The sequence below is a fragment of the Anopheles cruzii genome, chromosome 2, assembly GCF_943734635.1.
Source record: "Anopheles cruzii chromosome 2, idAnoCruzAS_RS32_06, whole genome shotgun sequence".
In the NCBI taxonomy this organism is placed as follows: Eukaryota; Metazoa; Arthropoda; class Insecta; order Diptera; family Culicidae; genus Anopheles; species Anopheles cruzii.
The window spans coordinates 10,891,280-10,962,980 of record NC_069144.1 but is presented as its reverse complement, the minus strand read 5'-3'; the positions used below and the strand labels follow the sequence as shown (position 1 = coordinate 10,962,980).

At 48.4% G+C, this 71,701-nt stretch overlaps 3 protein-coding genes across 3 annotated transcripts; 1 reads left to right on the top strand and 2 right to left on the bottom strand.

Moving 5' to 3' along the window:
• Positions 1–18,118: 18,118 nt before the first annotated feature.
• On the top strand, positions 18,119–32,583 carry LOC128278409 (protein sax-3-like; the record flags this gene model as incomplete). The annotated part of the gene is made up of 13 exons (XM_053017138.1): positions 18,119–18,452; positions 19,781–20,116; positions 23,697–23,966; positions 25,137–25,414; positions 25,483–25,702; positions 28,756–28,838; positions 28,936–29,178; positions 29,249–29,419; positions 29,488–30,513; positions 30,576–30,759; positions 30,874–31,075; positions 31,239–31,706; positions 31,962–32,583. Coding segments are annotated over 13 exons (4,437 nt in total), but the record flags the coding sequence as incomplete, so codon positions are not given.
• Positions 32,584–36,910: 4,327 nt separating this feature from the next.
• Positions 36,911–37,537, bottom strand: LOC128278408 (mantle protein-like). Its single transcript, XM_053017137.1, has 2 exons — positions 37,532–37,537; positions 36,911–37,462 (listed from the first exon to the last, which is right to left on the bottom strand). The coding sequence occupies exons 1-2, from the start codon at positions 37,535–37,537 to the stop codon at positions 36,911–36,913; spliced, it is 558 nt and encodes a 185-aa protein (XP_052873097.1).
• Positions 37,538–45,308: 7,771 nt separating this feature from the next.
• Positions 45,309–59,046, bottom strand: LOC128278407 (eye-specific diacylglycerol kinase-like). The gene is made up of 21 exons (XM_053017136.1): positions 59,005–59,046; positions 58,887–58,920; positions 51,609–52,245; positions 51,180–51,266; positions 50,679–50,811; positions 50,397–50,600; positions 49,829–49,958; positions 49,538–49,758; positions 49,363–49,445; positions 49,116–49,290; positions 48,566–48,776; positions 48,306–48,498; positions 47,954–48,247; positions 47,660–47,883; positions 47,331–47,597; positions 47,166–47,268; positions 46,966–47,013; positions 46,646–46,709; positions 46,394–46,551; positions 46,120–46,283; positions 45,309–46,044 (listed from the first exon to the last, which is right to left on the bottom strand). Exons 1-21 carry the CDS (start codon positions 59,044–59,046, stop codon positions 45,998–46,000), a joined length of 3,519 nt encoding a protein of 1,172 aa, XP_052873096.1. The 3' UTR covers positions 45,309–45,997.
• Between the last annotated feature and the right edge of the window lie 12,655 nt (positions 59,047–71,701).

Here is a 71,701-nt window from a genome sequence, read left to right as displayed (position 1 = left end):
CATTATACCCTAATAAAAGCGTGTTTCATCGGGCATAGTTTTGCCCGGCTTTGCGGTCATTATGGCCGATCTGCTTGGTGGTGATTTTCGAGCCATAAAAACTATTTACGTTTTTTTTGTGTGTGCCGCGTTTAACTGTTTATCGCCGTCGTCGGTCTGTCTCCGCAGATTGCGGCGTGGCTTAGCTTTTAATGTTGTGTGCTATGTTTTCACCTCAACTTGCGAAAGTAAATTAGCATGGGATGCAAATGAGACAGGATGGTACCTTACACGCTCGGAACGCGGTGTTAGCTCAAGCCGCACTCCAGCGGTAGAAGTGGCCAACCACTTTCGAGCACAGGGACGCATCGTGTGTTGCAGTGTGTGTCACTGGTTTATCACGATTTTCTTGAGCCCTCCCTGGATGCCGGGTGGGTGATATATCTTGTCGGACAACGGAGTTTTCAATTTACCGCTGTAGAGGGCACTGTCAATAATGGCTTTTCGATGTTTTGCTCTTTAGCCAATCGATGCACTTCATTAACAAGAGGTGTTGCAGTTGTCCGTATATCAGATCTTGACAGTATTTAATTTGTTTACTGTCGGTAACCCAACGGACAAAATACTTCTCCAAGTTTGTGGAACCTACGTAAATTATCCTTTTCTTTCTCCGGTTGGAGAGTCACGCAATTTAGGTTTCCTTTTCAGTTCAAAATCATTAGTGCAATTCTCAAAGGGCAGCAAATACTCGTTCGTGATTACTAAATAAAGACTTCATATAAATTACCTAAATGTTCTACTGATCAATGTTCTCTAATCACCGTGGTGCCCCCGGTTCGCTCACGTTTCGCAATGCAAAGGCTGGCGCCAGGGAATCTCTGTGGACCCCTGAGGGTTTGCACGATGTGCATGATAAATGTTTCAATTTAGTTGAAACTGTCTGCGTTCGATTTGTTCACAGTCACAGTTAGTCTTCTCTTATTGGCTGAACCGTCGACGGCGGCAACTTAATCAACGTTAATAACAGTTCCCCGTGTGTATAAATAATGTTTTGCTTAAAATGGGAACAGCTTCAAATAAGCGGCGTCTGGTAAATATAATCCCGAAAGCGAATCTTAAGTTCAAACATAAGCAATAGCCGTCATAAATGTTATATGAGCATACCAAGCATTGTTCAATGTTAAACTTTTCTTTTTCGAAAAAAGCTTTCACAAATGTTTTATCATAAAACTTTACACCCAAAAGGGAAGCTCCAACGAAACGAAGGCACGAAATGGGATGATTTATACGGGTGCCAGAAGTTTATCGTCCACCGAACAATGAGTTTCCTAGAAGACCGAGAGCCTTTACCGTAACTTTCTTTTCGTTCCTCAAGGATTCGCCCGGAAGCCCTCTTGTTTCAAGGATTCGATGGAAAAGACTGGAAGACTTTTCTTCGTTGTTAGTTTGCGCTTGTTGTGTTGCTTGTGAGTCAATTAAAAATTTGCTTTTCTCTCATATTCCCCGACCGACCGGAGCGAACATTGCGGCCAAACTTGAGTAATTACTGGAAGAGCCTAGTCTAGTAGTAGTAGGATAGTGAGTAAGAAAAGGGGCGATAGTAAGACGCGCCCTCCTGAAGATGACAATTATATGTTCTTCCTGGGGCCGGGTACAGGCGCCACTTTCTCTCGACGGGGCTTTCGAAATTCCTTAGGCCCTTTGGGGAGCCGGAAAGTGAAAGCGCGACACATAGAGCGATGATAAGCACACAGCAGGTCCAGGTGCAACCAGACTCCAGACGCAGGTTCGTCCCACTTTTTGCACGTCCAGTCACGACACTGCCTCATGGGGGGTTTTGTCAAAGTGTTTCCACCCTATTAGCGGACGATGCGCGATGCTTCGTCGGTCATCGTCGTCAACACCCGAGGGCCCGCCAGCAGACTCCGGACAAGGCCGTCATGTACCATGCCTGGAGAGCGCCCTGCATCCTGTTGGGGACTGTCCCGGGCCGGCCTGGCATCCCGGCGAAGGATAAAGTTTCTCTCTCGCCACGCACGGCTGATCCCGTGGTATTTAATTATTAACAATGTAATTATAAATTATGTGTCTAGTTTTGTAATTAGATTATGTACCAGCCAGCCGGCTAGTGGTGTATAAAAGGCGTCTTCTAGGACAGCCCTTCATGGGGCCACAGGCCCGTATGGATAACATTATTCGAATTGTTTCAGTAATATTTACAAATATTGCCCACAGACGGCTTTTCCTATTCAAATCTAATCATCGACTCAGACTGTCTGTTCCATATTGAAGCGAACCAGTCAAGCTGCCGCAGGCTCCGATAATGAACACCCGGCGAACGGAGCAATGGCATGCAATATCAATCAATATCCTGGCCGGGCCGAGCCAAGCCGGGCCCGCAGGATAGCTCGGTAAACTGTCGACAGTAATGGCGAGGGCATAACCCAGATTGTACTCGTCGGGCACTACGAGCAAATTGTAGCTTTTGGGGAGTGGAATGGCGCCCTTGGCATCACCATCATGTAGAGTTAATGTTGGCATGTGTGTTGAAATTGTGGGCCCGGTACCTATTAAACTTGAGCCTGGCGGGCACTTTCGGCGGGAAACAGAGAAGTGTTGATTGAGTACGGCAAATGATAGGCATTCGGGCGGGGAGCGCAATTGAAAAGCCTTTTCCCGCAGTCGTGCACCAAGATTTGCAGTCACAGCATGACGGCTTTTCGAATGATACTTTTTGATAACGTCGCAATTCTTTGGCCACCTGTGACTGAGATACTGACCGTGAACTTATGACGTATTTTTAGTGGATAACTTCAAGTCACTAATGATAGGTGACCTTCATAAATAAATTAATCACTAGAATGGCATGCCGTTTGGAGATTACTTGTCAAAATTGGCACTTTGGTGAGCCCAAAGTTCGGTACGAAAAAAGGCTTCATTACGACCACAAACCCCGTTAGGTGGTGTTCTCATTAAGGCTGGCCAATGGCAAAATTTTGCGCGAAATGCTTTTTGCCACCACCCAGGAGGAGAAACTTGCGTGCCACCAAATATGGCGTGCCAGGGAAATAAGGAAGCAGGGCGTAGAATTTTTCTATAAATTGCGGTTATGGCCGTAATAAATTTTATAACCCGGCAGCAGCGCACCGGAATTTATGGCTCTATTTTGGCGTCCAACAACAATCTGCCAACAATGTCGTTAAGGTTGTTGAGCGATTGTTTCGCAAAGTTTATTTTGGCCCGCTCACCGCGCTCACCTGGGCCGTTGTGTGTTTTTGGGTAATTCGAATTCGATTTTGTTCCTTCGACAGCGCAGGGTTGCGACTCATAATCAGAGAGTTTTAGTACAATTTTATTCTGATTGAATATTCATCCACTTGCGGGGAGGGCTGTTCTTCTATCGACGCAATGTTGGTGGCAATCATAAAATATAAAATATCTTAACAAATTGCTCCGAACTTTTGGTGCCCAAGGTGAGCAGTTTATTCGCATTTTTTTTGGGCCTTAACGCCTTAACACGTCATTGACAGCCAGAGTGGGCAGAAACAAACGGCACCCTCACGTGTTGCTAATAAAATGTGTAAATAAGGATCAGTCCATGTTTGGGTTTTAAATTCCCAAGACGGAGTTTAAAATCCACGATTCCGTGCCATCGTGGGCATATTCGATAAGCGACAGCTCCACTTGCGGTAAATCGATGCCGACCCGAGAGTGACACAGTTTGCATAAAACTGTGTCTAGAATATCCTCTTCCTAGCGCCTATGCAATTCGACACCCGGTGGTTGGTGGAAGGCCAGCCCCAGGGGCCGCGCCCGTCGCCCATAAATGGTCAGTGAGCATTTGGCGATATCTCTTCCTCAGACGCGGGGCGCAAAACTCAAAATCCGAACGCTGTCCACTTTGCTTGCTCCTCGCTGCTAGCCGGCCGGCATGTGTGCCCCCGTGTGATCGTTATACGGTGGTATTTTATTGAGGCGCAACGCTCCGGACGGTTTGTCCGAGTTCGATTTGCATAATGTTTACTGTGGCGCGGTCGTCGCGCCATTAATATGCATGAAACAGAAAAAGAAACCCGAACCCCCCAAATGTGATTCGAAAAGCGCCGACCAACAACACCGACCGACAGATCACATGTTTGTCCGAACGTCTTTGGCGGGCGGGGGGCTGGGGAATGAGGCAAAGGCAAATACAGTATCCAGTATCGCCCCCAGAGTGAGACTGGCGCGGCCGGAATCAATTTGTTTGCAAATCTACGGCGAGCGTTTTAGAATGATGTTCCGTCGAGGATGGGAGTAGCATTGTAGAGACTTTTATGACCAAAATGTCGTGCCTTTTTCGGGGGGGTTTCAAAGCGCCGCCCAACATCATTTGTTCATCAACGAAACATGAACCAATGAACGGTCTTTGTGATAGTCGTTTAGGGTGCCCGACGGAACTAGTCAAAACTAACAGGGATTCGTAGATTTTTTTTAATGCATTTTACATTGATCCCTGATTTGAATTAGAATGGCATATCCATCGATCGATAAATTGCCTCTGATAAGTAAGATACTTTCGTCCGCAAATAATCAGCATCTAGATCGGGTAGATCGGATTTGTTGACCCTCGAGTTTTCGGATGAACGACATCTGTCTTAAGGAGCATTGACTAGTCTATTAATTTTTGTCAAATTTGAGGACATAGTCTTCTTTATAATATCATCTGATTGTTTGCCCCGATTGTTGTGGAAAGCTAATACAAATCGAAGAAATGTGTGACAAAACGCTTGGACCAATCATTAAAAGTTAATTTGTCCTCAACGACTTCATCCGTTGATCGCCCGTTCTGGCCTGTGTAAGTGGTGGTTGCCGATTCTAGCTGTCCAACGTGTTCCCAAAATCCAGTTCCCCCTAACGAAGTCGTCCACATTTCATCGATATCTTTGATTTTTGACAGGTTCATTAGAAGCTCGTATTCTGGTTTCGTTTATGTTCTTCGTTGATTAAAATCCAACATCGGGGTTGGGACAGAAATTCCGATGGACCAACCAGCATTTGACTTCTGGTCGGTGGAACACACGGAATGTCCTCGAAACGATGAAAGGATAAGAGTTGTCAAAAAATGGTATAACAAATGAAGTGTGTCCGAGTCTTTGCTGGAGTTATGTTGCTTGTTAATTGGTTTTGATCTTGAAGTCTAGGCAATAGATCTTCCATTTTGTCCCTCCTCTCGTAGTACACAACCCAATTATTCGTCTTTCTAAGTTCTCATTTCTTATTCACACTCCGTGCTGGTCTGCTATGTCTGGGGTCTCGGGTTCATTTGATCAAACGATAGGCGAACCGAATTGGAATGCACTGCTCGTAGCTTCTGCCAAGTGCATGCTGAATTGCATTATCGAGGTGAAGACAAACGAGCTTGTAGGTTGAAGATTAAGACACTAATTTCTGTTGTACATCACTCGTACAGACAGTAACTAGGGTACTGCTACCTTCCATCTTGTAAGTGTCTCTTAGTTCCATTATAATTAGGTTTAAATATTACAAGAAAATATAAAATTTTCCTGTTCCGAAAACTAAATTTCTGAGATTCGTAGCGTAGGATCGCTCAATTTTCTGCCTTCTTATAATACACTATCATCGAATGATTAACGCTCCGGGGGCCATAAAACTAACGGGAGCCCGATGTGCATTCTGCGAAGGCCGGAACGATAAAACGGGGTTATCTGATTATCATCCACTCACTGGCCCAATACGGGGTCCCCCCCAAAGCCCGGATACGGTATGTTTCTGGTGCGACATAAAACTGAATGAGCTCATCATGTGCGCCTTCCCTCTTTGTGTGCCCGTTGCTAAATCTATGGACCTGCCGGAAGTAAGACATGTTCATATATTTTCGTTTTTGATAAATCTTGCTCCCCATCCCGGTCCCGGTACCCCTGCCTTTGCTCGGATCGGATCTTGCCCGGTTTTTGCGCCGCCAAATGGCAGTAGGAAGCGTCACATTTGATTTCATTATTAAATCTGGACGAAAGATAAACACACGGACATTCCAGAACGCAGATCCATGTAAACATGGCGCAGCTCTCTCCGGTCCGGCCCCAGCGTATCCAAGCGTCAGCGTTTAATCACCGACCAGCCAATGCGGGCCGCAGCTCATCCCAGAGTCCCCGGTCGATCCAGAAATAGGTTGCCGCGTCCGCCCCCCTGACCGCTGACCAAACAGACCCGAGTCGAGCTGAGCCGAGCGGCCTGGAACAACAGAAGGATAGCATACCAAATCCGGCATCCGACTCTCTCGGATCGGCCAGCCAGCCAGAGCCTGCTGCACGGATGTGTGTCTGGTGGTCTTATCGTGCCGCAGCGATCGCTTCCCGCTCCGAGGGTGTTTATTTAAGATTATAACCTTTTTGCCATTTTGTTTTCATCTGTGTCAGACACCGACCGACGATACGCCGTTTCCGAGTCTCCCCGGCTCCTCGCGGGGGGGTTATGGCGCAATATTAATGCTACCGGGAACGGTTACGATTACTTCCCCGGGCTGGAATTTTTCGCAACTTTAATAGGTCGGCAGACAGGGCCTGGGACTACTGTACGACACGAGGACCCCGTCAATTTGGTGCTAGATTCGGCGTCTAGATAACGAGCGCGCCACGCCGGAGTTGCTATGCCATTAAAGCGCCCTGCATAGGGACTTCCCTTTTTCGTGGAAGGTCTGAGTGTGTGTGTGTGGCTTCCGGTTTCCTGGCAGCAACCGAACAAATTGATAGCAATCCACCGGCCCCTGTTATTCGCTAAGCTCGATAAAGGATATTCAGTTCAACCAGAGCGATACGGACGAGAACGACGATAGAACGTCGTTGGCTGATGGGGTTGGCCCGTCCCCGGTTCCACTGTGGGGTTGGCCCTTCTGGGGGTGCTGGGTCCGTGTGTTTTATTTGTCCGTTTAATTTTCATTTTAAACGAATGAATAGCAAATACACTCTTTACTTGGGAATAATTTAGCCCGAAAAGAGGGGCCAGACAATCCCGGGCTGATGGAGGGTTCGTGTGGTGGCGGTGTCTGAGTGGTTAGAGATACGGGGAGCGTGCGTTTGTGGCTTTGGGATCGGAGAAAGGACCTTTGTTCTATTGCCATCCGGCGACGGGACGAGTTGCGAGTTCCAGACATGGTACGGTGAAAATTCAAAAATTCCTCTTTCAAATTATAGAACGTGCCCTCATAATCTAAGGATTACAGCTTAATTAACCTGCTCCTTTCGGTCTAGGCACATCTTGGGGATTAATAACGTATTTTTATCAGCATTTCTCAATCACCAGCATCGAATGCCCAGCCACGATGGATCATAGGTGACGCACTGACGTCTTCGGTGTCTTTCAACAGAACACTTCATTCCGCCAACTGCTCCCCAAACGGTCGCACCACGGTGCTGATTGACGTACTGGACGACACAAAAGTTTCAACACCATTTGAATGATAAATTAATAAACGCCGCTACGCCAAGGCCAATCTCTCGAGTTCCATCGAAAAACCAGATTCGGGTCAGTTTTTTGGCTAAAAAATTATAACACGCGGCGGAGACACGGTGATTGTTTCGAATTTAGTCCCCGGCAGGTTGTTCGATCGGGGAAGATGAGGTGATGGCGCAAAAAAAAAAATGGAGATCCCGTTAAGAAACATGCTGCGTGCCCGACTAACCTGAACAAGAACTGGTTTTGGCCCCGTGGAATTGCTATATTCTTGGATTAACGAAATCACCAGTTTTTGTTTGCTTTCTTGTCGGGGCCTGTGGTTTGATGGACTTGTGATAACCCTCTGGCAGGCTGGCTGGCAGGTCTTGTCAGCGAAACCCTATTCGATTTCTTGAGTGTTACTGTAGTTGCGATGTTTCTTTCTGGACAGTCTGGACGGAGCCGAAGCTTAGCATTTATTTTGAAACAAAATATCGAATTCAAAAACTAAAAAAATAATCTTTTCCTTTTTTCCACTCTCGTTTCAGGTACATCATTTTGTGACTTAGTTGGGTGCCTGGTACCTTGATGTTCGGATCGCCCCAATGAAACAAAAATACAGGACCCATCGATCGATCCCTTCGAATATGAATTAATTGCGAACGCGAACCAAATGAGCTGTAAAAGATGGCCAGTTGCGCCTTGCAGCGCTCGCCGATTCCTTCCGGCAATCACAAAAAATAATCCCGCATCCCGCCTTCGGGGGGATGCGTTGGCCACACGTAGCCGATGCCCTGGCCATCGTCTCGGTCCATGCTAACGACCCGAACTCCATCTCCCAACTCGCGTATGGTGATGAATTGTGTACAGCGGAAAGTAAGACATCGCGCACCCAAGATAGATGGCCCGAGTGCTTAATTTTAGCATTTGTTTTGGGTTCGCCTGGCGGTTCTGCTGGCTAACGGGCTCGCTGGTTGGGTGTTTTGGCAACGTCAACAAGTAGACAGCGGGCTGACAGTACTCGATCGGCGGAACACGAACGACGAAAATGAATATCTCTCGCGCACCACGTCCAGGGAGACGGACGCCAGGTTGGCGTTGTCATGTTGTGCGGCCACCATGTCGTTGGACCGCTTTTAAGGTGTGAGAAACACTGCGGGGATGGTCACGGACAAGGCGGCGGAACCTTTCTGGACCTCATTACGGGCTGTGTTCGATTTTTTCTCTCCCGATGTCTCTAGTCCGACGTGACGCCTCTTGCTTATGCTTCGTTGAGTCTTTGGGATAATTAATGATAATTCGTGCAGCAGTTTAGACCATTTTCATCCCACTTGCGGACAACGTCACGAGATGAATGCGGTGGGTTAGCTATTAGAGTGGTCCACACGAATTGGCTGGTGGTGCGTGTGTTATTAGTAATCTGTCCCGGGGAGGCGACGGAGCTAAATCTTGTAGTAAACCTTAAATTAGTGTAGACAAATCGTAATCGATGGGGCCATTAAAGTCGCGAGTTCTATCAGATAACTCTGCTCAGAATGTGTTTCCGCAAACGATCAACACCTCTTCGAATCAATTGGACGCGCTATTTTTAGAGCTCAAGCAACGCGGATATCCACCAAAGTAGAGCACTTCCCACAGCATAAACTGCATCGCTCCAAATTCCGGTCACTGTGGGCTGGTTCGCGATCGTGTAGGAGCACGCAAAATCTGATCGAGCGGTAGCGCAAAAACAGCTGCAAACTACTCTCCCCTTGGGTGTGTGTGATATTCCTTTCGGTCCTGCGGACTGAATTATTGAAACAGTATGTTCCTCGGGCGCAATCAGAAAATCGCAGAGGCAGAAGCATCGGCCACCAGATCATACGGGGCGTCGGACTACGAGCAAACGTCACGGAACACCTCGTAAAAGAAGTCGCGAACGCCGAGCCGAGTTTGCTGCGCCACAAAGTTACGACCTTACGCCCTATTCGCGTTGCGGCGGGTGCCGAGTGATCCCGCGGCTGGTCCCATAAATCTTACCTCCGCATTCGCCGTTTGCAGAATCTCGCAAACGAACAGTTCAACCAACTGCTCGAATGTGCTCGAATCGCATATATTTTAAATATTGACACCCCGAAACTGGATTACAGTTTTAGTTGTCAATTACACAGTGCCCACTGTTGACACATTTTAATTGTGACAACGATTGTAATGTCCTCTCGGGAGTTTAAAGGAAAATTATGCCACATCTGCCGACAAGCACCACCGAGTTTGTAGAGAGCAACGTAACGTTTAATTGAAAGCTCGCCCGGGGAAAATCGTGGTGCGGTTCGGCTGAGGAGAGGGTCGCCCATATATCTTCCCGACTCCCACTACTATCGCCGACTATCTCCCGCTCTGCGGCGTCGTCGGAGTCGATTCAAGAGCCGCGGCGCTGTTTTCGCGACATCTTTATCTGTGCCGCCGAACAATGTTGCCCGCGCATTACCGGAGCACGGGCCACGGGCCGGGCGGCGGACCAGTGTTTCGGTGTCGTTTGACATTTCAATGGCTTCCCGAGGAACCCGCAGGATCTCGGGTTGAGCCCACCGTAGACCGATTCTGTGATTATTGTCTGCTCTTGCGCTGAGTGGGGTGGAGTTGCAAAAGTGCCGGTGTAGCCGTGGCGCGCGCGGTTTCTTCTCCTTCGCTTCGACATCCTTATACGACTCCTAGCTGGCGCGCTACGATAGAAGTGTAGTACCCGCAGATGTGTGTAGCCAACCCCCGACCCGGTCGCCCCCGGCTGCGGCGGCCGCCTATCGACGTTTTGATCTAAATTACAACTTGCAACCACGCTTTTTGCATCGCTGACAGCGCACAGCGAGCGCGCTCGTGCAATCCCACAGGCCATTCCATGGTGGTGGTGCTGGTCGAGATGTGGTGTAGGACCTCCGCAAACGGCGCACAGCGTGGTGGTGGATTCCAGCCAGAGCGGAAGCATAATGAGGAGGGGTTGTAACCGAACCTCGAACCGGCGCCGGATCTTTGACCGCCAACGAGGACCCGGAATTCGAGGCTCGAAATAGAGTTAAGTTATTGAGCTTTGCACGGGCAGGGCATGCAAACAAGTCGCTCTCCCCGCAATGGCTGCCTGTGGCGCAGCATTGTTTTATTATTTTTGTTTTCATGCGACCCCCAGCGTGCAATCCCACTGTTTTTTTTTTTGCTTTACTGCTTTTATTTTAGGTGTCGGCGCCGTGAAATTAGAAACTTACATGCAAATCATGTGCGGTCAATTGCCGGGTATCAAATGACCACCCCCCGAGCGAGGGTCTGGCTGGCTGGCGGGAGGTCTAGGCAATACGCGGTTTTAACAAACGACACCGCGAAGGTCGTAAAATTGGAACGAAAAAGATCTGCACTGGCATGTTTATCGGAGTGGCTACCAGAAGGAGGCCCGCCCGTGTTTGCCTGCAATCGATGGCTTTGCGATTTGCGAAACCCAAACCATCGGCGAATACGGATATCACTTGCGGATACTCGGTGCGGATAATTTAAGAGCTTTCGGGGAGAGCGTGGTGGGTCGTTCACTTTGAAAGCTTGTTTATTTGGATAAATTGTAAGGATATGATTCAAAAGTGCAGTAAGATAAAGTAAGTGATAACAAATAAACAAAAAGGCAGCGAAAAATATTAGTAAAAGACACGCACAAAGCAAGAATTAGTTGGTTTGGAACGCATCAGTGTCAAATGTAATCCCCAACACAACAAAATTGCTCTGCTTGATTAGTTCACTAGAAAAGACCCTTGTGAAAGAAAATGCGCAATAAGTAGGGCTTACATATTTGACAATGAAAGCGCCCTGCCTTTACCACGAAGGATCAAAAGCTTTTGGCGCGAAATAAAAAGGAGTGATTTGTCCATCCTTTGTCCTTTTGTAAAAATGTGGAGCACCGGCCGTTACGGGTGAATTACTAGCGGCCAACATGAAAGGGAAAGAATGTGCGCCCTTAAACCCAATAATGGGGACTCCTGTTTCGAGCAACAGAAAGAGCATTAGACAATTAGAAAAACAAAATGTGACCCACGACCCACGGGCGGAAAGAATCCCGAGGTCCGTTTGCAGTGTGCTCCATGAATGTTATGGCTACGCAACACCAAAATGGAGCTGACGTGTCTAAAATTAATTAAACACTTCAACAAATGGGACGTTACATTTCGGCGGAGGCCGCCGGCACACCCCCTGGAACTGCTGCGTACCAACGGAATTTAATCCGAGAAATGCTTCGACGGAAGCATTGGACCGAGCGAAAAAATAATACACAAAACGACCCTACAAATGCCATATAATTAGCCATTCCTAAACCAGGGCGCGTGCGTGTGTTTGTGGCTGATGTGCACCCTTTCTCGTATGGCTGTGTGTGAGTGAAGTGGGTCACCGGCCTCGCAGTGTTTATCCGCATCCTTTGAGTTTCGCCATCATCTGCATATACTTCCGGTGACGGGGTGGCGTTGATTTTTGTGCGTCACTCTCAAAAGAGAGACCCCGCGGGAAAGGTAAACACGGTCGCGGATACGTAGTACATCGGCTGCAAAGCCGTGAGTCTCGCTCGCAGAAAGTTTAATGTTTCATGGGGCTTATTTATCATTTTCGAAACACCAACCTAATGGCGTTAATTTATCTTACTTTAGGGAAGGTTATTATCGAAGGATCACACAGCCCTCCACAACCATATGCTAGTTTTGTGGAAGCTCGTTAACTACGAACCCACACAGTCCGGGCGGAATCTGTCCCATTCCCGGGTTACGATGCTAATGCTCAAATTTTTGGCCGAAACGCGGCGGCGGCCTCGCCGTTTTTGGGGTCCACATTATGCCGGGCGCGAAATTAATGAATGCGATCGATTTTCACCTCGTTCGGGGCTCAAATTTCGCCTGCGCACGCAAATTAGTTTCGTTTTTGGCACCACACCACCAGCCCAAACTTGGTGCTGAAATTTGAATTTCAACAACGGCCAGCGGTTTGGCGTTCTTTTTGGTGCGACAGAAGTAATGTTCCCGGTCTTGCTGGTGGTCCTGCTGGTGGAATATCAAACAGAAAGAGCCCGGTTTCGCACGATTTGCATAACAGCGCGCGTCTGGGCAAAATGGTTAAATTAAACTGTACGCTTCGTGTGACGAAGCGTCATAATAATGCTTCGTTAGAGCGCTCTGCCCGCGGGAGAACTCGTTCCAGATGATTTGATTATTTAAAAGGGGTTTACTCTCCGCTCGGTACCCATCCATTATGTGATCTGCTTGGTGTCGAACAGCATTTGCATAAATAATTGATGTATTATTTACAAATTTATTGGTTTGTTTTATGTTTGGGTGTACTTAGAATACTAAAAAAATATCAACACCAATTGTGCATGTTAAATGGGTTCCAAATGGTGCCTCTATTTAAAACAAAAATTATCAAAAAGTTTGCCAGTTCCGTATATTACTTCGGAAACAACATTTTATCGCAATGTAACCAATATCTTTTATTGGTGTGTAGCTCAAAAGCCCCGGTTACGGCGTGTTTCGACAGAGAAAACTGTCACTGCGAGAGATGGTGTCCCGAGGTTGTTTAACCTCGTTGCAACAGTTCGTTGAGCAATCATCCATCATTTTACGCCATTGCGCCCTGACAAGCGAATTATCCTTTTCTGGTGGCTCCATTACTCCGCCTGCTTCCCGGAGGGGGAGTATTCACACAGAACTCCTTTCGTGGCGTGCCTTCTGTTGTTGCATTCTTCTCCCGGGGCCGTGGATCCGAAAGTGCCGATGTTCGGATAGTGCACAAAGTTGGAAGGTTTTGCGCTAAAAAGTATGAAATTTAACTTTAATTTTCTGCATATTTTTAATAAACGATTATCGCGTTATCAAAACATGTGCTTCAAATCGATTCCCCTCTACATTTACTGTCAGTTCAAAACCCAAGTAAGAAAACGAGTGAAAAAGCTGACAATGTGCCGCTATCGGAGGGTCTCACCTCCCCGGGTTGGTGCTTTAAATCCATCATCATCGCCAGCGTCTGTCACACGTCAGCGTAATGGCCATACAAGTTGCCCTGTGACCGGCCGGTGAACTATGACAGTGACTGAGTTTCACCGTCGGTTGTGCCCGGCTTCAATCCGCCCGGCGTTACCTGTGCGAGAACAACGGGGCCGTAGGGTAATTTTTCAAAGCACCAACTTATGCTGAGTGAAACATGCAGCGGGGAACACATAACCCCCTCATCGTCAGGGACAGGCAGGGACCGTATGTTGAAAGTAGGAAATAGAAAAGTCACGAGAAGTCAAAAGGAGTCGCGTCAACGGGTGTGAGATGGGCCATGATGGGTGATGATGAGCACACGGGGTCAGCTGGGCTGGCCGTACGGGGAACAGGAACATCATGTTGGTCACAATCTTCGCGCCCGTTGTGAGCAGGTAAACGATGTGGAGCACAGAGCTCTAACGCGCTCGTGACGAGGCTGCTCGAGTTGTTGATGGCGGGAATTGACCCACCATCGGTGTGCGGTACCGAGAACATTATTAATGTTGGCCCCAATGGGTTTGTTGTGTTGGGTAGCAGAGGAGGGTATCAATAGGAATGTCATTATATCGGTTTATGATCCACTTTCCTGTCAACAGCGAACACGAACGCTCTGAAGTGAAGCATAATGATTGGCTGCCCTTTAACGACTAATGACGATCGAGATCTTGCAGGCCAGCCAGCCAGCCTGTCAGGGGGCACAGAACCAGATATAAGATTTAAAAGAACTTGAGTTGGAGAACATGTTCGGAATAGTTTTTAATCAATTAAACTCTGACTAATGGGGAAATATTTGAAACAATTTGATAAAAGAAAGATTTAAAAGCTTCTTAAAGAAAATATGCTTAAGAAGCAGACTCTACTTAACAAATTTTATGTAAAATCGGAAGCCTTTTGAAGCGCCCAATCCAAACGCCGAAAGCGGCCAGAGTTGCTTCACAAGCCGCTCTGCATCGGCCATCCTTTCAATTGTGAACGAATTAGCCTAATGCTCCTGTAACCGCCCGGGTGTTTTGTTTTAACACCCTTGTCGGACCGTGAGCGGCACCATTTACGAGTCGTTAAATTTATCAAAGGCACCGCCATTTTAAAATTATATCAATAAAGCGGAGCCAATAAAGTGACTCTGAGCCTTCTTTATACCGTCAGTCGCGCCGCGCGCTCAGGCAACATATTGCGTGCGTTATGCTGATTCAATGTTGGTCCGGATGTTGGGGAACTTCTTTTGAGTTCGGTGGCGCAAGCATCAGATGGCCCCACACACGACTCAACGCCGGGGTCATCTATCGCTCCGCAGATCATAAATTTTGTCTAACAAAACAAACGAACCGCGCGGCGTTATGCTCCATGTTTGATTGAGGCCGAGGTTGGCGCCTGCTGCAGCCTTTCACACCGCGAAAGCTTAACCCGTTCCTTTGATGCAGCCCGTGCATTAGAAAGGTCGCTCTTGTTTTATGGAACACGCGCACTTTAAGGGCGGCATTCGACTCGAGTCGAGTGTGTGCAAAATGAAGACATCATCCAATAAACCAAATCAGCTCCTTCGCCGGATTGGGTGGGGACCCGATGGCTTTTGATCTGCTGCGTTGCTGCGCTCACACTCTATTTCTTGTTCATCCCTTTTGGCGGCTGCGAATGATAAATGGAACGGGCGATCTGCGTCGATCGGGTTCTAGCGTGGCGCATATTTTAGTTCACAGCCCATCCTCGCGCCCGTGTGTGTGTGCTGATTGGCGTTGATTTATTTATGAGCATGGCGTCATCTCGGGGCGGGAAACCCCCCAGGAACGGAGGAAGTCGACGAGCAATGAGCAATGAAAAGTGTGTGTCTTGTGGGAGTCTGTGGAACTATTTACGCGCAACTCGCAACGTCGAATGTCGCGGTTTGGTGGCAGCCAAAAATCCAAACATTGTCGTCTCGGAAGATAGCAGGAGAGGAAAACATCCTCCGCGAACGGATGATGTGGAGGTGTCAGGAATCGGCTAACATGAACACACTTGCCGGCGGTCGTCGTCTGACGCGGAGATCATTTTCGGAATGCCACGATTTCGGATTATTTGCCTTTGCCCGATTTTTTTTTTCTTCTCCACCCCAGGTACTTGGCCGGCGCGGCGTTTTGGGTTTATTGCGAACTTGCGTTCAAAAACATCACTCTTCGGTCCTCGTCACATTATTATGTGCCGCTTCTCGGGGAGAAATTGTTAGCACGTTTGTTTTCACAAATTGCTTTTCGTGCCCCACACAAAAAAAGGGAAAACGGCCATCGTGGAAAACATGGAAAAAGCGGGCTCGCGGGTAACCCGCTCGATGGGATGAAAATAACTTTCGGAACAGATCCCGTGTTATGGCAAGGATGTGATTCATTTTTATCGTATTAACGCGCTCCGCTTATTTATCGCCGTGTCCCAAGAGATTTTACGCTTTTTTGAATGACGATTTTTCTTTGCGAAAGAATACTGTGCGGGTCGAAAGTTTAAGACCAGTGACTGTTTCGAGTTCTCCATGAGGAATAGAATTGTAACTGAGGGTAAATTTATGAAATGATGCCAATGTTTTAAAAAATTCCTTTCTTCTTTCTCGATGGTATCACTCCTGTTTTTATTTATTATTTTAGATTAAGTCAGCGGGTCAAGCAGCCTAGTTGATAAAAGAAAACTTGAAGCTAGATACAAAGAGTTTACAAAAATGACAGAGAGCATAGCCTAGGTTGAGAATAATTAACTAGATCAATGGATATGCCAAAGTTCAATACAGATAAAGCGTGATTATATGCTCTGGTAATATTGCATAGTAGGTCAGGAGGACGATTGATTAGAATAGACATTCAACTCCGACATAAGACGCCTTCTTATAAAACCCGCGACCTTTTGATGTTCCGATCCATTTTTCAGGGTTTTTCGCATATTTTTTGTTTACCTTTGGTAGTACTCGGTAATAAGTACTCGTGTAAACTATTACGTAGCAGATTCTAAGCTATTGTAAAAATTGATAAATTTAACATAAGATCACTGTGCTTGAAACAGCAACAAAATACCCCCCTACTCACTTTGGCTTTGCCGATCTTTCTTTCCATCCCAATCCGATAGGGGGAAAGTCCATCTGTTAAACGGTCCGCCGGGCACCTTGCGAAAGCGGTCAATCTCTATCTTAATAGAGTTTTAAATACTGTACTCGAAGCCAATCGCGTGAGTGTACTCGCCCCAAAGCGAACCCGAAGAATAATGACATTCCCTATTCCGGCGGCCATCATAAGCACACAGACTCGCAAGTAATCATTTCTTTGCGTAGGACCGCAACAACAATCGTAATCTATTTGTGACCGGTGCATAAATTGTGAACGCGCGCCGCGCGGCTCCAGTGCTTTCATTTTCAACCCCCGCACCGCGTGGAACGTGCGCGGAAAATGGGATTAACCGTCCTCAAAGGAAAAGACGCCGTGCGCGGCACCTTAAGTGGCACGCACTTATGGCTTCGTAACGATAGCGCGTTATAGGAGAGTGTTCGCCCGCGACCGATGCGAAAGATCGAAGATCAATCAGGGGAAGGAAGGAAGGACGTCGTTTTTGGTAAATGAGCACGCTCTATGTATGCTTTGTAGGTAATGCCCGGGTTTTTTCCTCGGGCTTGGCGCATGGCGACGACCAGATGGCTGGGGATGCACTTAAAATGCTGGCGATTTCCACCTTACGTGGGACGCACCGGTGCAGTGCCCAAAGGCGCACACACCATAATTGCACATTTATTAGCCATTGTCTAGGAGTAAATGTCACCGTAAATGTGTATGTGTGCTTGCGTGGTATGCAAACCCAGTTCGGGCGGTCGTTCTCTCCATTTAAAGCTGCGGGAGTTATGCATTGCTTCGGGCTAGTCCAACATGTTGGTCTATAAATATTGGAGGTGCCTTTTGCAAAAGCTCATCATTTATCGAAAAAGAAATTAAATTACCTCTAAAATCGTCCTATTTAGTTCGTTTTTTAAAGCTTGGGTCAATTGGAAAACGTTACGTGGTTATCGTATTCCGGTCTCCGATAAGCTTCATTACTTATCGGATCACCTTGTAACCACCGTGACCACAAGACAGTGGCTGTGGCGAGTTTTTACCGCCAAGGGCTCTTTACAGAATTTTGCGGCCATGGCAAAAGGGACGGCAGAGAAACCTAGCAGATGACCACGACGCATGGTCGAAGGAATGCTCGCTGAGCGCAGCACACGCTGCCTCATTGGGACAATGAGAGATATTTTAGAACCAATTAGTGCACCGGACGTGCACTTCTGGTAGTAAATTTAAGCCCCCAGACTCTGCACTTAATTGGTCAACTGCAAATCCTGCACGGAGGATGCATCGACCGAATCATTAACCGACTGGAAGAGGATGGTCAATAAAAATCGCAAGCGAACCCTATCGCCCATCGAAACGGCGAGGCTACTTCTGGCTTCATTATGCTGTCTTTTCTTGTAAAACATTATGCTGCCGAATGGGTGGGTAGCCGCCGGCCAGAGAGCGCGAAGCGCGAGCGGAAGCCTCACGGTAGCTGCCGTCGTTAAAAAGGAACTATTTCTTGTTACTACACTGCCTTCGTTTGCTTCGTTTAACTAACAAGGATCGGCCACAGGGACAAAAGCCAAAGCAGTTATATAGATCATGAAAACTTAATTTACATGAAATGAAATTTAATCTGAAATTATTTGTATATTAATTCTTATTTCGATCCATCTTCCTTCCACAGCTCAGTATCGTGCCCCGCGCATCACGGAACATCCGAGCAACGTGCTGATACCGAAAAACGAACCCACAACGTTGAACTGCAAGGCGGAAGGCAAACCGGAACCGACGTTCCAGTGGTACAAGGACGGCGAGCCGGTCAAGTTTACGCCCACCCACTTCCTGCTGCCGTCGGGATCGCTGTTCTTCCTGAGGACACTGCACGGCAAGAAGGAAAACGATGCCGGCGTTTACCGGTGCGTGGCTTCCAACATGGTTGGCGTCGCCGAGAGTCGTAACGCGACGCTGCAGATTGCACGTAAGTGATCGTCTATCGCACCTTGCCAAAATTTAAATGTATTGCGTATGTTCAAAACATGCTTCGAGGAATCATTTATCTGTAAAAACAGTTCATCGGTCATCAGAACATAGCGACAAGTGTCTTGAAGCGACCATCCTCTACGTTCCATCCTATGATATTATTTTTATTGTCCGTCGCGCTCCGCCTGGCGGCTGACTGATGGATCATTAATCCTGGCCACAGGCGCCTGACAAGATAAAGCCGGTGCCAGTGCCTCAGATAGGTTGTGACAGGTTGCCCACGGAACGGAGCTTCTTCCCCTTCCTTCCCCGGATAATGGCGCCGGCGGTCGGTGTCGGTTGACACGGTTGACGCCGCCGCCAGCCTCTTAGTGGGCTCATCTTGCACTCGCTATCTATAATTTTATGCTGCACTGATTTGCATAATTATTTATTACAACAATGATCCATCGGTGGGGGTGGGGGAAAGGGCGCTCGCGACAAATAGCAATTCCACGCTTAAGTCCGCTCCGGTTTGGCAGAGCGGACATCTCGGGAAAGGCTCCAGATTATCTTCCAGACGACGCGAACCACAATAATGATGGGAGGAAAGTTAGAAATTAAATGATGGCACTCTGGCTTGGCCCAGGTGGACTAATTCCTCTCGATACACACCAACGGAGGAGAAGTGATGTCGTGAAGCGCCATAAATTGATGCTTTGTCACTCATATAAATGTCTTGTTGTGTGGCCGACCTTAGGAAAAAGATTAGACAAAACATGCTACAGACCATTTTATGTGGATTTCATCAAAAATTGGGCTTTTCTGCGTTCTGAAGTAAGAACTCCTTCAAATATGACTAAATCAAACTGAAGTAACTTATTTTTGAAGCCGGCTTCCATGGGGGGAAAGCATTAAACGGCACGGCTACGGCCCGCGTTTGTCACCATATCCGTTGCACAAGCGTCGGAAATGAACCACAAACAACCACATAATGCGACAGACACGCGGGTCTTTTCAAACCACACCGAGAGCGGAGGGGATTGAATTACGGCGTGTAATTCAATGTTCGCGGCAGTGTCAACACTCATTAATAACGATCTTAGCACGATATTTACGGCTGCGCGATCACATTAATCGATGTAGAGGAACTCCAATCCGGGCTTTGAAGTTGGTTTCGTCTCTTATTCTCTGCCACTTAATTCGATCTCTTTTTTATATCTGCATGGGTTTTATGCGATCGTATGCGATCAGTGTTTGAGAGATCAGTTTCAAGAATGGTTTTTCCCGTATAATTTTCATCATCGAAACTATGATTGACTGATCGGCTCCGTTTCGTTTCCACAGTGCTCCGAGAAGACTTCCGGGTGGAGCCGAAAGACACGCGCGTGGCGGCCGGAGAGACGGCCCTGCTGGAGTGCGGAGCCCCGAAGGGAACTCCGGACCCCACGATACGCTGGCTCAAGGACGACATCCGGCTGGCACTGGACGACGGGCAGCAGCAGCAACAACAGCAGCAGCACCTCCTTCGCTCGGCCAAAGAGATCGGCCGGATGCGGATCGTGGACGGTGGCAACCTGATGATCAGCGACGTGCGGCCAGCGGACAGCGGGCGCTACCAGTGCATCGCCCAAAACACGGTCGGGATCCGCGAAAGCGCCATCGCCCGGCTGACGGTGCAAGGTAAGAGCAGCACGTGAGCAAGACGTCTCGGCGCTCGGCCCTAACGGGGTTGATGGTTGATTTATTGGGGCATGTTTATTATTTGAGTCCGAGCCCCCCGAGGGGCCTGCTGCGCGGTCTTTGCTCCAATTTTCCAACTCGCGCGAAGGCTCTCCCAGGCAGGCAGCAGTCGTGAGGTTAACGTTAACCGGCGCTCGGCGCTCGCTTTAAGTATTTAAAGAATTTCTGCGAAGAACACCGAACCGAGCAAAGCAACAAGCGAAGTGAGTCAATAACTTCGTCTCCGGAACCGTTAGAGAGAGCGGCTCCCCAGCTTTTCCCTGCGACCGCCGTTCTGCCGATCGCGCGCGGGTTGATTCATGTGGCCCATCGGTCTTCTGCAATCGCCGGGAGCTAGATTTCGTAAATGCAAGACCGGGGTTTAGGGCCGAGTTTGGTTAATCGATTTTCCAATTTTGCCATTTCGCCGTCGTCGTCGTCCTCGTCGTCGTTGATTATTATTTCGCCCAGCGCGCGCCCGGGTCTCTCGGCTGGGCCCTGCAATTTGCGGAGCGGAAAAATATGTTGCACCCCGAGGGCGAGCCATGAATTCTCTAAACACTAATTAAAGCAATTACTTTCGGCAGGGGGCATTCTAAATTATGGACGATTTATGGAACCATTTCCCGAGAACATGGAGAACATTTTTCTCGCAATCATCCCGCGAGGGGGGCAATTTAATCTTCCCAAAGCTCACAACTCTATTTAGCTGCAGTCCAGTGAAGTTGTTTTCACTAATTGACGAACTGTTTATTCGCATTCTCAGGTTTTCTCCAAAATTATGACATCATGTTTTTGGTCCCAATTATTGTTAGTTACGCCACTTGGCGCACCTTCGAGACGTAATGTAATTCTTTTCAAAGTTTTTCGACGTTTTTGGGGGCTGAATTTTATTCTACTTGATACACAGCCCTCCGGATCTATTATTTGGCCGGGCGAACAATCCGTTTCTCTGCCTATATCAGCAATACTTCTTTTGGGTTTCGTGTGGGCAGCACCAACACTTGTCGCAATGGTGTCCCATAAATCGGTGTCCGAGTTTCCGCAGCAGGGGAGGCCGATAAAGTGCTGATCAATGCATTTCTTCCGGTTCCGCATTCTGTGCCATCGGTGGTAATCTAATTGTAAATTAGTCCCACTGCCGCCGAACGGAAAGAAGAATCCCTGCTGACACACTGCGCCGAGCCCGAGTTTGTTCTTTATGGTGGACTTTTCCTGCCAATAAATTTTTATATTATATTCGCCCAGCACACCCAGCACGCCTACCGTATGGAGGATTCTCCTGGTCCCTATTTTCACCGAGTTTCGGAAAGCAAATAGAGGAAGTTCTCGGGTGCCTATATAGACACCTTCTCTCTGCTGGGCGCCCCAGCAAGGAATAGCAATAAACCAATCCAATGAGGTCGAAATCCTCTCTCCGTTGTGGGCCACGAAATCAAGAGCTGACTATTGCGTTCTAAATGCCACAAGCCAGTATATCGATTGTGTTCTTCGGTGGGGTTGCTGCCTTCCTTCGGCCAAGTGCCCCGGTTCCGGTCACGCCCCCAGCTCTCTCCGTTCCGCCTGATGTCGATGGATTATTGCTGACTTCCGGGAGCTCCGAGCCGGGAGGATATGTGTGCCTGGGGAGAGCCTTACATGATTGGAGCATATTTGGAAGTTTTCCGGTTTTATTAGAATTTTATGTCGTCATGATGAGGAAAAGTTTCTTCCGGGACTCGGGGGTTCACACTTTGGTGGAAAAAGAAAGCTGCCACTAGAATGGGGAATTCCGGGGAACCGCAGCGGCAGAAAGTGTCCGAAGGGGATAAATGGGTGGATAGCGAAATTGGGGTTCGTTCAAGACACGACGAACCGTATGAAAAGAAATATCGCGCACCAGCTCGTAAATCAATTCAAAGTTGTTGCTCTGCCCACCACACATTTCGCTGACTGGGCGTTGAAAGTCCCCTTCACAAGACGGCTCGTGAAAGTGTGTGGCTTAAGCAAAGGTAATACTCTGTCTGGGGTTTGGGCAGGATACAATTTCCGCTGTTTAGTAGACCTGCCGGCCCCGGAAGGGTGACTCTGAATCCATTAAGGAGTCAATAGTAATCAGGCGGCGTATTTAGTATACAAGACAGCAGAATGAGGGAACGAAGCTCTTTATTGGTTTTAAGACGTGAACACTATAGTACTTCAAGTACAAAAATTTTGAGCCTCTTATGAAATATTACACAAAGAAAAAGTGATAGATCCTTTAGGAAGTGTAAAAATGAGTAATAAATCCAGATATTCAAAGCACCCCTGGGAAAGGCCACAATTTATTGCCACCGATGAAGTAATTTAACGTACGTCGTTTGTAAACCGAAAACAATTTATTGCGTAACTCAAATTGTCATTTACGGTGCTCGTCGGTCATTAATACTTCTTGAATTGCGGAAAATTGATATAGAAATTCCTTCTCGACCTCGACGGCCATTAAAAAAGCCAGCAAGACAATTGGCATACGTGCATGTGCGCTTAGTGGCTTTCTTCGCCCATCGGCAGCTGTCGTCTTGAGCCCTGCCAATCTCCAAGACGCTGACGAGCCTCGCTGGCTGGCTGTCGGTATGTTGTGAGCGCGCGCAAAATCGCCTCAAGTTACGCGGGTCCCCGGCCGGGGATCCCCGTAGATGATTTATATCGCAAATCAATGTTTCAATGTTTTTGCAGAACATTATTTATTCGTCTCACTCCGTACACACACAGGGCACAGGCTCACTCGCGGGCTTCTTCGGGGTGCGTCGAAAGATAAAATTCGTGCCGAAGCCGCGCGCCATGTCCTGCGGGCATCATCGCCGTGTTTCGGACGGACGCGCCCCTTCGTCGGAGCGGCCGTCAAATCATGCAATCTCTCTCTCTCCCGGGAGGATCAGCTGCTGCTGCTGTTGGGCTTTCAGCGAAGATGTCCCGCGCCGAAATGGCGTTCCGCAAAAAGGACTTCGCGGGCCCCCGTCCCAGCGGGACAGCGGTCCCTACCTGGTTTCAGGGCTTTGATTGATTGATATCGGTAAATCTGCGCAGAAGGCGTAATTTGAGAGTTGTTTTCTTTGCAGGCCCGCAGACGAAGGCTCTCTGGTGGTGGTGACCGTCAGCCCCGCCGGCCATCGGCGGCCCCGTTGAGAGTCGAGAAAGCCCAGCGTTGTGTAGTCCTCGGTTCGGTGGGCTTCCCTTCCCTCGGTAGTGGAACCCTTTCGCAAGGAAATGGGAAATAAATGTTAACTTAAATACCGTGGCAAATTTGGCCCGATTTCCATTAACTACATTATTCGGGGCTGGGCCAGTTTATTAAACGATGCACCGGTGCAGGTCGGCGCGAGTGATGATTGATTTGGTCGTTTACTTTAAACACATTACTCAAAACAGAAAAGCTTCACTGACCACGGCGAACAGGGAAAATTTGGGAAAAAGATTTTAATAATTTTAATACACATAAAGGCTTTCTTAACATTTATTGGGATTCGTAGAATCATTTTCCTATTTTTGTAATTCATTTTTGTTTCTAATTATATTTTTTCAGTAAAACCATTCTTCAAGGTGGAACCGATGGACGCCACCGCGCTGGTTGGCCAGCGCGTTCAGTTCATGTGCGCCGTCGACGGCGACCCAACGCCACAGATCTTGTGGAGCAAAGAGAACGGCCACATCCCGGTGGGCCGTGCCGAGATCCTGGAGGAAGATCGCAGCCTGGTGATCCGCAGTGTGGTCCCGAACGACCAGGGCCTGTACAGCTGCGAGGCTCACAACGCGATCGGTCAGATTAAGGCCAAGGCGCACCTCATTGTGAACTGTAAGTATCATTGCCCAGGTTCTCCACAACTATTCTGAGTTCACGTTCTAACATTTATGGGCCCTTCATAAAAGCATATCCTTATTTATATTTAACGTAACTTGCAAGGGACGTGTAACACAGCACACATTAACATGCTCAACATTTCAATTCTTACGTGAGTTGGATTTTTGTGCCGGATAATAGCAACGATTTAAACCGATTCAGGAAGAGTTCGGTTTTATAACTTCACTTCGACGTTCACCTCCATAAAAGTTATGTTTATTCGAATAGAGAAAATAGAGAGTAGTAAAGCCAGACATGGACGATGATTTCCGGAAAAAGGGTGCTTCGTGCTCTCACTGTTGTGTTTGGCCGGTGCGGTGTTCGATTTCGACGTGTTCAATTACGGAAATTGAAAACCCGAATTCCGAGCGAAACCAGAAAAGAGCTTACGTTTTATTTGCCATACAGCTTGCCGGTTGAAAAGTGTTCCGAATGCTCGTCCCGTTTAATGGAGACATTCCAGCAGACAAGACCGACTGCTCTCCGAGAAAGGCTCTCCACTTTAACATCTGATCCGCTGTGAGTTTGAAGAACGGCGGACCACCATCTGAAGGCCTCGAACTGGCTACGGTAGGGCTGGCACTTATGCTGATTAGATTTAGATTACACAACACGCGGGCGCGCGCGTTCGCGCCCAAAATGCAAATCGAAACCGCGCACCGTCTTTCGCGTGTGTCCGGATTACGGAAGGACTTTCTCTTTGTGTGCTGGGTATGATTGTTTTACGAGGTGAAACAATAACCATTACGCAGGCGCTACCGGGAAGCTGAATCCGGGGAGCCCCGTGGGAGATTATCTTCCCACACCCAAGGGCTCATTTTTTTTCGAGGTCCTTACCGAGGGGAGTGTCGACGAATGTGCGCGCTCCAGCTTTTGAATGTGCCAAGAACGATTTCGGTGATTTATGTCGGCGTTTTTTTTTGGAATTTGCCAAAGCGGAACCACCGCGAAAAGGTGCAGCAGTGAAGGTCTCGTAATCTGGACCATTTGTGACAGCCATTTCGTGGCTTTTGGAGCGTTCCTTCAGAATCAGAACCGCCTCAGGACTATTTCAATATTTTTGCATAACATTTTGCACCAAGAAGTGTCTTCGACTAACTTCATCCGATCTCCGTTTTTCCGCAGCTCCCCCCACGTTCCTAATCAAACCGCAGGACCAGAAGACGGCCCTGAACGGTGTGGCTTCGTTCAAATGCACCGCTTCGGGCAACCCGCCGCCGTCGGTGTTCTGGACCAAGGAAGGCTCCCAGACGCTGATGTTCCCCAACAACACGTACGACAACATGCAGGTATCCGTTCAGAGAACGCTCCAGATCCGCGGTGTCCAGAAGGATGACGACGGGTACTACATCTGCTCGGCTCTCAGTGTGGCCGGATCGACGACTAGCAGGGCCTACCTACAGGTAAGATCCTGACCAAAAACCGTACCAAAAAAATGTATTTCATTCGGTTCCTTTCCCCCCCGCAAAAGGTGCTCTCGTCGGAGGACAGCAGCCCTCCGCCGGTGCTGCAGGTCGTACCGGCCAACCAAACGCTACCCCGTGGCAACGTAGCCCTGCTGCCGTGCCATGCCAGCGGCACCCCGACGCCGATGGTTCGCTGGATGAAAAATGCCTCCGATATCAACCTTTCCGGCGGCGGCGGTAACGGACGCTTCTCCATCATCCAGACTGGAACCCTGCGCATCGACGGTAAGTACCCAGACCCGGGGACCCCCTTTTGCTGACTGAGTGAGTCCTGCAATCAAGACGTCGGCTTCGTGTGTTGAATTGTAGCTTTTGGTGTAGTTAATTGAAAACCGACAAGCCTCGGTGCCCTTTCTGGCGGGGGGCCACAGTTGCCGTGGTTTGATTGGCCGCTTGCATGACGATTTGTTTTGTCGTCCATTTGTTGCCTCCAACTCAGGAAAGCCCTCAAACGGCGACGTTCCATGCCAGGTTCGTGTGAGCGTCGAGCGGACATTGTTTGCCGAAGGTAAATGTCGCATTTTAAACGCCTTTGGCGGGCACAACACAGTGCGTGACCACAAAGCTTTTGCGTGCCGGCCGGTCGTTTGCACAGTCGGCGAAGAAATTGTGCAACGTCTTGCAGGCCAGCTCTGCAATTGCAGTTCCTGTGTATCGCTACGAACCCCTTGTAAGCTCACTTGTTCTAGATAGGGACACGCGTGGCTCATTCCACGTATTTAATGAGCTTTGCATAATGTCGCATGCCGCGAGACTCGGCGCACGATACAATCTCAAGCCGCCATTTTTGTGAGAAGTAAACTTTTAAATGCCTTCATAAACATGGAATTAGAATGTCAAGTTAACGTGGCAACGAAAGCAAAAAAAAAACAGAACACACGAAGAATCATAATTCACACCGCTCGAGAGAGAGCGCCTCAAGACGCCGATTAGAAAGCCTCGCCCTATGGCACGGTCGCTGTGCAAAAATACATAATTACAACCTATAATGCGGATTACTTAGCCCTCCGCCGGCGTGGGGGTTGAAAAATGAGTGAAAGATAAGAAAGAAAGAGAGCATAGCTCCGTGATTCCGGGGATGAAGAATGTGAGGCCATAAACCAACCTTCCCCTGGAGTGTGTGTGTGCCTTGAAGAACTCCCACCTACAACGCCCGGGGGCTACATTTTAATGCCCCCAAACACAGGCTTGAGTGGTACGGCCCAGAGGGGAGCCCCTAAAACCTCGACTTCGAAGATATATTCGCTGGATTGCTCGTAGGGATTAGGTTACCTTTACCTTTATTTGGAGGCTCCTTCTTCCTTGGAGCAACTTCAAGAAAGCGGGCTGCCACGGCAGGGAACATGGCGCAGAGTTTTTGGGGGGTGATTTGGGCACTCCGCCCCGGGGCCGCCAAAACTGAGCGCTGCTGAGAGAAATGGGATCATCAATCAGTGAATTGGTGCGCGACCCGCGCGCGAAGCATTATGTTTTCAAATACGTCAAACGTCCCTCCAGTCTAGGATGTTTTTTTTTGTGCTAAATTGTGGCTATGGCTAGAACTTTTATGCTAAATTGTTTGGAGAAAATGTGCTTGAAAGATTCACTTTGATAGTTTTTTCAATACTATACCTACTTCGAAGAGAAGGTGTTCTTTATTGAACATATCGGCATTGTTTTTATTGGAATCAAGATCGATAAATAGCAATCCTTGTATCCAATATTTAACAATAATTTGATCGGTTTTATGTAATTTCAGAAAATCGCACTAATCATAAGATAACACTTAAAACCTGTCCTGAATTGTCCAAATAGCGAATTTTCTTGTAACGCCCATCACCGACCAAACGGATGGCTCCCCGACCGATGTCGGCTGTGGAAAGTTAATTAAACTCGTGAGTCGCGCCCGTACTTCAGGTGTCTCCTACTTTGTGGGGTCAGAATTCCTGATTTCTCGTGCGAAGATTTCGGGGGACACGCTGTCGTGCTACACGCCACAGCGATCACCACACGCTCTGCGGGGCACGGGTTTTGGAATGCGACGGCGCACACGGACCGTTTTCCTCATTCGTTGGCCATTTTAAAGCAAGAAGAGCTGCTCAGCTGCCCCGCAGCAGCAGCATTCTTGCAGTTCAGTCTTTCGCTGTTCAGCTCCGTCGTTATCGGTCGACAGGCGTAAGAAGGCAGTTCCTATTTGTTTCGGAACATGGCCCTGACCTAAGCCCAACCTCCTCCTCTTGGGTTGCAGTAGTCTGTTTGTTCGAAACGGCCGTTTCATCTCGCCCCCGGAGAGTGCCCTGGCGCCGCTCGCGGGCGGCTACTTTTTATGGTGAAACCGACGACGACGACCTGTTCAACGTGAAGAGCTGCGCGGCCATGTAGCGGCCGCCCGGAAAGGTTAATGTTCAACTAGCTCCCGGGTCCTCTAATCAGTGTCTAGTTTAATGGCGGCGCGCGCAAAGCACGCACGGCACGGTCTCGCTACTTGATGTTGGCCTCTTCCTGCTGTTCCGGTAGGTAGGATAATCGCTCTATCGGAAGCGGCCCCGGTCGGAGAGCGATGTATCGTTCTAATTCGATAACTGTCGTGGTGACGTGTCTGACCCTTTACATGCCACGTTCTCTGGTAACACGTTATCGACGATCTTGTAACCAGCGGACATGTAGCGGCTTTCGAAGCGGTGTTTGCCGTGATTTGCTTGTTCGATGAAAGTAACATCAGAGGCCACTTAGGGCATGCGATGTTCGGCACACTCGCTCCAACGTTTGGTCTCCTTCGATTCCTTTGCGTAATTTTCTTTTACTTCCTTTTTTGGCCTCCCTTTCTAAACAATTGCTCAATTTTACTATCCAATGAAACGAACCATTAATAAACATTAGAAGAACTGTTAATGGTTTTTTGAATGTTGTTACTGGCAATATTATCAAGTTCTTAGTTTCAATCTGTGCTTCGGCAATTTCTATCCAAAATTGAGGATAACCTACTTAACCCTCACTACGGAGCAATAGTGAAGCTTCTGTTGTCATTCGACGAAGGCGGTCGGGCGGTCGTAAACGATCTGCATAATTCACCGATCCCTGTCTATCTGTCCCCCGCAATCGGCAGCACGCGGCAGTACTTTGAGTGTTCCGCGTATTTTCTTGCCGCCCAAATTGGGTCAAACCATCCACCAATCGGCCGCTCGGAATCGGCGTCGTCGGCGGGGCATGCGTTTGTTAGTTGAATGTCGTCTCAATCCCGAGCAAGCGCCGTTCCGTCCCGAAGCATAACGCCTCCGGTTTTTTGATTTATTTCGCAGATCTACGAAACGAGGACAGTGGCTGGTACCGATGCGTGGCGTTTTCCGAGAAGGGAGAGACCTCGTGGAGTGCTTACTTAACGGTTAGTTTATTTTTGCAGCTGAACTCGATGAAGCCTAGGAAGGCGAGACGCCAGCCAGCCAGCAATTTCATAATGTCTCCGTGCCGTCTTTCCGTAGGTCGAAAGCGATCTCTCCTCGATGCAGCATCGATCGCACAACGCGGATCTATTGCCGTCCGCACCGGGAGCGCCCAGGGCGGTCAACATAACGAACAGCAACATCACGCTGACCTGGACCCGGGGTCAGGATGAGCTGCAGATCAATCCGGTGACGGGCGGTTACACGATCGAGTACTACAGCCCGGAAGAGAAGGCCGGCTGGATCAAGGCCATGAGCCGGATTCCGGGCTACACGGCTACGGTGAGCTCTCAAGTTCAGTTTGGCCGCTAGTTACCAGAGCATAACGACAATGAAATTATATTTTCTACAGATCACAAACCTTTCGCCTTCGACGTCCTATATGTTCATCATCCGGGCCGAGAATAGTTACGGATATTCGGCTCCGTCACCAACTTCCGCCATCATCAGGACGCTGTCGGCAAGCGATGGTGTTAAAATGCCGGAAGAAATCGAAACAGCTCGACTGGTACTTAACGGACAGGTCAGTGTTCTGTTTTCTAAAAACTATCCCGCAACACAGCAAATCATTCGACGTTTCTCGCCCGTCAGATCGTGGAGCTGGTGGACGTAATACCGCTGAACTCCACCAGCGTGCGGCTCGAGTGGCAACTACACATCAGCAACACCGAGGAGTACGTCGAGGGCATGTACGTGCGCTTCCGCAACCTGTCGTCCACCGAACCGCAGAGCTACAGCATGCTGACGATACCGATCAACCCCTCGGAGACGCACGTCATCACGGGGCTGGAGAAGTTCACTCGCTACGAGTTCTTCCTGACGCCCTTCTTCAAGACGGTCGAGGGCCAACCGACCAGCTCGAAGGTGGTCCAAACGCTGGAAGACTTTCCGACCGGTGCCCCGGTCAACGTGCAGACGGGGATGGTCAATCTGACCACGGGCCTCGTCAACTGGCAGCCACCGCCGGACAGCCAACTGAACGGGGTGCTGCTCGGCTACAAGGTCCAGCTGCGGGCCCTCAACTCATCGAAGGTGCTGGCCCAAATCACTCTCAACGCTACGGCGACGTCGATCTTCTTCCACAGCCTAACCACCGGCACGACGTACACGGTGCGCGTGGTGGCCTTCAACCGGGTCGGTGCCGGACCGTACTCGAAGCCAGCGTTCCTCATCATGGACCCGGCCCACGTGATAGCTCCACCGCGAGCCCACAACTCGGTCAGCGACATGGAGGGCTACCGGCACCAGAGTTTGCTGCACGAGACCTGGTTCATGGTGGTGATGATCCTGCTACTACTGGCCGTGCTCACCACGGCGTCCGTCGGGGCCGTGCTGTTCTTCCGCAATCGGGCCAAGATGAGCAAGGAGATGATGAGTGCCACGGTTCCGGTGATCACCGGCAGTTCCGACAGTCGAAGGCCGACCGTGGCCGTTTCACGACGCGACTGTCTTTGGATCGATCGCGGATGGCGGTCTACCGATACGGACAAGGACTCGGGACTGAGTGAGGCGAAGCTGCTCGAGAGCTCACAGAACCCGGGCAACTATGCCGACGTTAGCACCGACTACGCCGAGGTGGATCCCAGGAGCATCACGTCGTTCTATAATAGCCGCAAGGTAACCAGGCGACCGGAAGACGACCGCTGGATGGGTGAAACTTATGGTTTTCTCTCTTACAGTCTCCGGATAATCCGTCGCCGTACGCAACGACCGTCCTCGTGAACGGGAATCCGAACGAGAATGCGAAGATCATCTACCAAGGACTGGACGGTTACATATCGGGAGCTTCTACCCAGCGCTCCGATCCCGCGCAGTACCTACCGGGACATCCGAAGGGCTTCACTCCGGTTCCGTACAGTCAAGGTAGTGTCATAATCCGTTTCCAACAACTAACGTTTCGGTTTTTCTGATTGTGTTTGGCCTCCGAACTAACCCCTTTACCTATTCGCCCCGGCCCCCCACACGCCCTCTCGCTAGCTCCCGCGAACTGGATCGACTTTCTTCCACCTCCACCGGAACATCCGCCACCGATCCCGCAAGCTTTAGACCATCACATTCACCTAAACCATGTGTATCCCTCGGAACTGATGGGCGGCAGCGTGTGCTCGCCGAACGGGGCGCCGCCCATCGGCTCTCAGGGATCGCTCTGTTGCGGATCGGCGCAGTCCGGTATCTATAAGTAAGTAGACAGGCACATCCTTTGTGACGGTTGCTTCCTCGAACTCTCTAACACTTCTCGCCCATCTTTCTGTCTGGTGTCCTTCTCTCGGTGTGTGCGACTAACTCTGCTATGGCCACAAACCTAACCAACGTGGTGTTCCGGGGGGTTCTGGACTTCGAAGTGGCGGAAGCGTGCAGCACTCATATCAATATGTAGACCCTTCCCTGCTAGGCCGCGGATCCTCGTCCCGGAGTAGCTCCAACGAGTGCACGATGCGGAACGTGCCGCCGCTGCCGTTGCCCCCGCAGCACTTCCCACCGCCGCACCACCAACACCACCCCGCAGCCACCGGTGGCACTCCCGGGGAGCCGCCGTACTTCAACGACGAGGTGTACAACAGCCCGGTCAAGAGCAACGGGGACATCAGTCAGTATCATCCGTATCGGATGCCCAACTCGTCGTCGGCCTCCTCCATATCATGCTGCCAGTCGAACCACTCGCGCAGCAGCCATTCGGCGGGCTCGAAAACGCACGACTACCACCCGGACAATCAGCACCAACAGATGCAGCATCATCCGCCGCACGCCGGACTGCACGCCAACCTGTGCTATCCGCCGACGGCGCACGGTCAGCCGCCACATCTCAACAGGTAGGCCACAGGGAGATCATTAGATTTTTGGGGGTCGATAGTTTTCCAATTTTCTGCAAGCGTATAGCGTTCCCTTTCGTAAATGTCAATGTTTTTATCAAATGTTCTCAAATTCCAGAATGAAGTTTGACGTTGTAAAAGTCAAGTAATCAGTAGTTTAAAATCCAAACACTATATGGATCACCTTCAAAATAGACCCAAAATGATGACACTAAACTCTGAGTATCCTTCTGTCGCTCTCCCTCTCGCTGGCAGGTTGTGTGGCGGTGTAAGCTGCGACGGGCTGTCGACGCCGAAGGTGGTGTCCTTCAACGACCAGTACCAGATACTGGACGAGAGCAGCAGCACCCCACGGGGTGACGGTAGCGGAGGCAGCGGCGGGGAACACGAGAACTGCACCTACTTCACCAACTACTCGGACGCGTCCGGTGCCAGCAGCAGTAGCGGCAGTGGCGGCTTCCGGATGCATCCCAAGTTCGTGAAGACGGTGCATGTAAATATTGAGAACGCCATCAACGGCAACTACCACCATCATCACCACCGAGGACCTCCGACGACGGGGCTCACCAATGGCCATCAACCGCATCACAATCATGCCCACGCTTACGTGTACAATCAGCAGCAGCAGCAGCAGCAGCAGCAGCAGCAACAGCAGCAGGAACCGATCACCGAGCACGAAGAGACTGAAACGGACAGGATGCTGACCGGCGGCAGTTACAGTGAGGAGAACGAGGAGCTCACTACGATCAGCAACGGGTGCTCGGGGCCGGACTCGGATGGGCACGACAACGAGGCAACGAGGAAGCTCACCAACGGTGACGATTGCGGGTCGTCCCTGGGGCCGGTCTACGAGGAACCGGTGCGGCAAAGCGCCTAGATCGGGCCAGGAAGAGGACTCGCTCCAGAAGTACGAAGTCGAAAGTGTTATGCGCCCATAGGGTAAGCAGCAGGTAACTCCTTTTATACCAAAACTCAACACACAGACCGACACCGTCTCGAGTCCCTTAGAAAAGTAATAATTTATTTGATCGACACCGGCGAGGATCGGGCGCGTCACGCGATCAGAAAGAGAGAGAGAGAGAAAGCGGTTCATGGGGAACGCAATGTTCGTTTCGTTTCAAAGGTTGGGACTCTCATCTCAATAGGGGTCGAATTCTTGGTTGGTCCGATTGATTTGTTCCATTCGAAACAGTTGGTGCAGTAGAATGCCATAAGTAATCTCTAAGGATCGTCCGGAAAAAGAAATCGCACGAGTCAGTAAGATGGATGGACATTGCTTAACACTCAAATTTTTTAAACAAGCACCCACACACACACAAGCGCGCTCACGACTCTCGTTGGGATTTGTTTCCTCTGCGTGTACGGTACTCTTTCATTTCATATTATTATCTTATCTTCTTGTACTGTTTTTATATATTTTTTCCATCTATTTGATGATTCTTTTATTCTTCTTATATTAAAACCTAGTAGCTTCGTGATCTGCCTTCTTGTTCAATATCTTCCTGGGCTTTTTGCCTTTTCCGAGGCGCCTTTTGAACCCGTTCCGCCGTCTGGTTCATCTCACATGTCTCGGTTGCTTCTTTTCGCGCTCGACACGACACCACGCTTCCGGTGTTGGTCGCGTGCACGTGTCATCATTTAAATTTAGCCGCTTCGGCTTCGGCCATATTTCGGGCCCCAGACATCCCGAACTATCAGAATGTGCATCCGATGAAGCATAACACGATCGTGTCTGAACCGTTTACCGCGCGTCATCTCCGTTGCAGGCACGCAAAAGGTGCACACCTCGATGCACCCGACCCGACCCGACGGCGACGATGATGATGATGATGACGGTGATGAAGACCAGACTCTGGTGCTCTCGTGATGGACGACACGGACGGTCTGGTTAGGGTCCCTGGCGGTGTCCGTCGAACACGATTCGCCAATTTGTCTGGTCGTTGTAAATTTCCGTCTAGTTTTCGACGTCCGCGAGGGCCGACACTCTCTCGTCGCTCCCTGGACGATGAAATAGAACAATTCCTCAGCACACAGCAACCCTGCCGCCGCCCACCGGCGCATTCTATCGTTCCGGGACGGCTATTGAGGACATCGAATGGATTATGTAGTGGAGTGAATTAACGGCGTCTTTTGACACCGCACATGCTCCTGTCTGTCAGCGGCCACCGATGAAGTGGGACCGCCACGACGGAGACCCGTTCCGTGCACGGGGAGTAGGTGATCCCCTAACCTGAAAGAGCAAGCTCTCGCTGGTGCTATTTTTGTGTTTCGCAAACTTCGTGTCCCTTGTCGAGTTGAGCGAAACAGCTATCGACACGAGCGCGGCCCTCGGTGCATGTTGGATCAATACGTGGTGCGTGTCAAAAGCATCACCAAACCCGGAGCCAATTTCTAGTGTAAAGGCGCAAAAATATATCATTATCTATTTGTTCCGCGGCGCTTTGTCCATTCCTTCGAACCATTTATCATCTCCTTAAAACATAATTCATCCATACATCATTACGACGGGGCCACCGGAGGCTCCGGCTCCAGCAAAAGGAAGCCGTTTTTGTTGCCATTGTGTTGCCGCCACAACAACGCGGGCCTCTGTGCGGGCGCGGTGTAGAAAGTTTATTGTTATTAGCGTCATAAAACGCGATCCTAATGTTCGTCATAATCGTCGCCATTAAGGCTTTTCGCGCAGCTACGGGTCGGTGGGTGGGTTACTTGCGGGTGCCTCTGCGAGCCCAGAACACTAGGACTAGTTTCGGTGACATGTAATGTGTCCGCTCGGCAACCCGCCACATACCCGGACCCGGAAAACATTATTTACAGCTTCTCTGTGCTTCTCGGCCGCATCAGCTGTGAGCGTTAATTTTTTCTCCGTCGGGTACCGCGCGGAGCTTTCCCGACCCCCGAGGAAAGGTTCCAGTTCCAGGTTTTTGGGTGCCATTAGTGAGGGCGCTCGGCTGCGGGTGTTTTGTCGTCTAAGTTACGAACAGACGTCGTAAATTGTGTGTCACAGAGCAGTGTGTTTGCGGAAGCGACTTTTGCGAATGTTTAAGCAAGGATGAAGTGTATTCCTGTTGTATGGGTCAATAAGTAGTAAAGCAGGCTTTATTGAATCCACTTTTAATCATTTTTCCAAATGTAATTATTTCATTTCCCCAGTTATTAGTTGAGAAATATTAAAAGTAAATTTTATCTCTTAAAGTTCCTCTTGCGAGACTATATGATGGAAGGATAGGTATCGATCCGCTTTGGGCTCGTTTTTTTTTTGGGGCTTTTGGATTTGGGAGTGTAACTACTTATTGACCCATCGAATATTTTCAATATTTAATTTTAAATAAGAAATACTTTAGCCTGAAGTAGATCCAAGAAATTGATCCATGATTGTTTGATAATTCCTTTCTTATTCAAATCGGTACATTTTCCTCCCTTCGCTTTCATTTTCCTCTTGTTGCCCAATTTAAGGAAAACGTTGGTCCATTCTTCGCTTCATGTGGCCATCTGTGTGTGTGTGCGTGCATTGTATTGAACCTGTGATATTATTTAATGTGATAAGCAAATACTCTCTTAAACAATTAGTCGGAGGGTGTGCATTATTTCACTTCGCTTAGGTGTAGCTTATGATTTTCTGACCCCAGTAAAGTGCTTATTGTGGCTCTCCTTATGTTTACTGTCCTTCTGAACCGAGCGAGCGGAATTGAAGCGAAGGCTACAGCAGACGAAGAAGACTCTGTCTGCTTCGAACTATAAACACGACCGAGTTGAGTTAGATATATCAATCGAAAAAAAAACCGGGAAGCAGAAACCGAAACCTGTACATAGTTCGTAGCCGTTAAGTTAGTGAACTACATACGACGCATACCGTAGGCACGTAGGATTACTATGCTGCACGCCAGGAGTGCTTCGAACTGTGTCGCCCACGGGCAAACTAACTATAGCAATACTAGTGAGATGATCGAGTGCGTGAGAGAAAGCTGTGTAAATTAACCAGATGGGGTGCAAGAGACAGCAATTATTATCCAATCTGATCCAGAATACCATTGCACTGAAATGAACTGTGTATGAAAACATTAGGATGCTGTCCACTGGCTTCCCGTTTCCTCAAAAGAAAAAAGGTCGCACAAATACCACTTTCTTGGAGTTGTCCGAATGGCATCCGAAAACCTGCATAAGGACAGGGTGGTCCTCCCATCGCGAGTCGGTGACGCTTGCGATCGGGCAAACCTTACATATTCCCCAAGCCTCTAGAGCAAATATATGACGACTAACTCTAATCAGCAATCCCCGTAGTTTGTAAGTACCTCGAAAGCTAACATTTCGCAAAACGGAACAGTATCTACTCTATAGAGCATCACGTTGTTGGGAAGCGCATTTCTTCGCCGATATCGCTCCTGGCACAGGGCCAACTAGCAAAGTCTCTCTATCCTCTAAATAATTAAGCACAAAACAAGAGCAAAAACACGCAAAAGGGGCTTTTTGTAGCGCAAACTGAAACGTTTGAATAAAGATAAATGTAGGAGAAAAAAATACAAACCATTATTAACCCTCCTTACTCAGAGCTGTACCAAGAACTTGTGAAACTCAAAGTCAACGCGAAATGCGAAGCTTTCCAAATGTAACAGGAACGAAACAGGAACAACCAACGGCAGGACATATTTCTACGTTGAACACGTTTTTCTACCCACGTATGTAATGTACCCCCCAAAATACACCCGTAAAGCCATTAAGCAAACCACTAATCAGAGGCCGATTGTGGGCCAACCAGGTGCGCAGAGTATTAACTGCGAATTTTCGAACACTACTTTGTATGTTCGTCGTTCGATGATAAAAATGGAGAGAAAAGATGAAAATCAAAAGAAGTGAATGAAAGAATCTAAGAGTAAGGCAAAGGAATGAACCAACCGGCAAACGGTAAGAGCTAACCTGTTATACAGTAAAACAGAGAATGGTAAAGTTGTTTGAAGTGACCCTGTAGAGCGATCCAGAAAGAGCAAAGGGGTGGACCTAACCTCTGCTCTGTAAATAAACGAAAAGTGACACAAAAAATTGAAGAACCCTCCAAACAGTACCAATTATACTGAGAAATCTGTGTGAGGTATTCCCCAACAGTGGAAAGGTGAGTTTTTTCTAAATGAACCACAATAAACGATGTGAATATTTTTTTACGAAAACTATATTGCACAGACCCAACACTCACTTGCCGCTGTCAAGGCTGGTTAACCCCAGAATGGCTTCTTGTGTTCCTTCTTGACAACGACGGTGAACGGCACTGGCTTTTCAACGTAGACCGGCTCCTTCACGTACACCGGGTAGGGCTTATCGACATGAACTGCGTACGGTTTCGGGACCTCGACGTACTCCTTCTGGTAGACTGGGACCTCAACTGGGACTTTCACTTCCACCGGATACGGGCGATCGACGTGGACGGGAACCTTCCTCTCGACGTATACCGGCACTTTCTTTTCCACCACGACTGGGACCTTCTTCTCAACTTCTACTGCGTACGGGACCTTCACTTCCACCGGGTACGGTTTCTCTACCTCCACTGGGTACGGCACCGGAACCTTCTTGGTGATGACCTCCTTCTCGGTGTACTCGTGGCCGTGGTGGTAGTAATCCTGGGGTTGGTGCTGCTCATAGCCGTAGCTTTCGTACGATTCCTGCTGAGCCGATCCCAGATCCCAGAGGCCTCGCTTTTCCTTCTTGGAGTTAGAGTCGACTGCCGCCGCACTGGCCAGGGCCAGAGCCATAGAGAATACGATGAACGCCTGGATGGGAAGAGCCGATTGGTTTCAGTTCAAGACACCACACCTCGTCGACGATCGCGGACTACTTACCTTCATGTCTGCCTACTTTAACCCTGGTGTCTACCGTCTACTTTGAACGATCACAACCGAATGATGTCTTTGGATAGGCTGATCACTACCTTTTATACTTCAGCAGCCGGGAGTGATTGACGGATTTCGCTTTACTTCAATTTCGGACACCTTCGTCTTATGGTCAGTGGTCTCTCCGTAGTTGTTGCCACACGTGGGCCACACTCGTCCACGGTCCGGTTGACCGTAGAAAACAGTTATTTGACAGAAATTCACCAAAATTAACCCTTGAGGCAGCTGCAACCAACCAAACCGGATGCCCGATGAAAAAAATTATTGTATAATTTTTTTTCAGATTTTAGATTAGGAGATGGAGTTTGAAGGCTCAGTAAATGATCAGTTTGTCGTTGCAGAGTGCATCGTTATTTTGCCATTTCACATTCGACAGCATTTTTTTATATGACAATATTATATTTAGATTATTTCAAAATCTTGCAACTACAATAAGTATTCCAGCATTTGTGGTTTTGTGTACTCAAAATGTGCTTTAATCTTCAAAATGTTCACGCGTTCAGCTGCATCCAGGGGTTGGATCCATCGTGGTGGAAACGAACGCATCCGAGCCTCGCTGTCTACTTGGATTGGTGGATGGCCGAGGCAATTGACCGACGTTGCGCTGCCCCTTTTTATGATGGGTGGAGATAGGCCGGTATCGAGCATTACTTAATCATATGTTTTAAACATACACTCCAGTTTCTCTAGTTCGAAGATCGTGAACTTGCCGTACGTCGGACCATCGAAATGACCGATTGCCAATAATTACGGCCAAATGCGGATGGCTCTTGGGCGGATGTTTCGGAAATGTATCGTTACATTAAATCAGACCATCACACCAGTCGCGCCCTTCGAAGGTCATTCGGTAAGATGGGACATTATAGCAACCAGTGAGTGAATAATAAGTGATTTTAAGTAATGTATGACAGTCGTAACTCAAAGTTAATAGTCAGTGTATTAAATTGCGGCACATGCCTCCTGAGTTGTTGCTCCCCACCCGATTTTTGACTAATCCAAATCCCTATTGCTTCCGATTAATACGCTGTGTTAACATCTAACATCTGTGTACGTCAAGGTAACTACAGAAGATAGAAGAAATTTGATGTGAGAAATTTTCATACAAAAGATCTTTTTTCATTCGCGGATTTTTATATCATCGGTCGAATCGGTGTTGGCCTTTGTTTCGTGTCTCTTTTTGGACGTTTCCTTTAATCTTCGGGTGGTTTTCTTTTATGGCTTTGGGAACCATTCGTGCGTGCGTGCGTTTTGCTTTTTTAACGCGAATGCATTGCGATGCAGTCGGGCAAGGGTTTTCTTTTTTCCTTTTTTGTATTATCCAACCGTTGGCCACAATAAATCGAGATAAAGGAAACCTACTCTCTTGCGTTGTAAGATGAGTGTCAGATGTTAGATGAAAAGAATTTCAATATTTGAGGGGAAAAAGACACTTTGAAATTTGAATGCTGGAAAGCATTATGTAGCTCAAGACATGAACTCCCGTTGACATCATCCTTTGAAGCAGAACACAAATGTCTTTCCAAACGCCAAACGAACGCGCTTCATAACTTTATTTTTAAAAGTCAACCCATGTCGACGCAAATGTTGCCCTGCATCTCAATTGTTTTCACCGGCGGAAGTAACTTGACTCGAGTTCAAACTTGCCCGGGATGTGGGGCGCCTGCGTATTACAGAAACGAATTAAAAGTTTGTCAAAGAAAGAACGCCTCAAAGCCATCGGGCCCGAGAAGGGATATCAAGCGCAGTTCAGCCAATGTTCAATTCGTTGCGCACGATTGCCTTGACTCGTTTGCTCCTCCGTTCCATTTGTGTCCTGTGGCCTCACACCGAGAGACGCCACGGGATGGCATGGTCAAGATGTTACAGTGCATGTTGGCCTGTAACACTTCTTTCGCTACTATTTTTACCTTTTACTCCTCGCCAGTGGTACAAGATCCTACAAAATTAAACTCCCTTTTCTCCGACGTCGCCAAACCCGTCCGTTTCAACGTCGCGCCAATAGCAAGCTCGTCGAAGCACGTGCACCATCAGCAGAAGAAAGCGACGGCACTAGAGAGCACCAGCAGTTTGTCTTATGCATATTTCAATCGAGTGCCGAGGATGCTCATAAATATGCAAGATTGAAAGTTTCGCAACAGGAGTTTGGTAACAAAAAGATTAAAAAGAAAATAAAAAACTGGGGAAAGAAAAGTTTTGCTCCAGCTTTGCGACGGAACAAGACCCGCCGACGTCGGTCGGGTTGATGTTTGGTGGGGTGTGCCGGCGATAAATTGCCATCTTGACATCAACATCTTTTGGTTCACGATTTCTATCTAGGATTTTTATCCGATGTAAGCAAAAAGCACGTTACGAACTCACTCTGGACGCCATGAGCAGCATGGGCAAAGGTTGGGTTAATAAATGTGACTTTTCCGAAATGGAAATGTATCCCTTTTCACCGGTAATGCACCGGTAGCCGGTTCACGACATTTTGATGTGGTTCCAATGTTTATCGTTCTTTGCCCTAAGAAGTCTTGTTCGAACTGGTATGCTATCTTTTTATATTCTACTAGTCGACCCTGGTTCGTTTGATGGAAGATAGGAATGCAATAATTAAAAATATATTTGTTTTCGATTTCTCTTCATTCAGCCATCCGAAGTTAAATCTGATCCGACCGTTCCGAGTGCCGACCCCATCGAACGAAATGGTTATTACAATATCAAAATATTTTCCAGCGCTGCAAGCAAAGCTGCATTTTCAAATGGAAAATACCATCCTCTTTAGGAGTCCATTTGCGATCGGTAACGCTGGAAAGCTGTTCGCGGAAAAGTATCAGCCAAAAATGCGGAATGGCGCTGCGAATTTTCCTCGGTACTCGCGAACGCGACATTCACTTCGCGACAACAGCACCCTTGTGGAAGCTTTTCACAGGAACTACGCTCAGACTAAGAGACCACTGGTTTCGTCCTTCAGTGGAGCACGTAGCCCCGACGTGCAATCGGAATAATTCCGAGCGCTGCCCAAACACCAGAAGGCACTTTTCATCGTGTAATGAAGGTAATAAAATGTAAGACGAATGTGCGCGCCGCTCGGGGCGGAATCTGCGACCGCGCCCTACCCAACCCAGCTAGTTGGCCGGCCGGCCGTTATCTGTTGGACATTTTCCACCGAACCCCCGCATCAGAAGTAATCCGCCATTGTTAGCCGTAATTATATTGCTCACCGAGTCAAGTCAAGACGCCACCGTCGTCGTCTTGGAGATTCGCCGCATACTCGGAACCACCACTGACGATGACGGCTGACGTATTTATTTCGTTTTTCTTTTATCAAACTGACAATTAAATCCCGTGTTTGCAGAACATTAAGACGTCCCCGGGGGACGGCCATTGAGCAAGGAAATGAAAAATTTCACCAGTTTTGTAGTAATGCCTAATGGCGGCATAGGACTGTGGGAAGGACTGTGAAATTAAATTCATAAGCATAAGCGTATTCCCTTTACCTTGTTTGCACGTCGCGTTCTTATGCGCATCAAACATGCAAAAAGCTGCCTCTTTATCGTCACGCACTTGGCAAGTTGTTTAAATTTGTGGCATTTAGCAGTGTAAACAATGGCTTTCTGGTCGCACGCGAAAAAGGAATCACGGCACGGTGCCCAATCTTGGCCACAAAGGGCAGGAAATGAATATTCGCCCTAAAACGGCCCCTTAGGGCGTAGCAACTGGCCGACCAAGTAAATCCGCATGCAATCGGTTAATTAAATCGTCCTGACAAACCGAGACCCATTCGTCGTCGAGCCGAGGCTAATCGATCACGGACTACAGACATCGTCCTGTGCAAGTAAAGTTCCGAAAGCTCGGCATTTCTTTGCGCATAAATCCGTCACTGGTAGGAGGTCCAAGAAGGATGTTGCTAGCATGTGTTGCTACTCCTAGGATGATTGAAAAGCCGCCCGTCAGCGCCGGAAACGTTGATACCCGGTCGCATTTTTCATCGGGCGAAACACAAGCGCAGTAAAATTTGCAAATTACTTCGCCAACCGCACGGCACACTTTGACGACTGCTGCCGCGATTTAGAATGTTTCACTCTTGGTAATCAATTATTTGAAGAAAAAATCCATCTAAAATTTCACTTTCTAAGATTTCCCAATTTTGTATTTTTGCATTTCCCTCGATTCTGATTCGGTCCAACTTAATAAAAGGGATGTTTTTTGTTCAAAAATATTCCAAATGGTAACGTAAGTAGCTACTATCGCGGGTGCTTTCCAAAACGCCAATGCGACCGTTTGAAGCCTTTCTAACCCGTCCACGGAAGCGAACTACTTGCGGCACCTCACGGCTGAACCATTAGCAATATCCGTTAACATCGTATTGACACCATTTTACATCACAACCCGAGCCTGAGCCGGGTGTGTGCCGCAACCTGTTGTCCATCGCGCCAAGGTGTAGCATGCTCCATCGTCTAGGTTAACCTGCCAATTATGAGGAGCGTGCGCTAGAAGACGAGCGCGCATAATTAAGAGGTTAGCGGAGGATCCGTGGTTCGTGTTTCTAATTATCCCACGAAATGACCCCGCCGTAAAGGCCGACTGTGACGGCTTCAAAGGCGTCAAGTGACATCAAAGTGGACGCGGGATCGGCTGGTGGCCACGGCGCAATTTCACATGCAGCAGTACCGGGGCTACTAAGTACCCCGGATGCTGGTCCGCCGAGTCCGCCGCGCAAAGTCAATGCATGTCAAGTATGGCCATTAAGAGTGATGGTGTCATTAAACTGGCGTTCGTCTGGCGGCTTCCGCCGCTCTCATCACGCGTAACGTTTACTATTTATCATTATCATAGATATGTAGCGGATTGTGATAGAATAGTGATGCGCCCCGTGCATGATCTCGGCCCGGAGAGTGTAGCAACCCTGGCCCAGCTATCCGGCTCCAGGTTGGAGGATCAGCTTATTGAAATCGAATCATTCGCTCCGAAACTGTAATCCTGTAAGTCCGCCGTAACAGCGGTTTCCAGGCAGTAGCATAATTAGATTAAACTAATAGTGGTTTGCGGTTTCCGTAGTCGGCTTCCGACTCCGAAGCGTTCCGGGCTTTACAACCCTTGGAAATTTCAACGAAAACCCAACATACTCCGGGCCGGTGCGCTGTGTAAACGTCCACAGCTCTACGGAGATTCATTCGTTTCAATTAATTTAATTTGCATAAAATGGATGTACCATTTTTTCCTACGTTCATCTTGTCTCGCCGTCACCTTTCTGAACTCTTCGACGGCTAACTCGGACCGGGCCTCATGCCTATTTATAAGCGTGACAAAGCATCAATTTCAAAGCGACACGACACCACCTCTTCACCTGCGTGTATCGGCCACTCAGGCGGTGCTACGGCGACGTGATGGACGGAGCATAGACCCGTAGCATATGAGGTGGAAGGTCTCGCCCCGCGCAGACACCGAGAGTCTAGGAGCGGAGCAGCGGTGGCATCATTTAATTTCCAACTTTCTTAACCATCATCATCGAAGCTCGGTCCCGGACGCCGGACGAAAGATAACCCGGATCATGGCTCCGGAGCCGGAGCCCGGGCACCGGATGCGTTGTTCCAAAGTGGACTCACTATTGGAGATGTCGTTTTCCATCAGGTTGGATTATTCTTGTAATAAATAATTATGCAAATCAGTGCACGCAGCATCAGCGGCGAGGGCAGCAACGTAGCCGGCGGAAGATTAAAATGCTGCAGTGCTGCGGTGCGGGTACCGTGTCAACTTGTCGCTGGCGCCATCGGCTCCAGAGACAGGTTCATACAGGCGGAAAACGGTATACGTTGTTGTGTGCTGCATTTTAAAGTCGATTTTGATAAAAGGAAGAGGATTTATTGATTTTGAAGGTGGTCTCAAAATGGGTTTTACTCACCGAAGCATGTGTGGAAATGCAGAACCGAAAGCACATTTTGAAGGTCTTCGAAAATAGTCAAGCGCAATTTTTTAAGTTCAGTTTTTTGTATTATATTTTTTGAATTAAATGTGGTATTTAACGGTCTCCATCCGAACGGATCCATTTCAAACCTGACTTTGACGTTTGCTTTAGAGTGGCGATGTTTTTCGATGTTTTGTTTCCAAGGAACTGCGTAATACGAAAATTTTTAAGCGCATTCTCAAACAGCAGGCGGTGACTCACTGAGCCATTTCCAAGCTGGAGCTGTTCTTCGTAAATTTCTTTTTAAACAGCAGATAAAAGTGATTAGAAAACTTCTTTGAGTAGGGTTTTTTAGTTTGTCTAACACCAATTTTCGCTTTGTCATCAGGAAAACCGTAACGTTTTGAAAATGTTCATGCCGAAACAACACCGTACCGCAATTTATCGGAAGCTGTTCAACGATGGCGTGATGGTGACAAAGCAACGCGCTAAGCTACATCCGGAGCTGGATATCCCTAACCTGCACCTCATAAAATCGATGCAATCGCTCAAATCGAGAGGCTTAGTGAAAGAGCGGTTCGTCTGGGGCCATTTCTACTGGTATCTGAACAACGAGGGGATTGAGTATTTGCGTAGTTATCTGCACTTGGAGGCCGAGGCACTTCCAGAGACGCTCATCGGAGGCTCAAGTCGTGCGCCGCCATCTGCCGTGCGCCGCCAAGGGCCGTGCTCCGTAAAGGATGCGCGCAATGATCGCGCTGAATATCGTCGCAAACAGGATGAGAAATCCCCGAAGAAACAGGAAAAAGAGTGCGTCGTCTCCGAGTCAACGCAATTTGAATTCGTAAGCGTCGAGCGTTGCTACGCCCCGTCCGCTCCATCACTTACAATACTATTGTTGGCAATACTATTACTACTGTATCTCATATTTTCAGCGTTGTGGATTCCGTGGCGGTCGTAAGTAGTTCTTGGAGCAGTTATAAAGAATGAAGCATCAATCTATCTCGAAAGAAGAATCCTGTCTCGAAGAACCACTGTCCATGATTTCTTGAATAAAAGGGAAATGATTTGACTGATTTATTGTGCGTGTTGCTGAAAATGTGAGAAACAAATAGTGGACCTTCCATCAGAGAGGCTTGTATATTCTTCATCCGAATCAGAAAAATAGAACAGCGTTCAACGTTCCCAAAGAAGTCGCCTGCTGCGGGATTTCATTTTCATTCAAAATATTATGTGAGCTTATTTGCTGCGCCACTTCCGACGGTGGCGCGAATCGAAGAGAAAGAACCAACAAGCATCTTCTCTTTCTCCGGGTGGTCGATCCGGATCGACCAGGAGGAGAAAAGTCTTGAATTCATTTCATCACAAGGTTCACGTCACTTCAACGAGGCGTGTTCCTAATTTACGGAGGGATTCTTCCACGCGTCTGGACAGAGAACGAAAGCGGAATAGAGAAATCCACGCTTTCCGTTCGATTGACATTCGTGTATCCATGGCCAGAGACGCATTACGCTTCGCAAAGTTTCCAAATAAGAGTCAGATATTAAACGAAGTACTTTTTGCCCGTTTTTTCGCGAATCACGAACAAACGACTAGATGGCCAGGAAAGTGGATGGAGCTAAATGAAGTCTAGAGCACATAATTTGTTGGGGTTGCACCGTTCGTTAAGTGATTTCCAAGCAATGCTTCATTCAACAATGGACATTCCTTAACGAACGAAGCAGCTCCGATAAAGGATATTGTCTAAACTTAACCTAGACTTTAAGTTCGGCTACTTTACGGTGATGTCCGCTGAAAACATAAACCCCAAAACTAAGGAAAACACTTGGTTTACTTGGTTCCACTAATTTCTCTTAATTTATTAATCAACAATTCAACTGTTTCGTTATTAAAAATTCATCTTACATCAATGGGTATCTAATAAATAGTGATGTCTTTTAGCAGTTTAATTCTTTTCGTTCGATCCGCTGCATGCGTTAGCCTTTTTGGTGGTCCCGATCTTTGCTAATTCAACGTGAAACGAAAATACACTTAAAACGTGATACTGAAAATTGCATACTGTTTTTGCTCTAGTAACTTATAAAATGGTCGCCAATATAAAGTGACCGTATCTTTTGTGTGGTTCGTCTAAAAATTAAGTAATACACGAGAAGCCTGTCTTTAAATGTCTTCACAGATCATCGTAGGTTTAAAATCATAAAGTTAAAAACAAAGCCGTGCTTCTCGCTTCAAACATTGTAGTAGTAGGTACATCGCTAGCCAACAGTTTTAATAAATAAACTCTCGCGGGGATTATCCGGTGACTGGTTCGAACGATTCCCGTGAGTCTCTCTCGCGCTTACTGCTAACGTGTGACGGCAAGGAGGAGTCATGGACGGTTGTTATTGCCCCCCACGGGTCTGGTTGGCTGAGAAAGTAGTAACATTAAATAACACGAGATTCTACGTACGGCAACGAAGTTTACAACGGCAGCATTAGGAGAGAAGTTTCAAATGGTGGACTACTTGGAAGCAGTTACGCTGCACTTCTCACGAGGCACCGCTCCGGTGGTCCAACAGCTGGAATTGTTCCTGATCTATGGATTGGCAACGAAAAATGGGTCAAAATATAGCTTAAAGGGCAAGTTAGGTTTATTGGCTCAGATACTTACTTTCCAGATACAAGGCTAGTTCGAAATCGTCCACGTCCGAGGCCAACATTCGGGCCGTCCGCCCGTTATTGTCCTGAATGCTAAGGCTTGCACCGGCCGCGATAAGCATGTAGCATATGCTTCGCTGCTTGCTAGCGGCCGCTTTGTGCAGCGCTGTCTGCCCACTGTGAGAAATAACCCATTAAAAGTGTTGAGTGTTGAGAGTTGAGTTGTGACTAACAAAGTTTTCAACCAATAATTACTAAATTGACCAGAGAGCATAAAGGGGGCTTACGATTCATTATCGATCATATTGATGATCGAGCTGGGAGCGTAGGAAATGATGTAGCGAACGATGTCCTTGTGGCCACAGCGGGCACCGTGATGTAGGGCCGTTTGACCGGTGGCATCGATCGACAGCAGCGAGTAGCCTTGTAGGTGCAGGTCCGTCAGCTGTGTCCAATAGTAAAAAAATAAAGAAACTCCATCATATTTTTGCCTTTGCGAAACACACGGTAAAAAATATACAAAAATTCACACGACTCACCAACACAAGGTCACTTGCTTTGGCTGCCTTTATTACTGCGTCCGTGGTTTTCTCCAGCAAATTGCTATCAAGAGATAATTATTCATTAAAGATAAGATGATTGTTTAACAATAATTAACAAACGATAGTAAAGTAATGGAGTAGTTTTGGGTGCCCTTTTTCACAATTAACAACTTTTTATTGTTAGATAAAGTGCAAAACTGATAAGCCAAAGTAAGGGTCGTGGTATGCAGACAAAAATGATGATATTTCCACGAATAATTCTATTTGTTTAAAGAAATAATTGTATGCTGTTAGAGAAACCTTCAAAATGCGCTTACCTGAAACCAAAAGCATCCTCACTAAGGCCGAATAAACGTTCGTGGAAGCTATGGCGCGTGTAAAGGAACAGAAGTACGGTCAAACGGTTAGTTCGCAGTGCTTTGTTAGATTATCTCTTTAAATATTTTAAGGGAACTCCACTATTTAGCAAGTGCACTAACCATTTATCAAAATAAGGAACAAGAAATCTTCTACCTACCTTTTAAAATTAACCATCTGCTCCAGCCTCGTTTCGTTGTCGATTCCACTCTGGCGCGGTTCCGATCCCTGTACCTCGCGGGAGCTGTGGGATCCTGGAGATTCTTTAGAGCGACGAAGAATAAATAGAAGCGAAAATAGACGATTCAGAAAGGGGAACAGGTACCTTTGCGTGACGGAATGTTGGCGATCGTTGGCGAGCCGCGAGATTCAGCCGCGTACTGTTGACTGGCCACCAAGCGGTTCAGCGAGTTAACGCCCGGTGATTGCGGTTCGCCCGAATCTACGTTCGATTCCTGCTCCGCTTCCGGTGTGTGGGGCAACGTTGGGCTTTCCTGGTCCAGCACGAACACGCACTCGTTCGCTATGTCGGTGATGTAATGTAAATTTTCCTGCGCCCTATCGATCCGGAAGAACCGTTCGGCAGTGCAAGCTGTATGTCGAAGGGTGTTCGAGAAATCAGTAACGGCACGACCAAACGCGTCGCTAACTTACAATCGATGAAACACCAGTCGGGGGACAGCTTCGGGCTGTCCGGCAGGTCGTTGCAGTACTTGTTGATGAGCACCCGGATGTGTTCGAGGTCGGTCACGGGGACCTCCAGCGTTCCCAGCGAGACCGCCGACTGGCGCAGCCGATCCTTGTCGTAGTGGTGCTGCTCGTAGTTGCCCAGCATGATTTTCATCAGACTCAGGTTGAGGGACTCCAGCTTCTCTTGCCTTTGAGACCCACAAGACACATTAGAAATAAGCGACCGACAATCTATCGTTCCAAAGTGCGGCTACTTACATCACATTCGCTCGACCCGGTTTCTTCTTGGCCAGCATCACAGCTTTATTCAGCAGCGTCATCTCGATGCTGGATGGCTTCAGCTTGCACGCCTCGCCATCCACCTGCATTGGTATCGTGCGGGACGTGACGATCTTGGCGGACTTGCACTGGGCAATGCAGGTCCCGTGACCGCCCGCCTGTAGCAACGGTAGCTGGTACGTCGTCAGCCCGACCACCTCTATCATACCGTCGTCCGTGGACGGTTCGAACTGGCCACCGGATTTGTTCCACGGATGGGTTCCACCACCGTAGCTGCCGGAGCAACAAAATATTAAAATGAAATTCCCAGCTTAGCTTTAGTAAAACCCACCTTGGAATGTTCAGAAATACTATCGCGTGCACCTTGTGCTCCTTCAGCTTGGGTGTCAGGTCCTTGCCGTCGCACTCGAGCGTCACAAACTCGGCCAATCCTTTCCACTTGCGCTTCAGCAGATCCTTTCCGCCGGCCTGGCCGTAAAACATCTTGTTGCGCAACCGAGAATTAAACTTCTCCGGGTGGGCCTCTACAACGGGGCGTTACATCGTGAGTTAGACCGATTATGAGTCATCAATCGGCAGGCCGATAAGTACCTCGAGCTTCGTGGAATTCCAGCGCGATGTGAGCGTCAACGCCAAGCGAAAAATAATTATTGACCACGTTCAGGGGCAGATTGTCTTTACCATCGGCCACGTTCGTCGCGGACGTGTTCGGTTCCACCTTCAGGGACCACCGATCCAGCAGCACCGTATCGGAGTTCCCGATGTTATCCAGGATCTTACCGATCGGCTCATCCGTGTAGCCCTACAACCAGGAGTGATTTGGACACAAAAGATTTAAAAGATATTCTCTTCCTGGTGCCCAAAATTTAATAATAAAAGATTAGACACGGAATCGCCGTTTGAGGGTCCTTTCTTTCCACTTGCGAAACCCCTATTTTTTGCTCGCAAAGCGGGGGGCAGATTAAGAGAGCTTCCTAGTTCTCTAATAGCCTTCTCCCGCTCTGGAGCCCTGACCCCTTTTGGCGCCCTCGAAATGGAAGGTCGGTCACAGTAATGGATGCAACGCATTAACCGAGTGTCTAAATATGCTCCCTTTTCGCGCTCTCTCTCTCTCTCTCTCTCTCTGTAAAAGGATACTTACACCACCCCAACCGAGGGCCCGGGCCAAATCGTTGCCGGTGCCGAGCGGCAGGACACCGACGGCCGGTGGTGGCAGAAAGTTAATCTGATCCAGTACGGACAGGACCCAGCCGACCGTACCGTCGCCACCGCACGCCAGCACCCGAAGCTGCGGTACCTTCCGGAAAAGCTCCAGTCTGCGAAACGGGGGATATTTATGAATGTGAGCGCTGGCCTGGCTTGGGCGCGCGGAAACCCGGAAAACTTACCCCATCTTGGGTCCACCCTGGGTTAGGTCGAATACTTGTCGAGGATTTAGCAGCCATTGGAATTTCTGCAGCAGCTTAGCACCCTATAGCAGCAGCAGAACCCGGGGGACATTACAAAACCCAAAACCATTAAGGTCGTTTCGCAAGCATTTTGGGGAGGAGCCCTAAGTCTCACCTGATTCCCGCCGGACTTGGGATTAATGAACACCAGCACCGGCGTCACGTTGGCCGTGGGTATCGGTTTGATCGCAAACGCGCGCGGTTCCTTGCTGGCCGCAGCGTCCTTGGAGCTCTTTCGCCGCTTCTGCGGTGTCTTGCGGAGCGACGACTTGAAGTCTCCCTTGCGCGGGAGCTTCACTATCCACGACGGAGGCACCACGATGCCACTGTGGATGCCTGAGACGAAAGGGGAGTCTGTTTAATGGAGCCTGTTCGGAGACTGAGCGGTTTACGGGACACTCCTTACCGAGTGAACACTCTTCTTCCAGCCGTTGTGAAGTGAAGCAGGATTCCTTGTTGTGGTACGAAGCTTTACACCAGGCGCAGGTCAGGGCGACGATCTCCTTCGACGAGAACGACAGCTTGGCTTGCAGGGCCTAAAAGACGGGTATTGTATTAAACGGTCGTTTAAAAATCTTTTTTGAGTCATCATTTTGCTCTAAGATCAAATCTCGTGGAAAATTGTTGGACGTCGCTCACTGAGATTACAAGCAGAGAGCACAGAAGCACCACACGAGCGCTCATGTCATTCACCGCTTGTGGATCCAAGCAAGCCACTAATCAAGATGTAAACTGCTCGCGGACCATCGGAAGTGTTTGCTCGCTGACCACCAACCCCGGGAGGGACCGGTTATAAACTTGTTTTGGTTCACGTTTTGTGAACGTGCGCCATGTGAGTGCTCCGTGAAATACCCAGCTCCGTCGTGTTACAGTGTTTCCGGAGAAGAGTATTGCAGTGTTAATATAAATAGATGTCGCGTCACTGCGACCCGAGGGACAGAAGCTCCTAGTGGTCGCACTATTTAGCTACTGACCTTGCTGCACGCCTTGCACTTGCCCTTCTCCGCCCGCCGCGGCACCCAGTGGTGCGTGGTCGTCGTCTTCTCGCGGTACTGCCGCACGCCAACGTCCCGAAACGTGGGCTTACACCGCAGCTGCTCCTTTTCCGCCAGCGCCGGAATGCAGTTGATGTGGACGGTGTTTTTGCACGCGGAACACTTGAACCGCGTCCCGTGCCTCTGCGCGCAGGAGATTAGGGGACAGGTAGGTAAGTCCCGGTGATGGCCACGATTGCAAAATATTGTCCGCGTACTTACCGTACACTCACTCTCACCCAGACTGCAACACTCGCCGGACACGGAAGCCGGCGCCCAGAGATGCTCCCCGGAAATGGCATTTTCGCTCCAGTCGGGAGTGCACCGCAGTTGGCCCCCGTCGCCACAGGAATTACTGGAATGGAAAGAACACAATCCTTTTGTGTGATTTTGGGGGAAAGATGGCGCACTTTGTGCGAGAAGGAGCAAAATAAAAAACGAGAAGGCCCCGCGATGCGTGTGATCTTTTATTGCTCACAGACAACGGATCATAGAATGGACGTAATGAGAACGTAATATGACACCTCGTGAATCCTCTACTATGAGACCTCTTCGCTACTTTTTGGAACATGACAACCCTCGAGGGACTCGGGACAAAACACACCTACAGAGACAGCACACAAATGGAATTCTGTGCCATAAACGAACAGTGACACACAGGACGTTACAACGTGGCGCACGCGGAACAAGGCGCACCGCGGGACGCGATACAACAAAACTCACGATTTGGGTTCCGTTGGTCCCCGCTCGTAATCGTGAACGTTGCGTTCAAACTGGACCCGACAAGCGAGGCGAGCCAGGTGGAGCAATCTGGGAAGAGACAGACAGACAGAGTTCATCATCAGTTCACGGGAACCAATGGGTACAGGATCACTTCGAGGTTCGCTCCAGACTTTGAACGCAAGTCGCAAGTCGCGATCTGGATGGCTTCGATGCCTATCCCACTCACAGGGCAACTAGGTCTGTGTTTACATGGGTTAATTAGATTAAAACCACATGCGTCAGACGGGGACGCATGACTTCTTCACCGAGGAAGTCTTCCGTAAATTGGATTTTTGGACCAAGGTTTTCTGCGCGGTATCTTGAAGTCCACACGCGCCCCTCCATTCAGGGTGACAGCAGCAGCAGTAGTAGCCCGAGTGGCCAACTTACCCTGCATCCTCCTGGTCGGGGTCTACCTCTTCCATTTCGTCCCCGCTCCCCTGTGGCTCGTCGTCCATGGATTCCGGAACCGCCAGAGTGGCCATCGCCTTAACCACCTCCGGATCGTCACCTGCGCCTCCCGGTGACTGATCGCTAGCGGTCAGTGGGTCAGCCGTTTGCGTTGGCATCCTGCGCGATGCCGGCGTCCCAGGATCCGAACGGGCACACCCGCTGGCGGCTAAGACGCTATGGTCAGTTGTTCCGTTGCCGGTCAACGACAGTGACCGATTTCGCGATTCCGCGGTCTGGATATCGAGGAGCGTCTGGAAGATGTCCACCGACGGGCACACTAATCGAGTTACGGTCGAACCAAATGCATTGGCCAGGGTACCGGGTGTCGTTGGCAAAGACTTGTCGGTTTTCTTTCCCTCCTGGGGCACTTTTAGGGCTGCCTCCTGCTGATCCAAGAACTTGGCCAGCGGTAGTGGTGGAGTACGGCCCGCACCGTGACTGTCGCTGCTGTCCCGATCGAGGTCTTCCGGTGAGGCACTGGAGAAGTCTACCGACCAGGACGACCTCACGGACGCTGGTGACGCCGGGGCCGATGCTGGCGACGGGGTGTTCCCACTGCAACGATCGACAGCACCTTAAGCATGCGAGACGGATCGGACACCGAACCACAAGACTTCACCACAGAGATTTCACGACACGACACTTAGTTAACTGCTTTCTGTCTGAACGGAGACGATTTAGTGGGACACTTAAAGCTTTTCTTGAGATTATTCCTGGTCCAGAGGACAGTCGTTCGCGTAGAAATGTAAACGAAACACCCGACTATCGATAAGATATCCTGCGATCGTAAGCACTTCTTCCAGAGCACACCTCAAGACACAGTTCTTGCAGAACCTTAGATTAGATGCAAAGCTTGAGCACAATGATCGCACTTTGTTACGCACAGATAGGGCCAAGTGGCAGCCACAAAATTAACACCAAGCCAGCGAAAAGCCACGAAAGCCAACGAAAAACGCGCACGCCACCGCAAGAACTCTGCAACAGGAATGAGCCACGGACCGCAGGAACGTCTCATTAAACCTGTGCCGGTAGCATTAGAGCAGGGACAGGTGAAGCTTAGAGGGCTTCTGCTTAGGGTCAAATGCCAGAATGGCGGTGCGAAAACGAGGCCAACAAACCCTGTTCGCTCTGATATGTTAACTGTGGACCATGGGACACTTGGTATTAACTAGGTCAGTTTTAATAATATTAAAAAACTGTTTTTCCATCCAGAATTAAAATGGTTAAAAGTCCCGAAGCTGGCAATTAATGTACGACAAAGCAAGAAAAGTTAGACGATGAGATAGACAATTTTGACCATTTACCTTGGCAGCGCTCATAGTGCACATCGGCCAACTGTTCGCCATGTTGAGCCTTTAATTCGATTAGCTGTCGGAGTCCACAGTTCCTTGGACTCAGCCAAAACTAGAGGTGCTAACTCAAGTTTGTAACTAATGAACCGTCTCTTTCTGTTTACTCAAGAGGCACTACTGAAACAGTCGTCAGTCGTTTTATCAGTCAAGAGGCTCTACTGATACTGAGCGTACCGATATTCAAGTTAAGATCATAGAACTTATGATAATTGTGCAGGAGCAATTATGTTAATGATTGGCGCATAGGATAAAATTTTGTTGTAATTCGAAAAATATGCAGGAAGATCTCGAAATGCCTCGAAGACTCTAGGGAACTCTGAAGCTTAAATAAGATAAAATTTTTGGATATTTTTGAAACTGTACCAATATTCGCCAGCGGATAACCAACAAAATTAATTCTTATAAAACGAACAGGAAACTATATTTTATATGCTTTTCCAACTCCTCAATCTATTATTTTGATATTGTTATTTATTTGATTGTCAAAAGAGAGCATGCCTTATCGATCAACTGGTTATATGTGGCCTGAAAAATCCTACGTGATAGAGGTTATTACCGATTTGAGTAAACAAAAAGTTACGGCTTACCCCGCGGCCTCATCGACCGTTTCCGATGCTCCAACGGAATCATTCCGATGGCTTTCACTCATGTTGCTCTCCATATTCTCAACACAGTCACCAGTTTAACCTCCGCTTGGCCGAGGGCTTGCATACATTGGATTCAGAATTGTATTCACAGTTAGGCGATTTTGTTTTTAATTTTTTTTTTACAAGAAACACTCTCAAACTCTGTACACACAATTCACTCGATTCACAGAAGCACGGGTTGTTCTGCGAGCGCACCGTGAGCCCGTAGTCCCGGATTCCGACTGGTTCCGGCTGCGGACGCGGTGCCGATCAAAGCAATTCGATTTAGTCTCTTAAGCGAACGATGCGAGGATGCGTTAGCGACCCGAAATGTTACGTAAATTTAATTACGGAGAAAGGAAATGCGACGACGTCGGTCGCGGTTTTTGTTTTGGGTGGACCTTCCCCGAAAACGGCCTCCCGGGAGAGCTCAAGCTCAAGGCCTCATGATGGTCGCAAGGGTCGCCATCGCAGGGTTATGATGCGTTGTTATTATGCAGGCAGTTACCGGTGAGGCCGGTTCTATGAGCGATGCCGGTAAAGGCAGCTCTAACATGCGGTATCCACAAGGCCTCATCTAGAATGGCTCAGGCGTTTAGTTTTAAGTGGTTAGTTTTGTAGTTGAAAAAAAAAACGGTTTTAAAGAATTAAATTTTATTCATTCGGTTCCGAGCTGGTGAGCAAACCTTAAGCAGCGCATGCATAAATATTTCCTGGTACGCATTTAACAGCACACAAAATAGGGCAAATGCGAGAGGTAAAAAACAATCACGAAGGTAAATCCATTCCAACTTGTGAACGATACAATACGCCGCGAATTAATCTTTATTCGCAACAAGGTTGTGGGTATTGCGAGCGGTTTAAAAACCTGAAGCATATAATTGCATGGCGTGCCGACGGAACTCATACATACACGAAGTGTATTACGCTGGACCGGTATGGCACCTTCTGAAGTTCAAAGTCATCGGCTTGAATGCTCGGATGTTCACGATTCATTTCCGGCTGACCCCCGGCTGTGCCCCGCACCGGGGCTTGCGGGTCCGCGGCGCGAGGGTTAACTGCTTGGCGCCCCCGTCGCTCGGTGTGCCGCTCCATAACGGGGCTTGGCGAACGTTCGAGAGCCAGTTCTGGGTGATGACGCGCCATAGCAGATCCCCCAAAACAGCCCAACACTGGGTCGGGTCAGGTTCCCAGACGTTGACATCACCGTCGCGCGGGCAGAGCCGGTCCATGTTGACATTCGGTGGCGTTGGAAGCGCTTTAGGCTCTGACTAGTTCTCGAATCGCCAGTGACTCATTGACTCTCTAGAGGTCGCACCCGGTTTGCGTTGTAGGGCGTCGTTTTATTGGCGACGTTGCGAAGAACAGCTATTTGTCAATTCGTTTTGTTTTGCGCGGCGACAGAAATGTAAATCCTTTTCACACCATTTAGAGCGTAGCTCGCAGGTGACCTCGGAATCGGGCATCGGACTTTTTGGTAAGAATCCAACGGAGCGGAGCCGTCGTAAGAATGCGCGAAAAAGGCCGGCGGGGCCACGAATTAGCGCATCTTTGTAAATAAGATTCCACCGTCGTCAGGAAGTTGTTTGATCATTCTTCATCCCAAAAACAAACAAACGACGTTGTCGAACCGGCACTCTCTCGCTCTCTCTGTCCCCCGTAGTGTTTTTCCGGAGGAAGTTTGTTATCTTACGAAACGAGACTGGCCAAGTCCGAGATTATAGGGTCGGCGAATGGAGCGACGAGCGTAATTCACGTTTCCAACACTGCTTGCGCAGAACACGTGCTTCCGAGCACGTGGTCGGTACCATATTATTGGGAAACCACGACCACGATTTTCCTCTCTCCATGCCGGTTTTGTTAGTACAAGTGTCGGGTGGTTATTGTTATTTTCTGTTGATGCTTCACAACACGCTTCACAAGGCACAACACATAAACACATACGAGCAAGGGCAAGCATCTTATTCTATAGCTTAATAATAAAGAAACACGAAAACATACCAACAACAGGCCCCGAGGAAGGATGCAAGCTTACGGTACACATGCAAAAAGTAAAAAAGCAGCAACATCTCCAGTTCCAGTTCCGCACGGATAAGATACGACTCCTCCGGGTGGCGGGTTGCGGGACGGGTCGCGATAAAAGCGTTAGATAGGAGGGGGCCTTTAATTGGCGGTTCGCGGACGATTCTTTGCGCCCTTTTCACCACCGATAAGCACACAGCACACACGGTCCCGGTGTGTGTCAACTAATGATCGCACCAGTAACACATTTTGCGGAATTCCACACCACTTTTTTGCTAGTTTTGCAGCGTTTCCGTTACAGCTAACCCACGGCCATGTTCCGGTCGTGTTTCACTCGCGCGCCGCTCAAGTGATTAAACTGCACTGCGCCGCGCATTGTCACCTGTTCTACATTTTCTCTTGATTGGACGTGAATGGACGTGTTCCCAGCGGGCGCGTTCTGTATTTCTCGTCGGCGAGGTTCGCGATCGCGAGCGCCGCGCTGTATGGTGGTGTGCGTGCCAACCAGCCAGCGTGTTCCGCATGATATCTTCTTTGCGTGAGCACGAGTGAGAAAGAAGCGGTGCCGTTCTTTGCGTGCGCGACCGCGATCGAGGACTTCCGCGGAACTCAGAGAATAGGATCGGCGACTCACCTGTGGGGGGCGGCTGCTGCTTCACTGCTCACGCGCATGGAGATCACTTTGGCCGCTCTGTTGATGATGATGATCATAGCGCACACTGTGGACACAAACAGATAGTAGTCGTTTTTCTACGCGCACTTCTGGAACAGAGAATAATGCCCGCGGACCCAGTGAACGGCGCGCCGTTGGCCTCACTTTACGGCTGCAAACTGAACAGCCGCGAGCTCAATTTCCAAAACATTCCGTCACACCACACCAACACATGCGCGCGCCACCATTCTGACAGATAAACCGAAGCCACGAGAGCGAGAGATGCGCGAGTTGCTTTGCACCGTTTTACGATATCGTAACGGGAGAGTGACACAATCAGAACGAGTGTCGCGGCCGCATTTCGCGGATATCGCTCTCACTCTCTCTCACGCAGACGTCACCGTTTCTAGAGCACAACACGCCGGAGTTCACTGTCCCGCATTCGTTGTTCCGATTTTCGCTGCATCTTTAGTAGGCCGCCACGTGCGTGTTTATCTTCTCGCGTCGAGCACTGCTGAAGATCTTTGTGAACAGCCCGCGAAATGGACACCGATCACCGAAACTGTCGCGGAAAGAAACCGTTGGCCACGACGGAAACACACCACGTAACACTTGGTCATCGGCCTCGGGGAGCGAGAGTTCTGAGCACTGCGATCTTTCCAGTTACCGAGCAGACAGACACGGGACGAGAGCGCGGATGATCGTGCTCAGCCGCAGCAGTAGCCGCTTACGTATGTGTGAGTTCGTCCGATGCGGTGTTACACACTGCGCAGAACTCCGGATACCCCTTTTGTTTTGGGTGGTAGTATCCGATCGCCAATTATTCGCAGAACTCGCGAGTGTCGGCAGCGGCGGCGGTGGTGTTGTTGTTATTCTTCTGTCACCTGTCTTGTAATTGCGTCGGAAGCGTGCTGATGCTGCGGCGGCGGCAGTGTCTCCGCCTCGTCGGAGAGTAATCCGATCCGTGTGTGTTGTGTTAGATCCGGTGCGAATTACACACCTCTAGGTCGCGCTTGGCCTTGCCGGAAGAACCGTTACGCGCACGTGCTGTTTGCCTTGCACTTGAGATCACACACTGATAGTCACACTAACGGTGGTTTGGATTGTAACCGTTTTTTTACTCAATATAATTCATTTCTAGCATTTAATATTACTCAAAGTGGACATTTTTCTCTTATTTAAAACTATTAATTAAATTTCAAGAGCTAAACAGGTCCTTGTGGTCAATCGTTAAGTGGTGACAGCGTTGAGCAACGTTCTTTAATTGAACCTAACACATGGGCTGAAAAGTCCCGCGCCTAACACATAAATAGCGCTAGTCTTATCGCACTTATCGCCTTTTCGGTTTGTACTAACCTTCAAATAAAAGCTATTAAAATGACACTACTTTTGTTATTTTCAAAACAATCGATCAAGCACAATTTCGTATTTTAACGTTACACTGCTTCTTGATGGGAAAAAATACCGAAAATTGATTGAAAGCCATGCCATCCATCCATCAGCCATCAGCCCATGTGTTAGCAAAAGATTGTTTTGTATTGTGTATTACACTAGTGACAACAGTTGAATACTTTAAACAAGCTTAACAAGTGAAAAGGTTGTTGGTAGCATCAACTCAACGTTGATTCATTTCATGGAAAATGTAGTAATGAAATGCATCACGGATACAGCTTGCAAAATTCGATTTCAACATCATCTACAACAATTTTAACGTGAACAACTGTTTCAGTTGTTCCACGGATAGTTGACCAGGATACACTGGGGCGACTATTATTCCCTTTAGAGGAAGGGTAGAGAGCCACCGTTTAACGGACACGGTGGATGCAGCATAATTAAATTACATGCTCATGTACTAGTTCCAACGCGGTGAGTTTTGTCTGCATATACAAAATTATCTATTAAAATATTCTGAAAATTAAATTATTCTGACATCGCTACAGCTAGTACATTTACCAGCACAGGGTTTTTGAATTGTAAACTCATTGCAGGCATGGAGCAACTATGTTTTTACATAAACATTTCACCTCAAAAGGATTGGTATATGAATCGCAAAAAGGGAGGACAAGATTGTTAACAACACTTTGGGATTGATAAAAACAGAAAGAATTTTATAGTTAAACATTTAGAAAACAGAAAAACAGAAGAATTTTTTATAGGAATTTTCTACACCAATTGGTATGTTGGTTTTCGACGGTCGGCAAATAAAACAAACACCGCAAGCGGTCAAAGTCCCTCCTGTGAAACCATCATTCCGCATGTTTTTCTACCTCCCTGTTTCTCTAAATGCTTCTAATCGACGATAGCGACTCGCAAACACGGTAATAGTAATTTGGCGCCTTGGAAACATTCACAATTGTTGAAAACAATCGATCCCAACGACGACAATGATGGTGGGTGAGCAAATGCTTATTTTTATCCGCACATCACATCACATTGATATCTCTCGTCTTGGTCGGTGAGTCAGGGCTAAGATAACGATCCTCGCCGTCGTCGTCGTCGTCGGTCGATTACGATCCGAACGTTCGACATAGTTTATGAGCTACCGTTCACATTTTGCACCAACCCGCACGATCGCGGAACAGGCGTAGACTGTTGTCCTGAAAGTTGAAGATATTTTTAAGATCGACCGACGCGCGAGGTGATCAAAGTCGGCAGAGGCTACGGCAGAGGCCATAACTTACCGGTCGGCCCGTACTGCTGCGATCATCACCACCGAAGATCATTAGAATTGGGGGGACCAGAAGCCAGCGAGCCCCATTGTACGTTGAATTGTTTATTTTTTATCTCGCCATTTGATTGCACCATATGACATCATGTCGCTATTAATGTGCAAATCGTGTTTCGGCCAGCAAATTATGATAAGCCGTACCGTGCCACGAAAAGGGAAAGCAACCACAATATGCGACAGGGATTATGCGAAATGATGGATTTATCTTTAAATATGATCGTGGTTTCTGCTTAAAACCAAACATTATGTCCATAAGTCAAGATTAGAGGATTGGAAATGGTTTTACATTTGGCTCTGAAATAACATCACGTTTTACATAAATTATGGAAAATGTTCAAATCACTTATCATGAATTCTCAAGCGATAGTAAATAGCACCGAAAAACAGCGAACCGAACGCCTGCCGCTACGGGCTGACATCGAACTGCAGTTGCACTTGCGTCGTTGCAACGTTCGTCCTGCGACCGGAGCCCAAAAAATATCCACTTTGGGAACAAAATTGTAGAACCATAAGATTGGCCATAAATTACCTGGAACACAATTAGTTTTCGCCGCTCGACGTCCCGACCGGCGGTGGAGAAAATTCATTTCCCGAACTTTTCTTTTTTCGCCAAAGTGAGAAGTGAGAAATTTCGCAGCCTAGGAACACCTTTCGAGCAAATACCGACCGTGTCGGAAGGGGTTTTCCCTATTTTCTTTCATGCACCATGGGAAGGCTCGAGTTGGGGCGTTTCTTGGAGATTCATTGAGTGCAACGCAATAGATCACTCCATTTGTGTCGGGTGTTATTGGTGATATATTGTCATTGCGGCCAAAGGAAGGACCTTTACTCGTTGTGAAACTCGCCTTAAAGCTTGCAATCCTTTGGCATGTAATTTTTGCAGAATGCACGACCTTCATTTCAGTAACTTTTAGCATCTCAATTCTACAAAAGCGCTACACTTAGTAAAATGAAAAATTAGCATAAATGTAGCATCGGACGATGAACAACCAAACACAAGCTCTTGGTGCTTGGTCTCCCCAAACGAACATTTAATAAATCGTTTACATATGCTCGGTGCCAGCCTCGGTGTCACTGGCCGCCCGGTAACGTTCCACATTATATTAGATCGGGCATAGTGTTAAAAGCGCCACTCCATTATTGGACATTATGCAGTCTGCAGTCTGCATCCAATCCATGGCTCTCCGCGGTGCAGCATAAGACGTGGTGGGAGCGTTCCCCATTATTCCTCGCCTAGGTTCATCGACCACGCGGGCATCGGCATGAGCTTCGGGACTTGCGAAATCCCCTTTGAAGGCGCGAACCACACACGCACCCGATCGGGGGCTGCATCCACAATTTATAACATCGGACTAATTGGCAAAACATGTTCGATGGACTGCTGCCATCGGTGACAATATGCTCGAATGTTGGGGCAACGACGCCCGATGGTACCTGATTCACGTTTTAATTACTGAAAGATGTAGCCCAGCGCACCAAATGAGGCCGGCTGGCCGGATCTCTCGCCGACGCGTCGTTCATGAGCTCGTTGTCACGCACCGGATGTGCATTAGAAGCGGGCGATGATTAGCTGCAGTAGGGTTGGCACTATGTTTTGTTACCAAAACTCCCCGGAGTGAGTTTAATAAGGTCCCGGGATGGGAGAGAAAATTCCAATTTCTATGTTGCACCGAAACGTACCGCATTGGGTTTAGTAGATAAAATACACATTGGCGGACATTGTTACATCGGCGACTGTTCGCAACAGAGTATAGTGTTTGGATTATGTTTAAATTAATTGAAAATAAACCAAACCTTCTATCTATTTATAAATCGCCTGTAAATACTGAATGCAAAACATGAATATTCTTTCCGCAATTCTTTACGATGTTGTCCACTTTAGATAAACCGGAAATCGACAGTAAAATTGAAACCATTCACGGACGAGCCAGACAACAAAGGGTTCCTAGCCAGGATGAGTGAGTAATAAAAATATGAAATTCCGAACTTGAGTGAAGTCACGGTCATTTTATAGCCACGCCAATGGCTCGAGCCTTATGAAATGTAATGCGCGGATTTTCGCACCTTCAGAGGAACCATTACTTTCCTATAAAGTGCTGCGTCTCGTCGGCATGACGCCAGGACGTCCTCGGTTAAAATAATTGCCATCTTCAATTGTGCCCGACAGATTTTACGATCTGGCAGAACCGCTTGTTTGTAGTTATGGGTTTTTGTTTTCATATAAACAAACATTATGCGACGATCAAACAGCAAAACAACAATCAGATATTTTGGCAGATTAAATTATAATCCTCTTTAAGTTTGTCGAAAAGGATTTGATTGCTGCAAACCTGTTTTAAGTATCTGTAAATATGCTGTATGCTATAACAGTCACATATCACAATCAACCATCGCTCACGGCAATGTAAACTTTAACAAACGAGGTGTATTATTTTTTATTTTTCCGGACCTCTCCTACGTTGATGTTACATTTTTTCCGGCCATTTACTCACAAACGTTCCGCTAATTGATGAGCCAATAATGTGTTTAACCGCACCGCACCAGCGAGGTGTTGCAGGTCGTGTTCGATCATAATGATGCAGGCGTTCCCCGTTGTTTAAAGTGGGCGAGGCTGTGAACTATAGGGTCTTTCCCGGAGCCGTTACGGGACGGGCACGGCATTCGAGACCTCACAAGACGCCGATCGGTGTGCTGCCATAGTCGTTGTTAAAGTACACATTTTATTGACTGCGCGAATCCCACGAGCCCTTGGCTTCGTATGGGAGGACAGCTTTATGGAGGCGCGCAATCCGTGACGAGAAGGTATTATACGATTTTTTAAAGGCCCCTAAAGAAGCTGTGAGTCAAACAAACTATGAACCCGGGACATACGCCAAACAGCAGGATGTCACTGTTACACTAGCATTTGATACTAACAAAAAGAGGTGTGGAAAGGATCCTTCCTACGGCAGACACTTCTGTGCCCCCCGGTCTGCCGGCAGCCGGTGGTCCGACTTCCGGAACAAACACCGGCAGAGAAAGACATCCCCAAAGCCTCACCCAAACAACCATTAGCGCTTGGTGAACTTTCCGTAATTATCCGCAGACAAACGGAAACCACTAACGAGACCCCCTCCGCCAACTGGAGCCGAAAAGGGCACATCCTGGCATTTGCGGCGCTGGGAGTAACTTTTTGATAGATTAAAGTTGGAAAACTAAAGTAAACGTGTAAATTTATTAACACAAACCTCCGCCACGCGAATTCCTATTTCTAAACTCTATGGTTTTCTTACTGATAAGAGCATGAAGTGTGTCTTTTGAGTTTAAGTCTTAACGCACTTGACGTTAAATTGATTTTTTGAAGGGATTTTCAGTAAAAGAATGCAAATGTACATTTAATATACAGAAAAGTATTTATTTTCTTTATTTATGTCAATTTGCAGAAGCACCGCGAAGGCCGAGATTCTCCAACGCCCGTTTAGCAAAAAAAGTCCTCTATCAAGCGGGCTCTTCGTTCGGCAGGACGAAAAGGGATTAATATGGTATCGCCAACGAAATTACTATGTTTTCCAATTGCTTCCCTAATTGGACTGAACCCTCGGCCTCGGTTGCCGGTGAACCTAATTCCGAGCGAAATTACCGAAGCAGTACGATTGGTTGATAATTGTTTTCTCATTAAAACCATCTCAATTCGGCGAGGGTGCATCGGGAAAGTTCGCCAACACGAGTCGAGTCACGAAATGGAGCTGAACAGAAACTTTGATACTATAACGTCTGGGTAGCATAAGTTTTTTTTATTTGAATGGTTATGGGGAGCGATTTCTTTGAGCAGGCGGTTCGGTTGGGTTGAAAAAGGACATTCACAACTACGGAACCGGACTCGAGGAATTTTAAGAGGGGAAAAGTTCCGAGAAACGATACTGTTAGTAACGACGAAAGTTGAATGAAAAGATTTTTTTGTTGAATCTCTTTTGACTTACTAATAGGAATGCTTGCAAATAAAAATGCTTATTGATATGCCTATTTAAGGTCTATTTCTAGCCTTTTCTCTAATTATTTCTACTTGTTGGGCCAACCCAAAAATAAACGGTATTTCCACTGGTACTGATCATTGCCAATAAAAAGGGTTCAGAAAAACACTTTCCCTAAGAAAAGCCAATCAGAATTCGAGGACAAACGCAAACCGTTCCATTCCGAATGTTCTTCCTCCTTCACAGTTGTTGACGCAGAAGTAGCACCACTTTTTAACATTTTTTTGATAACTTTTTGTTTTAAATTGGAGTGATATTTGTTGCCTCTTTTCATTTTTCGTACTAAAAAAGAGTTACAAAATCTAATATTTGAAAAGCGCAATCAACAATCCCACAACCTGTGGCCGGCTATTTTCTTTGGTGATTTTCTCGCGCCTGCAACTGTCCAATGGAGACAATGCTTTTTCCATCGATTCAAACTGAAGAAAAACTGGAACACCATTTCAGTAACGAGCCCCCGAAAACTTTGCATACGATGTTTCCCCAGAGTTTCCGTGTTTTTTACGTTTCCTGCTTACGAACATTGGCTCGACGATTGTCGAAAAAAGCCCCGAAAGTGAGGCTAACAATCCGGACGGGGTTTTATCCCGGCCAACCACGGATGGCTCTCTCTCGTTAAGCCGCCGGGAAAATCGAACCGGGGGCTCGGTTCATGAAAAACTCCTCCGCCATGGCCCGAATTTCAACTTTTCTCATTTGCAATAAATCATCTCGCGCGCGGCCCGAGGTCGGACCTTCGGCGAGGTTCTTCTTCCGGCGCCATCGAATCAGCGTGCGCCCCGCACACGTGGTTCCGGTTTCCGGGTTTTTCCGGAGTCCGTTGTTCGTTTTTTTGTTTTTCGCCCGCTCGTCAGGCCGGTCACTGGTTGACAGCGGTTCTTGGTCGATGGCTAAATTGGCCGCTGGCCCGAGCCACTTTACCACGGTTCGATGCATTTCGACGTGCAGCGCAAGAGAAATTGACTGACTCCCGGTGCCCCGGACGGTGGCGCACTCTAAACGCGTGTTAAAGGTTTGGCGGGTCCGGAAGAGTTTCCGGACAGATCCTGGGATCCGGCGCGGGTGCGTTGCCAAGAGCGCGCTTGAGCCTCGAACGAGCGACCCCTCTGCCGGTGATTTATGACTCCTGGGTGATGGAAAAGTTTTCCACCAGACCGTGACCGGTGCGGGTCGAAAATCACGCACATCGTCGCGTGAGAAGCCACGATGGCGTGCTGGGGTTTGGCCGTTTGTACCCAATTTATAAGAGCTTTAAAGGACCTTCTGAGGTGCGATATCTACCGCCATCAAGTACCGGTTCAAAGAAAGAAGAAAGAAAGGAAAACAATTCCAATTTGTTGAAATTTTTACTAAATTATCATTGTTTTTTTTCTTATTATCATTTGGAGCTTTTTCATCTGTTTATTATTATGATTTTTCAACGATGCCAAAAGTGTCGCACAACCCACAATTTCGCTGTTGCATCGCCGGCCGGCCGTCGCATGATGCAGAAAACGCTTCGAGAGCGAAAGCAAGCGTTTTCGCCACATGGCTCTCTCGGCTTTCGTCGGCACCCGACGACCGGGAGAGAGAGCATAAATCGCTTTTTCTCTTATGCTCTTTATGCTCACAACTTAACGAAACCCGGAGCATAGCCACGAGCTCTACCGAAAGAGTCAGTTCTCGCCCTCGTTAGTGCGTTTTCGTTTTTCGTTGGTTGTGCGTGAATAGTGAGCAGCGCCGCGCTCGGTTTCCGTTTTGATACGCGGTAACGTGTGATCCCGGTGGTTTTGTGTCCAGTTCTGGGGGATCCTTCCAAAAATGGCAGGACGTATCACGGATTCATCTCGCACTGCGTGAGGGCACAGCATCATCAAAGAAGTGACCGCGGGGCGATTGTCAACCGAGGAGAAAGAAAGAAAGCACCGAAAAGGAGTGAGACCGACCGTGCGTGTGAGCGAGTGAGAAAACAAATCGAAGCAATCCTTCTCGATCCTCGCGTTCCGAATGCGTCTTTGAAGGGATTACGCACCGAGAATGAAGTGAGTTTCGGTTTCTAGTTCCTCTTGTTTTGGTATTGGTTCGGGAGCATCGCGAGTGACAAAGAAAGGGCATCGGGCCATCGCCGGAAACGCAGTTGCAACTGCGAGTGCGCGTTAGTGAGAGTGCCAGTGAGATGTGTGTGTGCCTGGTGTGTGGCGCATTTCCTTTTTGGCGTGCGTGTGTATTAATAGATGCATCGATGATACGCCGCGTGAGGGGTTAATAATTTAATTGCGACGCAACGCGCTTCCCGGTTGCATTCCCGGTGCCAAAAGTGCATCCCGCTGGATCCGCGGGTCCGTGCGTGCACTTCCTGGATCGTCTCCTCCGCTGCTGCGGCGCGGCGAGTGATGAAGGATTGCATCTGAGAGGATTACCCTGGGCGTGCGTGTGTGTATGTGTGTCTGTGGGGCAATGTGTGTGTGCGTGCTACGCTATTTTTAAGTGCCGTGAATGAATAATTGCCCGCAATTTACGCCTTGCCCCGGGTCGTGCGTGAAAATCGCCCGTTCCTTTGGTGTGCCGTGTCCCGGGAAACCCGGGTCCGTCGAGATACATATCCTGTGCCACTGCCACTGGCGGCGCCAGAATGGTGGAGATTTAATTGTCGAAGCACAAATTAAGCATTAACCGGTGGCGGGCCATCAGCAGCGCGTGCGTGAGGAACGACGTCGAATAAATTGGCCGATCCGAACGGACGGGCACGTCTTCTGCGAATCTTTCAAGAGCCGGCAACAGCATCTTCCCGGCAGCCGCCATCGTCGTCTTGTTGGTGGACGTCTGCAGGGTTCCGAGACCGAGCACTTACAGCACGGTAAGTTACGATCCTCGTTGTTGTTATTTTAGACCGTGTACTAGAGATTGTGGGCCTCTTTCTCGTGTGCCTCGGCGCGGTGCTCGATGAGCGTAATTTGCTCGATATTGATGGGGAGGTATCATAAATTCAGGGTGTTCTCTATGGCTTGGGACACAGCACCAACACCGGTGGCAGCAGCATTATTATGCTTGGGAAGAGTTGTTTGAACGGCTTAATTCGTCATGCGCGATCACCTATTATGATCGCCGTGAACACTAAAGTGACAAAATAATGTCATCATCATAATCTTGGGCCGCTCTGGGAGTGTCAATAGGGCCTACAGGAAGTTGATTTATCTGTGTTATTCTATTGCTCAGAATATGCTTGAGCTGTTGATCATCCGTTATTTGGGAACTTGGAGTATAAAAAGTCACAGTTAGAGCCAACATTATAATTGATTTGTAACATTTAAAACAATATCTAGAACACCGGAAAAATTGGTTAAATTGAGCTTCTTTTCGTGCTTCTTTGTACCAAATCATTTAAAGTTTTGTTTCATTTAGAACCCCCACAAAACCTTTCACCCATTTCATCGCCCGAAGCGCGATTACTTCCTACCAAATGTAATTGAAAAGTATAACCTATGCTCCTCCTCACGTACCCCCGGCTTATCAATCCTTCAGTCCCAACGGTTATCACCCCGCGGACGAAGGACGACGACGCCGTAAATCAATCACCCAGAACACCCATCGGTCGTCGGACAAGATTGTTTTCGCTTGCGCGGCGTTTATTTGTTCTTCGGCAAAATGGCCAGCCAAGTGAGCCTTCTTCCCGTTCGTTTGCGTCAGACATCATTGTGCTGCGTTAATTATTTGTTTGCCATTATTGACCTCCTCGGGTTCACCGAAGGTCTCTTCATCAACGGCGACGTGCGATCATTTTAAAATGTTTACACAAAAATGAAGATCCGTTCTTTTTCCGTACAAAGTACCCGTGTGTTGTCTCTTTTGAATATTTTAACGGACTCCGCGAGCGTTGTGTGTTTAATGGGTAGCAACTCGGCCGTTAAATCGCATTGATTAACGGTTTAGCATCAGGTTTCCCCCAGGCCAGGGACAGTGCGTTTCATCAAAACCGTTGAAAATTTCGTCAAAATATGTCCGTTTGGTGTCACATTTTAATTTTAGCTCGTGTCTGACTCGGGATGGTTCACGTTGTAACATGAAAATGTTCGTTTCCGCTGGCACGGTGGCATCTTTGTCAATAAGCAAAGGAAATAAAACAATAGGAAGCACACAGTCCTTCCCATCGATTGTGTTATCCGATTGAATACTCAATTAAATTCACATAATGCATCCTGTTCAGCTTGCCCCCCTCCGGGCACTGGCCCGTCGTCGGATTCCAGGTATCGTCGGCCGAGACATGGTCAACGACAGTCGCGCAGTGTCTGGCAAAATCTGAACCCAAAAAGTAAACCACGGCCACCCAGAAACACTGTTTGCATTGCTCCTGGCACTGGCCCTGGCCGACGTCAGATGTTTGTTTGCTCTTCCTCCGTCGGCCATGTTGTTGGTGCTACTGGAAAGTGCAGTCCTTTTGACCGTTGGTTATTTGATCGAAGCGTTTCCTGATCGTTGTTTACTCCGCTGCCAATCGTGGGACGATTTGATTGAATTTACTCTAGTATTTTGTAACCGTGGGTCACATTTATCGTTGACTTTTGACAGACCTCAGTTCTTGCTAAATTCTGAATACATTTTCCGTTACGTTGTGCATAAAATTTAAAGGATCCAAAATACTTTTAATTCTTCGTCTGATGAATGTTGCACCCCAAAAGGATGGTTCTGTTGCCCAAGAATAGTTGCCCTTAAGCCCGGTTCAGCTGGCGATTACCTTCTCCCGCGTTTCCCTTCTCATAATCCAATCCCGCGGGGCGACCAAAGGTTTGCGGTGTGTTCCCGTCGTCATCATTGGCGTCATCCGGGTTCGACATTTAATCTCAAAAATACACAAAACTCTGGCAAACAACTTTTTAATGGACGACGGCGCGCGCAGCCGAAATCCCCGTAAGCTCACCGTCATTTTATTTTTTCGTCGTCCTCTCTATTGGACATCCTTTTTGTGGCGTTAAGTTAATCCCTTGCAGCGCCGGCTCATGCTGCTGCTGCTGCTCAACCTAAACGATTGTAGTTTTTCGTACCACTGTTTGGCGAGATTAGATTGAAAATGTGCGTGAAATTGATTTGCCCGCCGGCCTTTTGGGCGCAGGGTTTTCGCAGGGGTCTCTCCGAGTGCAGGGGTTCAGTAGAAAATGGGTTCACAAACTTACTACTTTCGAGCACCCGCCCGGAGGGTGGCGATAAACGCCATATTTGGTTGTCCATGAAGACGCACGGCGTTTTGATTGGTTTTTTGGCAATAAAACACAAACATAGCCCGGCACCACCCGGCGGCGGAGTGCTGCTCACCTTTTGGTCCGTGTTATTTTTCTAGGATAAATTTGCTAGGTACCAATTTGTTGTAGGCCTCGTCGTTCCACGGTCCGCTGGCAGCGCTGGGTGAGCAAATTGACGATGTGAACATTTACTTTTTTCGGACCCCCCCCGCCCGGAGCCATTTGTAACGACGAGCGCGGTGCTGCACCTAATCCCTAAAACATGAAACAACAACTCGTCGGTTCAATGTGTGGTGTCGCTTGGACGGTTTTGATAGAGTAAGCTTTCACCAGCAGGTTTAGTGGGGTGGTGTCGTGTAGAGTGGCCACTCTGGGGCTTCCAAAGTTTAGTGTGTTGCCCATAAATTCACTGTGCAGTAAATCGACCCCCGCCTAGATACTAGTGGCCCCGAAGAGAGAGACTTTGCCAACAAAGTTAATGTTCGACTGCAGCGACTTTTAACGGTTGACGAACGACTTTGAAGACCGTTTTTTGTTAGAAACTCTTATTTTATGGACTCTCCCTTTTCTTATGCAAAAGACGCCCGAATGTTATCTGAACGCTTCCAGCGAACGGTTAGAGGGCTGCTTCCTTGTTTGTTCCTTAGACACACCGGTCCACCTTTTGCAGCCGAACTAGAACTGTCCACGGGGCATCCCTTTCTGTTCCTTTTAGTCACCTGGCCCCGGCCCTGACGTCCGTAGCAAATCTCTGCTTTCCTTTATGGAAGCAGCGGGTGGTCTACAGGACTCGGGATCTCTCCCCGGGCCGGCCAGCCTGGGGAAACCCATTGCGGCCACCTGGCCTAACGATGATAGAAATTAAGCGTTCACCGCGTTTGACGGTGCTGCTGACCCGGCAACTTTTACCCGTCCGTCCGCCCGCTTGCCCGGGCTTTGCTCGATTGCTTCCGGTTATTACAATGCACCATTTGGGATTCCCGGAAGTCGCCCCGGGTGGGCCTTAGCAGCTCTTGGGTGTGTTTTTTTCCTCCTATGACTCCTCGGTGCTCGGAATGCAATTTGCATATTTCCCTGCCGACGGCGATGGGGGTGCGCGCGATTCCTTTCTTCGGTCGGTTGGTCGATCGGTGTGCGGAGATCCTTCGCTGGTGCATGATGCACACCACCTTGCTGCATCGAAGGTCCTCCGGGGGAGGGACAAAGAATAAAATTGAGCACAATGAAAACTGTAATCCTTGTGGGGGCCGGTGTGGAGCTGGCTGGCAGTGGTGTCGTTGGAACGAACTTTCCGACTAGGGTCCCCATAGGACCATTGATCACCTGCTGGGCGGTCATCCTGCGCTTGCACCGCATAGTTGGAATGGATGCACCACCTGCGACTGCCCGGGGATCGTTTCTTAGTTTCGTTGACTATCTTCTCAGTTAGTCCGAAGACCGGGAAGATATGATTTCTTCGTGTGGAGATGTTTTCTTGCCAGCCGGCACTTGTTTCCCCAAGTCCGGGTGGGCTGTTTCGTAATCTCTTTCTCCCGTTTTCTCCTCACCGGGGCACGCTGCATGTTTTGGGCGCTTCCGGGGCGATGATTCGACGAAGGGTCATGTTTCCAGCTTGCGCACCGCCCGCGATTATGATTGATTGTCGGTTCCGAAACAGAAGTTCCATCGACAGCCTGGGTTGTTGTGGGGGTCGGTTTTTCTTTTTTCGTCGGTGGCCCAGAACATTTTTGAAACATGCCGCGCGTCGGGGCCGCCGACCTGATAAGACGTTGTTGAGGCAGCACGTGGAGTACAGGCAGCACTTTATCAGCAACAGTAGTCTGTCATCGGCCATCGTCGTCGAGTTGGTTGTAGAGATTGTGGTCGTTCCTTCTTCCGGCACCGAGAAGGAGTTTTTCCTTCGACGAATTGTCTTTTCGGTGGCAAATTGATATCGCCCTTTGGGGGGGGGGGGCCTTGTTGTTGTTTCGTAAATATTTCGAAACATGATTGATGGTGGGGTGGTGAGTGGACAAAACACACAGGTCCACTGGGAAGCGGAGCGCAATTTTTCCGAAAGATTTCAAAATACAGTAAACTCGATAAGCTCCTCAGGAGCGTCTCCAGAAGACAGACGGCACGTGACGAATGATAGATGACGGGGCGCACTTAGGTCCATTGTTGGCCAAGTAGCTTAATACACAAATTAGCGCTGTATGCAAGCGCTGTACGATTGAGGGTGTGTGATTATTATCACCCATCGAACAAATTTAATTATCTACTCAGCATAAAAAATGGAGGATCACCCTGTTTATGTTTCAGTTGAGGTTCTTGTCCGATGTAAGTCAGTCACGATGAACTAGTTGATTTCATAAATAGCTACACCGCATCACAAGAAGAACCTTTGCGAAAGTCAAGAATATTATTTATTCAAACCAATTACAAGACGCCATGCTTCGGTGAAGTTATTTTTAGCTTCATTCGATTACTAAGCTCTTTGATCCTTCGTGTACTACCTTCGCAGGCCGCACGAATCCTGCCACGAATCCACCTAACGCAAGCTGACAGTTTCCAATCCGGGGCGCCCTGTAAAAGCTTTCCCCATTTTGCCCCCTACCGGCAGTCAATTATTTCGCGTTTTAAACTGCAATAAAATAGCGAGGCCAAATTTACCCCTTTCAGCTTTCCCCCGACGGTCCCGGTCACACCGCACCGCACCTAATGGCCTGCATTAGGGAATTGGGCGCAATTTTCGAAACCAATTAGTGTGGGAAAAAATTGACGCCAACGAGTCAACCCGGCCCTTCGAAGGACCTCCGGACGCGCGCTTCTTCGCGCTCTCTCTCTCTCTCTCTCTCTAAGTAGGTTACCGAATTGGGTAATGGCGTAAAATTGCCAAATTTACTGACATTACCGATAATGCCTTTCCTGAGCGCCCGCTGAGCTGAGCGCACGTGCCTTCCGCCCACCCGGTCGGTGTAATCCTTTCCGTCGTCAGTCGGAAGAAAAAGACAGCTTCCGGTGTAGGTCCGACGGTAGACGGCAACGTCGGAGAGGAGATTGTAATCGTTTCGGTAGAAGCTCTACATCCGCCGTGTCGAAACAAGCGCGCGCGCGCGCTTTCGGTGGCGGGGTGCTTTTTGGCCGCATCCGGATCCGCCCGAATCCTTGGTGTTGGCAACGACCGGGGAGCAGAGGAAGCAGCTGTGGTTGCCCAACCATCTTCATCCGCCATGAATTAAGTTGTTCACCTGTTCTCGCTATCGTTGGTCGACGGCGATCGATATTTGGGGGCTGTGCGTGGGTAAAGTTTTTCGTGTTGTGAAAAATGTCGCATCATCTGGAGTTGGCGAAAACGAGGACAAAACTTTGGTCTCTAACATTACGGCGGAGTGGCGATAAATTGCATTAGTGTTTTGTTTTATTTTTGTGTTTCTTTTATGCATTT

Coding starts and splice junctions, on each gene's coding strand:
- LOC128278407 (XM_053017136.1), bottom strand. CDS start 59,046: ATGATCTTCGGTGGTGATGATCGCAGCAGTACGGGCCGACCG. Junction 51,267..51,608: donor CCCGACCAGGAGGATGCAGG/GTAAGTTGGCCA, acceptor GTCTCTTCCCAG/ATTGCTCCACCTGGCTCGCC. Junction 46,710..46,965: donor GAGGATGCTTTTGGTTTCAG/GTAAGCGCATTT, acceptor ATCTCTTGATAG/CAATTTGCTGGAGAAAACCA.